The following is a 72089-nucleotide window of genomic DNA, read 5'->3' as shown; positions in this document are numbered from 1 at the left end:
CCTTCCCTTCCCTTCCCTCCCCTCCCCTCTCCTCCCCTTCCCTTCCCTTCCCTTCCCAAGATTGAATTCAGAGGTGCTCTACTATTGCGGTACATCCTCAGCCCTTTTTGTTTTTTATTTGAGACAGAGTCTCACCAGATTTTCATGGTTGATCTCAAATTTGTGATCCTCCTGACTTATTAACCTCCTGAGTCCCTGGGCTCAGGAGGACACTAGTCTTCATAGTGGCACTAGTCTAATCACAAGTATTCTAAACTCATGACCTTATCACCAGAGGGCCCACCTCTTACTGCCAACATCATCTTCAGGATTAGTATTTCAACATGGGGTATTTTGGAGAAGGGCAACACAAATACTCAGACCACAACACAGAGACACATAGAGAGAAATGTATGTGCTGAAGGAGTCAGGGATTGGAACACCAAAGATTGTTGGCAAGCACCAGAAGTTAGAAAGCTTTCACTTTTGCAAATTATAAAGGCATCTCCAGAACCATGAGATAACAAATTTCTATCACTTTATAACAGCCAATTTGTGGGTCCTTGGTAAAGTAGCCCAGCAAACTAAATACAGATGGTATAGAGCTGTGTGGAACAATAATCATTAACCACATGTGAGCCTTTCATGTTAAACTAATTAAAATTAAATATGATTTAAAATTTAGTTCCTTGGGTGTACTAGCTACATTCTAGCTGTTCAGTCACCACGGTGGTCAGGAGCTATTGGAAAGGGCAGTACAGAGCATTTCCACTGTAGAATGAGAAATGGAGACAGGACTGGTATGAAGCTGATTTTCAAACTCTTTGTCAACATTGAACTAGTTTCATGAATGGGCCCATTCAGGGAAGTTTGGTGTTGGAAAACAGGAGTGGTTTTGTAGCCAGGACATTTCTAATAGCTAATTCAATCACAGATATTTTTAATTTTGAGGGAATTTATTGACCTCCTTAAACTATTTGGAAGCAATAGGTTGATGATTAATGGAATTCCCTACCATCAAGATGCCTATATTACTCCAAAGAAATAATTTTTGTAGTAAAACTTAAAAAATCTGGAATTTATTTGTTCTCATAAAATTTACCTAGCTGCCTCAACACAATGTTTTTATTCAGATTGTTTTTAGTGTTTAGGCTAATCATTTCTAACACAAATTGTGGTATGAGAAATGTGTCCCTTTATGATTTTAAGTTTAATTGGAAAATAAACACAATGAACATTTAAACTTCAAAAACCACTAGTAATTCCTCATTTCCTTCTGATTTGGTACCTAAATTACCCCATTTATATATAGCTTTCAAAGTAATATGAGATTGCCTGGATTAAAAAAAATCTTTCAGTTGGTTCCGAAAATCAAATACCTTGTTATCTGTATTACCTATTTTATGCCCTCAAAGCAAAACATCACTTTGATGGGAATATTTGGAGTTGTTTGTACGTGGTCTAGAAATTTTGTTAAGAACTCAAGTTTCTGAAATGGAAATAAATACCAAATACTTAGTGGAAATGTAGTTACCTATTTATAATACACTGAAAATTGATTTTATCTTCTTGAATATTCACTGGTTAAATATTTTAAACATAATTTTATCTCAAAACATAATCTATGTAACTAAGCAGACTGAGTTTGACTATAGTTGCCCTCTGTGGTCTTTGTTCCAGCTCTCAGAAATGGAGACTTTTCCAGAAAGCTAGTTTTGTGAGCAGACACACGAATACATTATAAAATATATATATAATATGTACATATAATATATATAATATATAGATACACATTATAAAATATATATAATATACATGTAATATATAATATATACATATATTATATTATATATGAGTTAAATATATGTTAAATATTATATATATAGTATGTGTATATTCATATATAAATATATAAAAAGAGGTTATGTTAGTCAACTTTGTGTTGCTGTGACAAATACCTAAGAAAATACAACTAGAGAAGGAAAGATTGACTAGGTTCACAGTTTCAGAGGTTTCAGTCCATGGTCAGCTGGCTCTATTGCTTTAGGCCCCACCTGAGGCAGAACATTATGAAGAAGGGCATGGTGGAGGAAAGCTGCTCAGCACAAGGCAGCCAGGAAGCAAAGGGAGAAAGACAGGGGCTGGAGAGAAGAAAAGCCCTTCCAGGGCATGGCCCCAGTGACCAGCTTTCTTCACTTAGATCCTCCTCCTCCCAGTAGTTGGTTCAGGCATCAGTGGATTAATCCACTAAAGAGGTCAGAGCCCTTGCTCAATTACTTCCCCAAAACCCCACCTATGAACACTTTTGGAAATATTCAGGATCCAAATCACACCAGGGTTAACTTAGAAATCTGTATACTAACTTTAAAGAAGGGTTAAAATTAGGCATAGAGCGAATGCAGCTCTTCCCTGGAGAGACTAAAAAGATAGTGACATTTGGATTATGTAACATCAGAAGGACAAAACTAAGAGGCTGATCCTCCTTTTGGATACTCTTCTCCCCTGTGAAATGATGCAGAACTGAGCTTTCTGAAAGACAGTGCAGTTTGAGATCCAAACTGCTAGAGTTCATATCTTAGCTCTATAATTGTGATCCTAGAAAAGATGAGTACTCTCCTCGAGTCTCAGTTATGGCATTAATAAAAAGGAGATAATAGTGCCTACTTCATCAGGTTGCTATGAGAATTAAGTTAACTGATACATAGTGAGTGTAGCAGACAACAGCTAACTCTCAGTGAAATTATTAGTTGTCAGTGATTCCTAGCCAGGCTTTAACTGTGAGACTTTATGTTCAGTTCCTATTTTGTACCTTTAATATCTGGGCTGGCTTACATTCCTTTCCATCAGAATGTATATCTGCCCAAATCTCCCAACTTGAAATATAACAATTCTTTTTTTTTCCATTTTATTTATTTATTTATTTTTATGTGGTGCTGGGGATCGAATCCAGTGCCTCACACATGCTAAGCAAGTGCTCTACCACTGAGCTACATCCCTAGCCCCTAACAATTCTTTCTTGACTCCACAACCCTGTATAGCCACAGGCCTGTCTCCTCCCCCTACTTTATTTTTTTTTTCTTTTTTTATTTATTGTAACAAATGGGATACATATGGTTTGTCTGTTTGTACGTGGGTTAAAGGCATACCATTTGTATAATCATAAATTTACATATGATAATGTTGTTTGATTCATTCTATTATTTTTTCCCTCCCCCCCACCCTTCTTTTCCCTCTAAACAGTCCTTTCTTCCTCCATTCTTGTCCCCCTCCCTAACTCTAACCCTAACCCTAACCCTAACACTAACTCCCCCTTATGTGTCATCATCCACTTATCAGCGATATCATTCGTCCTTTAATTTTTTGAGATTGGCTTATCTCACTTAGCATGATGGTCTCCAATTTCATCCATTTGCCTGTAAATGCCATAATTTTATCGTTCTTTATGGCAGAGTAATATTCCATTGTATATATATACCACAGTTTCTTTATCCACTCATCAATTGAAGGACATCTAGGTTGGTTCCACAATCTGGCTATTGTGAATTGAGCAGCTATGAACATTGATGTGGCTGTATCTCTGTAGTATGCTGATTTTAGGTCCTTTGGGTATAGACCAAGGAGTGGGATAGCTGGGTCAAATGGTGGTTCCATTCCAAGTTTTCTAAGGAATCTCCACACTGCTTTCCAGAGTGGCTGCACTAATTTGCAGCCCCACCAGCAATGTATGAGTGTACCTTTCTCCCCACATCCTCGCCAACACTTGTTGCTTGTATTTTTGATAATCACCATTCTAATTGGGGTGAGATGGAATCTTAGGGTGGTTTTGATTTGCATTTCTCTTATTACTAGAGATGTTGAACATTTTTTCATATGTTTGTTAATTGCTTGTACATCTTCTTCTGTGAAGTGTCTGTTCATTTCCTTGGCCCATTTGTCGATTGGATTATTTGTATTGTTGGTGTAGAGTTTTTTGAGTTCTTTATAGATTCTGGAGATTAGTGCTCTATCTGAAGTATGATTGGCAAAGATATTCTCCCACTCTGTAGGCTCTTTCTTCGCATTGCTGATAGTTTCCTTTGCTGAGAGAAAGCTTTTTAGTTTGAATCTATCCCAGTGGTTGATTCTAGCTTTTATTTCTTGTGCTATGGGAGTCCTGTTAAGGAAGTCTGGTCCTAGGCCGACATGTTGAAGATCGGGACCTACTTTTTCTTCTATAATCTGCAGAGTCTCTGGTCAGATTCCAAGGTCCTTAATCCATTTTGAGTTGAGTTTTATGCAGGGTGAGAGATATGGATTTATTTTCATTCTGTTGCATATGGATTTCCAATTCTCCCAGCACCATTTGTTGAAGAGGCTATCTTTTCTCGATTGCATATTTTTGGCCCCTTTGTCTAGTATTAGAAAGTTGTATTTATTTGGGTTTGTGTCCATGTCCTCTATTCTGTACCATTGATCTACCTGTCTATTTTGGTACCAGTACCATGCCATCTTTGTTACTATTGCTTTGTAATAAAGTTGAAATTCGGGTATTGCGATACCCCCTGCTTCATTTTTCCTGCAAAGGATTGCTTTAGCTATTCTGGGTTTCTTATTCTTCCAGATGAATTTCATGATTGCTTGCTCTATTTCTGTAAGGTACGTCTTGGGATTTTAATTGGGATTGCATTGAATCTGTATAGCACTTTTGGTAGTATGGCCATTTTGACAATATTAATTCTTCCTATCCAAGAACATGGGAGATCTTTCCATCTTCTAAGGTTTTCTTTAATATCTTTCTTTAGTGTTCTGTAGTTCTCATTGTAGAGGTCTTTCACCTCTTTTGTGAGATTGATTCCCAAGTATTTTATTTTTTTCGAGGCTATCGTGAATGGGGTAGTTTTCATAATTTCTCTTTCTGAGGATTCATCACTTATGTATAAAAATGCATTGGATTTATGAGCATTGATCTTGTAACCTGCTACTTTACTGAATTCACTTATGAGTTCTAACAGTTTTCTGGTGAAATTTCCTGGTTCCTCTAAGTATATAATCATATCGTCCGCAAATAGGGATAGTTTGAGTTCTTCTTTTCCTATTCGTATTCCTTTAATTTCCTTGGTCTGTCTAATTGCTATGGCTAGAGTCTCAAGAACAATATTGAATAGGAGTGGTGAAAGAGGGCATCCCTGTCTTGTTCCAGTTTTTAGGGGGAATGCTTTCAGTTTTTCACCTTTTAGAATGATATTAGCCATGGGCTTAGCATAGATGGCCTTTACAATGTTAAGGAATGTTCCCACTATCCCCTATATTTTCTAGTGTTTTGAGCATGAAGGGGTGTTGTATTTTATCAAATGCTTTTTCTGCATCTATTGAAATAATCATGTGATTCTTGATTTTAAGTCTATTGATATGGTGAATGACATTTATTGATTTCCGGATGTTGAACCAACCTTGCATCCTTGGGATAAAACCCACTTGATCGTGGTGCACTATCTTTTTAATATATTTTTGTATGCGATTTGCTAAAATTTTATTGAGAATTTTTGCGTCAATGTTCATTAATGATATCGGTCTGAAATTTTCTTTCCTCGATTTGTCTCTGTCTGGCTTGGGTATCAGGGTAATATTGGTTTCATAGAACGAGTTTGGGAGGGTACCCTCCTCTTCTATTTCATGGAATACTTTGAGAAGTATTGGAATGAGCTCTTCTTTAAAGATTTTGTAGAACTCGGCTGAGAACCCATCTGGTCCTGGACTTTTCTTTGTTGGTAGGCTTTTGATGACCTCTTCTACTTCATTACTTGAAATTGTTCTATTTAAATTGTGTATGTCCTCCTCGTTCAATTTAGGCAATTCATATGTCTCTAGAAACCTGTTGATGTCTTCGAAATTTTCTATCTTGTTGGAATATAGATTTTCAAAATAGCTTCTAATTATGTTTTGTATTTCAATCGTTTCTGTTGTGATATTTCCTTGTTCATTCCGAATTTTAGTGATTTGGGTTTTCTCTCGTCTTCTCTTTGTTAGAGTGCCTAAGGGTTTATCAATTTTGTTTATTTTTTCAATTTTTTGTATTGTTTCTTTTATTTCAATTTTGTTGATTTCATTTCTGAGTTTAACTATTTCCTGTCTTCTACAACTTTTGGTGTTGGTCTGTTCTTCTTTTTCTAGGGCTTTGAGCTGTAGTGTTAGGTTGTTTATTTGTTGATTTTTACTTCTTTTATTGAATGCGCTCCATTAAATAAATTTTCCTCTAAGTACTGCTTTCATAGTGTCCCAAAGATTTTGATATGATGTTTCTTTGTTCTCATTTACCTCTAAGAATTTTTTAATTTCCTTCCTAATATCTTCTGTTATCCATTCATCATGTAATAGCATATTGTTTAATCTCCAGGTGTTGGAGTAGCTTCTGTTTTTTACTCTTTCATTTATTTCTAACTTCTATCCATTATGATGTGATAGAATACAAGGTAGTGTCTCTATCTTCTTGTATTTGCTTACATTAGCTTTGTGGCATAATATATGGTCTATTTTAGAGAAGGATCCATGTGCTGCTGAGAAGAAAGTGAATTCGCTCTTGGTTGGATGGTATATTCTATAAATGTCCGTTAAGTCTAAATTATTGATTGTGTTATTGAGATCTATGGTTTCTTTGTTCAATTTTTGTCTAGAAGATCTGTCCAGTGGTGAGAGAGGCGTGTTAAAATCACCTAGTATTATTGTGTTATGGTCTATTTGGTTTCTGAAATTGAGAAGGATTTGTTTGACATACATGGATGAGCCACTGTTTGGGGCATAGATGTTTATGATTGTTATGTCTTGCTGATTTATGCTTCCCTTAAGCAGTATGTAATGTCCTTCTTTATCCCTTCTGACTAGTCTTGACTTGAAGTCCACATTATCTGAAATGAGGATGGATACCCCAGCTTTTTTGCTGAGTCCATGTGCATGGTATGTTTTTCCCCATCCTTTCACCTTTAGTCTATGGGTATCTCTTTCTACGAGGTGAGTCTCTTGCAGGCAACATATTGTTGGATCTTTCTTTTTGATCCAATCTGCCAGTCTATGTCTTTTGATTGATGAGTTCAGGCCATTAATATTCAGGGTTATTATTGAGATATGATTAGTATTCCCGGTCATTTGGTTCATTTTATTTATTTATTTATTTATTTTGAGACGACTTGGTTCTTCCTTTATTTGACAATTCCTTTAGGATAGTTCCTCCCATTGCTGATTTGTTTCTTTGTTTTTCATCTCTTCCTCATGGAATATTTTGCTGAGAATGTTCTGTAATGCTGGCTTTCTTTTTGTAAATTCTTTTAGCTTTTGTTTATCATGGAAGGATTTTATTTCATCGTCAAATTTGAAGGTAAGTTTTGCTGGGTATAAGATTCTTGGTTGGCATCCATTTTCTTTCAGGGCTTGAAAAATGTTGTTCCAGGCCCTTCTAGCTTTTAGGGTCTGGATTGAAAAATCTGCTGATATCCGTATTGGTTTCCCCCTGAATGTAATTTGGTTCTTTTCTCTCACAGCCTTTAAAATTCTGTCTTTATTTTGTATGTTAGGTATTTTCATTATAATGTGCCTTGGTGTGGGTCTGTTGTAATTTTGTATATTTGGAGTCCTATAGGCCTCTTGTACTTGATCTTCCATTTCATTCTTCAGATTTGGGAAATTTTCTGATATTATTTCATTGAATAGATTGTTCATTCCTTTTGTCTGTTTCTCTAAGCCTTCCTCAATCTCAATAATTCTTAAATTTGGCCTTTTCATGATATCCCATAGTTCTTGGAGATTCTGTTCATGATTTCTTACCATCTTCTCTGTTTGTTCAACTTTGTTTTCAAGGTTAAATATTTTATCTTCAATGTCTGATGTTCTGTCTTCCAGGTGTTCTATTCTATTGGTTATGCTTTCTATGGAGTTCTTAATTTGGTTTATTGTTTCCTTCATTTCAAGGATTTCTGTTTGGTTTTCTTTCAATATCTCTAACTCTTTATTGAAATGATCTTTTGCTTCCTGTATTTGCTCTTTGAACTGTCGATTGGTGCGATCATTCAGTGCTTGCATTTGCTCTTGCATCTCGTCATTTGCTTCCCTGAGCATTTTAATTATGTACATTCTGAACTCCCTTTCTGTCATTTCTTCTGCCATGCTGTCGTTGGGTTTCATTGATGTAACATCTAGATTTGTTTGCAGCATTTTCTTTCCTTGTTTTCTCATATTGTTCAGGTATCAGTTGACCGCTGTAATATTGCAGATTTCCTGTATTGTCTTATAATATCCATGAAGATTTCTAGTATATCCCCTCTTAGCCTTCAGTAGCCTGAAGTCTTGGAGGAAGTTGATAATGGGGTGCTCCACAAGGAAGCTGACTCCCTAGGGGAGGTGGCCTTCAGGTGGTGTATATTCCCTGCTAGTGGCCAGAGGTACCTTCACTTGCTGATGAATGGTCATCCAAAGGGGAAGTAGGATGTGGGCTGATGCAAAGCCAGTTTGGGTCTGTGTCTCTGATTTTACAGTCCTTTTGGGAGAACCTCACCCGACAGGGAGGACTCACCCAGTGGGGAGGTCTCGCTGGTCGGTTTTCCTCCCAGAGGTTCCATTCAATTCACAACTACCGCCTGGGCTGGGCAGCCTTCTTCTGCAATGTTCCCAGGGACCCAGACCTACCTCCTGGGCCTGGAAGCCTCGCCCTTCGCAGACGAATCTCCTTAGGCTGCCTCTCCTCAGAGAAGCTGCCTGCAGTCCTGGAGCCTTCGCTCCGCCCCTCAGTTTGTCTGTGGGGCTCTTCCACCAAGAAGCCGCCTAGGCCCTGGGACCCTGCTCTGCACTTTTTGCCTGGCTATGCGGCCCCTCCTCTGAGCAGCCACCTGGAGCCCCTTACAATCGCTCCGAGTCCCAGTGACCCGCCACACGCCTTTTCCTCCGGCAGCCACCTGGTGTTCTGTGCGGTCGCTCTAAGTCCAAGTGACCCACCACGCACCTCCTTCTCCACCAGGCAGTCACCCAGAGATCTGGTGCGTCATGAGTCCCAGGAACTCACTGTGCACCTTCTCGTCCCGACTGCCACCCGTAGCCCTGGTGCAGTCACTTCGAGCCCAAGCACCCCGCCGCGCTCCTCCTCCTTCTCCAGACAACCCCCCTGTGTTCAGGAGCGGATGCTCTGGGTCCAAACCACTCACCATGCTGCTCCACCGGATAGCTGCCCAGAGCCCTGGTGCAGCTGCTCCAAGTCCAAGCGACGTGCAGAGCCCATATTTCACCTTCTCCTTTGGGCAGCCTCCCAGAGCCCGGGTGGGTTGCGCCGAGTCCAAGCGCTGTGGTGGGCAGCCACCTCTCCAATGCTCCCAGTTGTCTGCGTTCTCTGCTCCAGCGGGGGGAGGGGCGTTTCTCCGGCAGCTCTACTTCACAAAGTTCCCTGCGTTCGGGGACTACTACCCCAACTGGGACACCTGTTCAATGGGAGACACTCACCCGGCTGCTTTGAGTTGGTCCCAAGTCTCTCTATATCTCCTCTTCTTGAGTCCTGAGTCCTGGAGCAACACAAAACACAGCCACCCTCTAGTATGCCATCTTGAATCCCTCCCCCTACTTTACATGGAAAAGTTTTCAAATTCTTTATGCCATTGTTGCCATTTTCTCAGGTTGCTCTCCTCAAAATATTTCGATCTAACATCCTCCCATTCCTGCCTACACTTTGCCTTTCTGAATATATTAAAACACAATAGTTGTTTCTTCTGCTCTTATTTTAATTTTAAGCTAAATTTGATGATACTGAACACATTCTTCTTCTTTTCTCTTCTTTCTGTGGCCTTAATGTTTGTATCCTTCCCCTGCCCCCCAAACTTCATCCAGGTCTCCAAGATGATGGTAGGAGGAGAGCCCTTAGGGAGCTACGGAGATTAGGAGGGAGGAACTCTCACAAATGGGATTCATGCCCTTATAGAAGAAGTCTGAGGAAGCTTGTTTGTCCCTTCCACCATGTGAGGACACACCTAGAAGGTATTACCTACCAATCAGAAAATAGACCCTCTCCTGATGCCAACTCTGTGAGTATATTCATCTTGAATTTTCCAACCTCCAGGACTGTGAGAAATGTTTCTGTTGTTTTGTTAAGCTACTTTACAGCATTTTGTTATTTCAGCTCCAGTGTACTACGATACGTCTATTGTCAGGGTTACCCCTCTGAATTTATTTATTCTTGTGTCTCTTACAGGATTCCTCTTTTCACTTAGGGAAATCCTGAAGGCTTTGAGACCACATTCACTGACATTTGTTCCAGGAGACCCAAAATGTCCCTTTGACTTCCTAGTTCAGGTAGGTGCTTATGGAGAATAGGTGATAAATGAGTTCTAGCTCAGGTCTGCCTCACAGGGGGTCCATTAGGTCCTGACCTCATTTGGTGTCTCTTCCTCCAGTTTCAGAATACATAGTTGGGATAGACATATTTAGAACCTGGAAGAATCCCCACATTGGCTCTAGGACCTGTGGAGTGAGAACTATTAGGGGTGAGAAAGGAGAAATGGAGGTCATTAAAACTGCCTTATCCTAAAAGAAAATATGGAATCAAAAGGAATACCACATCTCTTCAGAGATTTCAGAGACTGGTGCCACTATCGATGACTTGAAAGATGCAGGGGGGTAATTTCCACCACACCCCTCTTCAGGTCTCTTTCTTGGTCTGTGACAAAGATAGATGGAGCTTAGAGAATTTCAGCGAGTTATATTAAATAGTGACTCCCATTGCAGCTGCCATATCAGATGTGTTCTCATTGATTAAGCAAATTAACACCCTGTGGTATGTGTCCACCTACACCATATAGAGCTATTTGCAGCAGACAAATGCCTTTTCATACTTGCTGATATGATTCATCAGAAGCAATTTCTTTCAGCTGGCAAAGCCAGCTATACACATTCACTGTCCTGTCACAGTGGACATCAACTCTCCAGTTCTGTAATTTAGTTATCAGGAAACTTGATTGCCTCTCCTTTCAACTAGCTATCACATTGGTCCATACCTTGGAGACACACTGATTGAAACTAGTGAGTAGGAAGCATGGACTGTGCTAGACTTGCTGATAAGGTATATGTGTGCCAGAGGATGACGTCAGTCCATTTTTTGCTGCTGTAGCAGAATATCTGATGTGGGGTACTATGAAAGAAAACAGGTTATGTTCTTTACAGTTTTGGAGGTTTAAAGTTGAAGATCAGGTGGTTCTATCCGTTTGGCCTCCAGTGAGGATCCTCCTGACTGTATCACAATATGACAGAGAAGTGCAAAGGGAAATGGTCATGTGCTCAAGGCAACAAGCTCAGATGATAGCCTCCCTTTATAAACAAAATAAAGCAAAACAAACAAACAAAAAACCACTTTATGAGATCAGCATGAATCCCTTCCAAGGGTGGTGACCCCATGAACCTACCTGCCTTTCGTTAGGACCCATATCTTAATGGTTCCACTGCCACAGCACCACCATACTGGGGACTAAGTTCACAGCACATGAATCTTTAGAGGAAACACTCAAGCCATATCGCAACTACAGCAGGTAGAAAATAAATCTGACAAAAATTCAGGGACTTTCTACTTCAGTAAAATTTCTAGGGGTCCAGTGGTTTGTGGCATGTTGAGATATTCCTTTGAAGGTGAAGGATGAGTTGCTGCCTCTGGTCCCTCCTACAACCAAAAAGGGATACAATACTTAATAGTACTCTTTGAATTTTGAAGGCAACATACTCCTCATTCTCTGATGCGTTATTCTGGCCAACTTACCAACTGACCTAAAAAGTTTCTATCTTGAGTGAAACCCGGAACAGAAGACTCTTCAACAGGTACAGGGTGCTATACAAGCCACTTGGGTCATGGAATCCAGCAAAGTCACTGATGCATGAAGTATCAGTGGAAAATAGGCTGTTGGAGGCCTCTGTGGGCGAGCTATAAGGCAAATCCTTAGAATTTCAGAGCAAAACTCCTGCCAACCTCTGTGCATAACTGTTCCTCTTTTGAGAAACAACTCTTGACCAGGTTCTGGGTCTTAGTAGAGACTGGATGCTTAAGGATAGGACACTAATTTGCCACCATGTACTGAATGTTATGTCAATGCTGAAACAAAATGTACAGCGATGCTTAATTGTCAAATGTATGTGATTGTTCCTGAGAAGGCCGTGAAGGCACAAGTAAGTTGCATGAAGAAGGAGCCTGCGAGCCCATGGTGTCCACGTCTGCAACACTGTCTTTTCTCACCTAGCCTGCATCTGTGGCCTCATGGGGGAGTGCCCTGCAATCAGTTGACAGAGGACAAGGAGATTCAGGCCTGGTTTACGGATGGTTCTGCCTGAGATGCCGGCACTACCTGAATGTGAACAGCTGCAGCACTGCGGTCACTCTCTGGGAAGGACAATGGTGAAGGAAAATCTTCCCAGTGAGCAACACTTTGAGTACACTTGTTCACTTTGCTTGGAAGAAGAAATAGCTGGATGTGTTATTATCTATCAGTTCATGGCTATGAACAATGATTAGGCTAAATGGTTAAGAACTTGGAAAGAATATAATTAGGAATAGGAGACAAAGAAATTTGGAAAAGTATGTGAATTATATGGACAGAACTTTCTTAATGAAAAAAAAAAAAGGGAAAACATTTCTATCTCATGTGAATACTCACCAAAGGATGACCTCAGAAGAAGATAATTTTAATAATTAAGTTTCTGGGATGACCCATTCTGAGGAACCAGTTAGTTTCTAGCCATTCCTGTCATTGTCAGAGATGAATGTAACATGTAAGCTTAGCAACATGGACTTCCATTCATCAAGGCTGACCTGTCATGGCCACTGCTGAGTGCCCACTCTGGAAGCAGCAGAGAGCAACAGCACGTTCCCAGTATAGCCCTAGTTTCTGGGGTGATCAGTCAGTCCTCTTGGTGGCAGGTTGATTATGTTTTACTGCTTTTCATCATGGAAGTGTTTTGTGATTGCTGGAATAGATACTCGCTTGAGATGTGGATTTGTTTTTCCCTGCATGCAGTATTTCTTCCACAACTACTACCTGTGAATGTACAGAATGTCTTGTCCAGTGGTGGTTCACATTGCATTTCTTGTGATCAAAGGAATCATGTCATAGTAAGTGAAGTATAGCAATGGTTCCAGGCTCATGGAATTTGCTGGATTTGCCATATTTTTCTACATCTTGAAACAGGTGACTTGACTGAATGGAGGAATGGCCTTTTGAAGACTCACTTGTGGTGCAAGCTAGATAGGAATACCCTGCAGAGCTGGCACAGGTTCAGCATCATATCAATCATCCAGCTTTCTCCAGTGCTAGAATTAGTAAGTATAGGCTTTAAGGGCTGGACCTGGGAGTGGTACCATTCACCCAATGAACCAGTTGCAAAGTTTTGTATTCATGTTCTCATGACCTTATGCTTTGCTGACCTAGCAGTCTTGGTTGCAAGGGGGAAAAATGCTTCCCTCAGGAGACATAACAATGACTCCATTGAACTGGAAGTTAAGATTGCTGCCCAGTCACTTTGAACTCCTTCATCCTCTGAATCCACAAGCAAAGAAGGGAGTTACTGTGTTGTTGGGGTGATTCATCTAACTACTAAGGGGTAATTAGACTACTGATTCATAATGGAGATAAGGAATACAAGAGATTCCTTAAGGAGCCTCTTACTATTGCTATGCCCTATGGTTAAGATCAACAACTACAATGACCTTATCCAGCCCAGATCATTCAGGAATGAAGGAAAAGAACCATGACCAGCAGAGGAATAAATAAACAGGTAGTGGAAGAAGTTAGTTATAAAAGCCCTTTATGGCCACATGACTTGTTAAAGAAATGAGGACTATAATTGTCATGCATACTTCCTCATTATTTTGTTATGAATATGTATTTGTGTATATACACATACATGTGTACACCAAATATTGTTGTTTTTGTTCCTCCTACATTCTCTTATTCTACAGTGTAAGAGGTACTGACTTTATATGATAGCATCTAAGTATTGTTAAATTTTCTTCATAGTTTTACAGTTTATCAAGAAGAGTTAATATCACTCAAAGGATTTGTCTTCTCTTGTGGGGAAGGTATTAAGTGTTTTTTGTTGTGAATAGTATATTTATATCATGCAAGGTGGAATTAGGATCTTGTCATTGTTTTCATTGGGAGACTAAATATCACTTAAAGAGATATTCATGGAGCCAAGATGACAAGGTGTGGACTTGCAATGACTAATTTTATGTGTCAAACTGACCATAAGGTGCCCAGATAATTGTTCAAACATTATTGTGGGTGCTTCTGTGAAGTTATTTTTGCATGAGTTTAATATTTAAATTGATAGATTGAGGAAAGCAGGTTGGATGAGTAAACCTCATCCAAACAGTTGAAGACCTGAATGAAATAAAAGACCCACAATATTCCCCAAATAAGAAGGAATTTCTTCTACGTATCTTCGAGCTGAGGCATTATTTTTTCCTCCAGTTTTCAAACTCAAACAGAAACATCAGTTCTCTTTTGGTCTCTAACCTATTGGCCTCTGGACTGGAAATTTTACCACTGCATTTCCTGCTTTTTGGACCTTTGGACTTGGATGGAGTTACACCATCAACAATCCAGGTCTCCAGCTTGCTGCTAGGGACTGTTCAGCTTCCTTAATCACATGATTCAATTAAAAAAAAATAAACCTCTTCTCTCTCTACACACACACACGCACATACTTTCTATTGATTTTATTTATTTCTCTGGAGAACACTGCTGAATGCAACCTATCAAAGACATTTATTTGATGCTGAAGTACATGAATCAAGTTCATAAATAATAAAAACATAACTATTTACCACCTGTCATTCCCAGAAATTTAACTAAATTTCATTTTATTTCCATTTCTCCATTCAAAAGTTGCCAAAATCCAGAATGTCATCAGCAAAAACAACAATATAACAAGAAGCTGCAAATTGATCAAGTTGGTCTTCAGGGAAGAGTCACACAGTTAAATGTACACTTGTCAACTACAATACTGCAAATACTACAATACTGCAAATACTACAATACTGCAAACCAGTATTTCTTTTTAAATTTACATTTCACAAATAACATTTTAAAAATGATCAAGTTATCTGAGCAGCCTGCAAATATAAAAATCCACAGTGTAGATAAACTCTCTTAGAGAACAAACAGCTTTGTGCCTGGAGAAAGAATTTCCAGAGCAGAGGAGGGAAGAATATGAGAAACTAAACAAGGCCTACCTTTTATCTAGGAACAAGGTGATTCTGGTGTATGTTCCATAAATATATGTCCTATTGAAATCATGCATTGCCATCTGGGGCCATTCCTCATCCTGCCTCCACTATTGAATTATGTCTGACAAGAAAATTCAGGTAAATTAATCAGTGAAACATTTGAGCATCATTTAGTGCCTAGGTTCTTCATTATGTTTTCAGAGGACAGAGAAAATGATGCTGTGCCTACTTTCCAAAGAAGAGAGCGAGAAGAGAGGAGAAAGCAAAGCATTGAAGAGTGAGTTGACTGGCAACTTTCTTTTCTTCACTATACTTGCTTTCATGTCTCTCTCTCACTCTAAGGTCCTAGTCATAGACTTTGGGAATACATGATCCATCATCTTTATATGAATGTAAAGTGCCTTGGCTTAATGACACTTCAGAGAAAAGATGTTGTGATGTTTAGATAAATAAAAACTCCATCACCAATGTAACTGAGCGGAAAACAACAACAACAACAACAACAAAAACCACTAATCATGGATAATGTTTTTTTTCTAACTTGAAGAAATAAGGTATCTAGATCAAGGCATGTTAGAGTTTTTACCACTTCACACTTTAGTATATATTGTTCAATTTCTTCTGGAATAAGACAGGTAGACATGCTTGGAAACTTTTTTTTCAGACCTTGGGTCCTCTGTGGATGAAAAAGTGTGAAAAATGAATGAAAGTTACAGATGTGGTCTTACTCTTAGAAATCTTCTAGCAAACTAAGACAAAGAAAAAAGAAATGGGTTGACCTGAGAGACATGAATATGTACAAAGACCTCTGTCATTGGAAATGACCAAGAAGAGGATGGGCAGACACCTGTCCAACAGGATCTGGAAGGAATTAGTCCATCAGTTGAGGTTGAACTAGATGATTCTTAGGTATTTCCTGAAGCTGTAAAGTTCTATGATTTTAGATTTTAATAAAGTGTGATTTGTTTATTTGTATATTCAATGACATACTTATTAAGACTCTCATAGCATATTCAGTAACAACATTACACACCAAAAAAACCTCAAAATTTCATTGAAAAAAATCTTAACACACTTTTGGTATTCAACCGAACCTAGGATGTGCAGTGTTTCATGAATATAAATTTCTCTAAGGAATGCATATTTTGCATGCTATCAAGACCTATATGTCATTCATATATAGAATTATTTTAGCCATAGAAAACATGGGACTCTCTAAGGTTATCAAACTCTACTATTCCCACTATATCTTCAGTTTCTGCCATTATTATTCATTTGAGTCCATTTCATTTGTTTGAGAAACAATCATTACAAGAAAGTACAGTGATATATTGTGTTAAATTCTTGCTTTTCAGTACTTGGAACTGAGGGCTTATTCTTTTGCACTCCAGGGAACTCTTTATTTTTCTCCCTGTTTATTCATTGCTTCTAATAAAAGGTAAAGACTAAAGTAGTTCTCCTTCAGAAAATTTCAAGGGCATATTTAATTTAGTTTTTGTTTCTAAAATTTATTTGGTAATAAGAACAATATAAACTTTCTGCATGCTCCTCTCAGTATTACTCTCCAATATTTGCATTTCTGAATCTGAAATTCTGTAAGACTATTCTTATTTTCACCATTGATATCAATAATATGTGAATAAAATATCATGTATACAGTACAAATGTTTATTGGAATCCCCTCAAAAGGGAAACAGGTTTTCTTCTTAATATAGGTAAGTACAATTTTTTTGAATGGGCATATTGATCCACAGCATTATTCATCCTTGACTAGCCGCCTGTATCTACGCCGCCTGTGGCTCCTCAGTTCCTTTCCTGATGCCCCTTTTGAGGTCTGCCAAGGAAGTTACCCAAACTCCACCAAGTGATACCCCATTGGTTTAAAGGAGCATCTGACCAAAGGAATTTCCTGGGTTGAATCAGATTCAAATTCCTAGGATTCAAGCAGGGCTCCTATTATTTAATCTTCTGTTCCTTTATTTTCAATCAAAGTGTTCTTTTTTTCTGAAAAAATAATAATTTTTCTCAAGGCTTTCAAAACGTATCATTTGAAAAGATATATGAAGACGATATGAAAAAAGAATGGAACATTTATTTTCTTAAATGAAGAAAAAAAGTTTTGAAAATATGTTTTATTGTTTTAAATAAACAGATTAAATGGCATATATTAGCTTCTGGAAGTTTTGGAAGTCTTCTCACTTTACTGATAGCGGGATTTATCAACTCAGCTGCTAATGGGTGTGTAAAAAAACATAATTGATGTTTTCCTGAATAGTAATTCCAAACTGAGTTAAGAAATCATCTTTCAGAGATGTAAATTCCTGTTCTGGGTAGAAGACTTGGTATTGTTAACCTTCATAGTTTCTTTCAACCTTGAATTCTCTATAATCACAGTAAACATTTTTTTTTTTTCTAGTTTGGGAAGTTGGTTCATGTGACTTTTGCTTTCTAAAAGAATTATTATAAATAAGAAAAAAATAATCAAACTTTTCTTCAAGTCAGGGACCAATCACACCATCTGGTAATTAGCTTGAAAATTTTTCCAAAGATAGGTTAAAAATTAATGAAAAATTCTCCATATGTATATTTTCTTTATATTAGGAGAAAAAATTCTCTAACGGAAACTTTCCCAGGTTAATTTGCAATTTGGGTTGCTAGTAACTGGCAGCCTGTGTGATGGCTCCATGCCTCAGTGTTAAAAATGAGATTGAGGCCAAGTCTAGTGAATAGAGGTCCACAGACAATTGCTATTTTTGTTCCTTCCTCTGGTGTCAAGTGTAGGAGAAGGGGGGAGACTGGCGATACAACAGAATCATCTTTTATTGCCATCTTTCACTTCAGTCTAAACGAAGATATGTGATAGAACGAGGTTAAGGGACAATGTTCTTTTCTTATTTTTCTTCAGTAAAGAAACTTAGTGCCAGTAAACATTGTTAGAGTATCTTTAAAATGAATTGAAAATATAAAGGATTTTTTATATTTATATTTTTCAATTGTAGATGGACACAATACCTTTATTTTATTTATTTATTTATTTACTTATATATATGCTGAGGACAGAACCCAGCGCCTCACCCATGCTAGGTAAGTGCTCTACCACTGAGCCACAACCCCAGCCCCCAAAAGAGAAAGTATTTTAATGCCTCTTCATATAAGGAAAATTATTTTATTATAATGTTTTTAGACATTACAATACAACGACTGATTTACTACTCCAAATCTGTATAGCAAATCTATTCATTCTAGATATATTGCTTTTTAAATGAATTTTGGAAGGGGAAGAAGAATCAAAGCATTCTACCCAAAATTCTTTTTTGCCCCCTTTATAAGCAGGACTAGGTTCATCCTGCTAACACAGACTATTTAAAAGCAGTAGAAATTATTGTTTTTTATTTTTTAATTGCAAAGGTAGAATTAGTTAATTAAAAATGTTTCTTAAACAACAAAAGACAATTTTTCTAAGCCAGGTGTTTTGCTAAGTTGAATTTTGAAGGGTCAACTATATATGGAAATATACTCATAGTTAAGTACACTGAATTCTGGAAAAGTATGAAATATTGAAATGGATTATTAACATTATGAGGGTCTTTGTTGGTCACAGGAACTTCAGTATTTATTGTTAACATAAACACTTAAAAGGTTATACTTCTCTTTAGATTCTGAGAAATTAAATTAAAATTTAAAATTTAAAGCAGCATCACATATGTTAAACATGGATAGAAAAATTACATTTGTTGCTTTTTCATGTTTTTCTATTAAGAGTTTTTTAAGACTTCAGTAGAAATTAGAATAAATGTCTGTAAAAATATTACCTATAATTTTTGGCTGTGTGTTCTTATAATGATACTCAGATTTCTAAGTCTGTGATGTACAGCATTAATTAAATGTATTTTTAGTAGTTTGTGCTACAAGGTACCTTGCATTTTAGCACGTTATTCTTATACTTTTATACTTAAAATTATCTGACACTAAACAAGAACTCCTTTTCAGAGTACTGCTTGAATATAAAGACATACCATCTGAGGAGTAGCCGTGATCCTGCTATTAGTGCCCTTGTTATTTACTATGGAATGAAAAGGCAACATCAGTGCATCTTTTGCTAATAGCATCTGGCTTTTATAGTTACCCTTGCATAAGCAATACAGGCTGTGAAATGAAATCCCAAGAAGTTCCAAAATCACTGTGGCCGGTAGACTGAGGTGTGGCCGTGTAGTTGTTAGAACAGACCCTGAAGTCCGAAGTACTTGGATTTAAATCTAAATGCCCAATAGCTGTACACTTGAGTGGTCAGTTATTCTATTGGGACTTCAGTTTGGTTGTCTTCATCTGTAAAAAGAGGGTTGTTGGAGGTGAAGGGAATGAATACACACATGTAAATATATATATATATATATATTTAAAACATATAAGTTTGTATGTACACATTAGACGTGTATTTGTTTATGATACATATGAATATATATTCACTTACTTAGAAATGTGTATACACCTATGTATAAATGCACACTTAAAGCAGTTCTTGGTATGTGGTAAATGCTACTTAAACATTGACTATTATTATATTGCCTTATTTCTCTTTCTGATCTACTAAAGCGTTTAACAAAATTAAATGATCTGATGGTTCCTTCTTTTCCCTTAAAGGTTTAAAGGTTGCAGCAAAATATTACCATTAAGTTAGGTAAACACGGAATGAGAAGCCCTAAAGCAAGGTGCTGAGTTAATAGACAGGCTAATAACTTCCTGAATGCATACTAGCTCTTTGTAGAACCAGCAGACTGTTAATGGGCTTTTGTTTTAGACATGATAGATTGATATTCCAGGGACAGGACTGAGGAGAGCCCTTACAACCACTGCCTCCTCATTACCTATTATTAAAACAGTAAATAAGCATAGTCTCATATAAATCAAAACACTAGAATGTGGGCTTCACAAGGTCAGAGATTTTTGTCTGTGAATTCACTACAGTGTGCGCAGGAGTCTAGAGAATTGCCTAACAAATACTGGAAGTTCAGTAACTATTTCTTGAATGAATTGAGCAAATGCAAACCTTGACCTTTCATTTTAACAGAATTAATATGCAAAGCAAAACAAATTGGCATGCTTTCCTACTTCTTGACAGATTTCTATCCCTGAGAATGCTGATAGGCAGGTAAGCAGGGCTGAAGAGCAGTATGTGAAGAGCATAAGTAAAAATGTGTACATTTAGTCAATATTTCAGAGTCATGGATTGGGTTGAGCATCACAGGAAATGCGTGGTGTGAAGTGGTGCCACTCATAACTCAGATTGATGTGTTCTTGTCACATTTGTATTACAAATATTTTATCCAGCATAACTTTAGTGTCTATGCTTACACATTTTTCTCTCCAAATTTTCAGGGAGAACTTAGATGAAACTTTCTCAGCAAACAGCTTGTTTTTTAAGTTTCTATAAAATAATCAATTTGACAGAATCCATTTCACTGGTGGGGTAGATTATATAGCATTACTTATATTTTAGTTCACAATACCAGAGAGTGGATTAGAGTAATAAACACTCTTAGAACTAGCTCTGACTTAGCCAGATCTAAGTACATTTTCTTTTCTATTCCTATAGCAAACACTTTTCAAAAACAGAAAAACACCCCTTTTTACTGTATTGGTGAGGGCATGATTTGAGTAAGAACCTACTGATTAATACACTCTGGAAGTTTTAAAAATTATCTTTGTAATGAAAACTGGGAAAGTACTAGTCATCCTTATCTAAACAATACCCTCTTTGCCTTTTCTAAATGTAATAAAAACAACAAATAACTTCAAAATACATGATTAATTAATTAGACAAGATTTCTTAAAATGGTTTCTATCATCTCACTTAACTTTGAAGCTTTCAGACATTAATACATCACCAAAAAGCTATCATTGATTTATAAAGTACATTACTACATCAGACCTAACCCAGAACTCTGGGCCCAGAAGAAAAAAGAAAGGTTTACAAGTGAACCATGACAGAAATACACTGAAAACACGTATCTGTACTCACAGAAAACAATTAGGCCTAATGTAATTAGAGTGAACATCCACCTTCATTTTATTACAAGATACTGTGTTTCTATGCTGGAAGCTTCTGTGGAGTTAATTTTACTTGGCCCTTGGACATTTAGGGTAAACAATTTACATTATTGCACAGAAACAAACATTTACAGCCACAGATAACACAGGATCTAATCAACATTAATAAGCTTGGTGTTTAAGGCTAACAAACATTGGAAAGCAGTCATTTCCAGGATGGTGATAAAATATCTTAACACAGTGTCACCTGTTTGAGTTAGTAGAAAAGATTTCTCACTTCAAAATATATTCATAGGATTCTTTTCTTTCTTTTTTCCCCCCATTTGTCAACTTCTTTTCATGTGTGTGCAAGACAGAGGCACTTTAGAGAGCTACCAAGTGCAACTTCAGAAGTACCAGACATGGAGTTACCACTATCATTGGTAAATATGATAAAGAGTGAAAATGAAATTGGATTAGAATGGAAGTAAACAAACCGTTAAATCAGAAAATTTCTCTAAATCCTATAAAAAACCACTGTTCTCTGGTTTGAATTTCCATAATGAAAAAGAAAAATTAACAGCTATCACCCATCTACATTCAGATGACTTTCAGCTTTCCGATGTTAAGGTATAATGGTTTTGCTGTTTGGGCTTGTAAAGGTTTTAAAATATTGATGAGTTAAGTACTTCATTTTCGAGTTTTTCAAAGTATTGTATTTTATATAGGTTCCAAATAGTCAGAAAAGATAAAACATCGAATAAAATCTATTGGAAGCCGTTAGTAAAGTGTATAAAAATTAAATGACTTAAAAAAAACCCACTCTAAGTGTAAAAATAATCTGCATCTATTCGTGGAGTTCCAACGACTTTTTCTCTTCTCTTCACTTTTCTTTTTTCTTATTTTGCCCCCTGGTCTTAGTTAGCTGGTACATACTGCACCCGCCACAACACGTTGGAAAGCAGGTCCTGGTACACACTAAGGAATATCCAGCCAGGTAAATACATCAGAGTGATAAGACCCATGAAATTGAGCGGGTAGTGAGAATAGTCCCAGGAACAAGCCCCACACTTGCGAAGTCCCAGACCCCAGGACAACTCCCACGCATAGATGAAGATCACGTAGATGGGCACCCGCTTCCAGGTGCTCCAGCCGCGGTTGTAATGGAGGTGGAAGTAGAGCTTTTCCACCACAAAACTGCAGCTGCCATACATAAAGAAGGACCACAACGACGTGTGACCGTTGGTTGCCCCGTCCCCATGTCCCAGCACGTTAAAGAAGAAGGTAAAGAAGATCTCATCCAGAAAGCCATGCATTCCGAAGAAAAGAAAACGGAGCAGGTCTGGTAGCCCCTGGCTGGGAGCTCCTCCCGGGCCCTTAGGGCCTCGGGGTCGTCGTCGCCGGCCACTCGTCGCCGCAGGGGCCCGGGCGCCAGGAAGGGCAGGCAGAGCGCCCCTTCGCTGCTGTTGCTGCTGCTGTTGCTGCTGCCGCCGCTGCCGCCGGTACCGCAAGCGCAGGAAGCGCTTCAGGAACACTTGGCAGTGGTAGAGCGCCAGCACGTACTGCAGCGCCAGGTCAAGCGCCCCCGGCGCCGCCGCGCCCCCCGGCCCGCCGCCCAGGCTGAGCAGCAGCGCCTGGCCCGCCAGGGTCTGCAGCCCCACGTGGGCCGAGGGGTAAAGGAAGAAATTGAAGACGAAGGCGCTGGGGCAGCGCGGCTGCTGCAGGTAGATCTTCTCCAGGGCGAAGTGGGTGAGCGAGTGCAGGAGGCAGCGGTAGGGCGAGGAGAAACCTAGCATCCGGAGGTCCGGGCTGCGAGCAAAGCGCCGCGCCGAGGACACCAGCACGTCCAGAGTGATCCCGTGCATCCCATAGAAGTAGAGGCGCATCCAGGCCGGCAGCACGGTGCCCTCGGCCGGCGCTTCAGCAGTGGACAGCGGCTCCGGGCAGCCGGCGGCCGCCTCGCTTCCCAGCCCGCTGGGGGCTCCTGTACGCCGCGCCGCGCCGCCCCTCTGTGCCGGCCCCTCACTGTCCACGTCGCTGCCGGCCATGGGCTCCGAGGCTACCCGGGCGCCCGAACCCGCGTTGCCGCCGCCGGGTGCGCGGAGCTGCGGAGTCGAGCGGCGGAGTCCCGCGTCCCCTCCCGGTCGCTGCCGGTCTCCAGGGGGCCAGCAGGGAGCTCTGTTCTGGTCGCGGTCCTGCAGCAGCCGGAGCTTGTGCTCTTGGGGGATGCTCGGGCCGCCTGGCTTGCGGAGTGCCCCGCCGTGCCCCCGCCGCGCCCTCCTTACCAGTCCCGGGCGAGGTGCGGCTGGTGACGCCCGCGCTTACTCTGGGCGGCCTAACGAGAGCCGCGGCTGGGCCAGGGGAGGCGAGGCCGGGGCTGCGCGGAGAAACGCGGAGGCTGGTACGAGCCCCATCCCCTCCGCGGCTCGGCCCCGCCGCCTCTGCCGCAGGCTCTGGAAGCGTAACGCGAGCAGCGACGGCCCTTCCCCCGGCCCTTCCCTTACCCTTCTCCGCCGGTCTCGACCTCTCCCGCCTTGGTAGGCCCCCCTCCCCACCCGGCCTGGCGTGCCGAGTCTCGCGGGGGTCTGCTCCAGAAGGCCGGGTCCCACCTCTCTGTCCTTTTCCGCCCGCTCTGCACCGGAGTCCCCGGTGGTGCGGGGGGTGCTTGCTGGGTGGAGACGCGGAGTGGAGAAACACCTAACAGGTGTGACTGCGAGCTGTTGGACATCCCCTGTGTAGCGGAAACCAGGGCCAGGCCTTGGCTGGCGGAGACGAATGGCTGGGTGCCACCGGCCGGAGGCCGGGCCCGAGACCAAACTATGGTGCTGTATATTTAATGTTCTTATTCAAAGCCAGCTGTGTCCCAGTCACAGAGAGTAAACCGGGGACTCCACGCTTGCTTGCCCCAGCGTAACCCTGAATCTGAAATGCTGCTTCAGGGCATGATCCACTTTTTCAGTCTCTTTCCCTGGTCTCTGTACTATCCTCGGGCCAGTTTACTTAGGGCCAAGGACAGAGACTCCCAGTCCTTCAGAATTTATAAGATGATTTGAGGACGACTGAGTTAGTTGTGGTGTTGGAAAAGAGGAAATGTATTGCTCTGGCTACCTCGGGGTGAGTCTCCTGTCGAGAATAGTGTCTTTGCTCCTACTGGCACGCCCCAGTGCTGTTTTTTTTTTTTTTTTTTTTTTTTTTTTTTTTGGAACTAGGTCATTCCAAAAAGTGAAATAAAGGTCCCTTTTTTTGTCTCTTCTTATAACTTCCTTTCTTTCTCTTTTTTCTACCTTCCTCCCTCCCTCTCTTCCTTCCTTGAGAGGGTGGAGGGGTGTCAGAATGTTGATGTGTTGTGTTCTACATCCCACCCCCCAATTTTGTAAGCTTCCAATTGGAAAGAGCCTTAGGAGTAAATTATACTGATTTCCTCCTTCCCCTGCCTTTATCTCCCTAAATTCATGTCTCAGCACAAACTGGGTGACACTTTTAGTTTGTAAGGAGTTCAGATCCTGTTCTTCCTGAATAAAAAGTTTTATGGTATTTCTTTTTCCTTAAAAATAAACCTCAGGCAGTTTTTTTTCACATATTTTAATTGGTGCATTGTAATTGTACATAAACACGCAAAATATAACAATATAATTTCACCAATATCACTCCTTAGCATTTCCCCCTCCCCTTTCTTCCTATCCCCTGGTCCCTTTCCTCTCCTGCACTGATCTCCCTTTGATTTTCAGGAGACACCCCCTCCACTTTTTTTCCTTTTCCTCTCTACCTTTCACATATGAGAGAAAACATCGACCCTTGACCTTCTGAGTTTGGCTTATTTTGCTTAAGGTAAATTTCTCAAGTTTCATCCACATTCCTGCAAATGACATAATTTCATTTTTCTTTATGGTTGAATAAAATTCCATTGTGTATGTATACTACAGGATTGTTCCATTGCTTGGCTATTGTGAATACCACTGCTCTAAACATGGGTATGCATGGATCACTATATTATGCTGACTAATATTTTAGGATAAATAGCAAGGGGTGCTATAGCTGGGTCGTATTGTGGTTCCATGCCTGGTCTTTTGAGGAACCTCCATACTGATTTCCATACTGGTTGTACTAATTTGCAATTCCAACAGTGTACAAGTTCTTTTTTCTCCACACCCTTTGCAAGACTTCTTATTGTTTGTATTCTTGATGATTTCCAGGCAGTTCATTTCTAAGACAACCTCCTTCCCAGTCTCTTCTCTTAAATATTTCAACCTCTCATGTTACAATTCATGGAAGTTATTTTTGAATTAGGTATGACAGAAATTAGACTTTGGTGTGAAGAAAATTTATGATAATAATCAACATTTGTATGAGGACAAGGTATTTGTTTTTCAGCTTTTGTTCGCTTATTGTTTATTTTGCTGACCTTTTTTAACTGTAAAAAGGCAGTGGGTGGAATTTGTTACTCCAGAGACAGAAGTGTCAGATAGCAGGCTCATCAAACCTGCTGCAAAACAGGAAAAGGGCCAGTTGCCAAAAAATGCTTGAATAACTACTAAGATAAGAATATTGTAATAAGAGTCACTCTCTCCTTAAGAGGTGTATAATCTAATTTAATTGACATGAAAATAATCTATCATACCTTAATTATGATTCATATTAATAATCAGCCAGTAGTACATATAAAATCAAATGATTCTTTTGACTTACTATTTTATTCAATAACTCCACCCTTGTCCAACTTTAGCATACATTAAAACAAATGTGCTCTTTCTCCACAATTTCTGTTCAGACAAGGAAAAGCCCTTTATTCTAATATAGCAATATATAGCCAATATATGCTAGATTAAACTTGAAACATTTGGGGGTAGTAAATAAAATGTCAAGGGCAAAAGTCTTCTATTTATTCTAACTTTTCTTAAGAATGCAAGGAAAACTTGAAACAATTCTACAATCAGGCCTAGAATTCATCCCAAGGGAGCGTAGGTTAAAGAAAATTTGGAGGTCCTATTTGTATATTTTTAATTTTTTACATTATATTTAAAATTTTCTTAAAGGCAGTTCCCCAGTGACCTAATCATCTTTCACTAGGCTCACCCCTTAAAGATTCTGTGACCTCTTTACTCCCATAAAGGAATCCAGCTTCTAGCACAACCTTTGGGGTACAGACCACATCTAGTCATAGCACACAGCCAATAATGTCAACTGTGTTTCTGGATCTGTGATTTCTTTTCTTTTTTTTCCCCTCTGTTTTCTTTTCTTTTTTTAAATTTCCTGCTGTACTGGAGATCAAACTCAGAGCCTAATGCATGCGAGATAAGTGCTCTACCACTGAACTATATCCCCAGCCCTTTTTATTTTTTATTTTGAGACAAGATCTTGCTCAGTGGCCCCAGCTGGCCTTAAACCTGAGTTCTTCTTGCCTTAGACTTCTGAGTTGCTGATATTACAGCTGCATAACACATGTCCAGCTTTGAATGTATTTTTGTGTTGATCTTTGCTGCTGCAAGTCATAGAGTTTGTCATAATACATTTATAAACCCAGGAACTTTAAAAAAGTTGATGGACTTGAGGGTGAGAGGAATGTAAAGAAAGAACTGGAAATTACAGTAAAATAGCATCAATCTGAGATTCCCTAGGTTCGGGGACACCCATTCAAAGCATACTTTAAAGCATTCTTCTTCTGTGAAAAATACAGACTTCTTCCTTGCTCTCAGGGCCTAAGAAGCAGTAACTTGTCTGTAGAGGTGTCACAGTTTACGTGGAACCCCACTGACTTCACTGGACTGGCCAGCATGGCTATAAAAATGGTGTAACCCCTGGAGCCAGGTTAGTCAGTGCGAACAGGAAGAGATTTAAGAGTTAGAAAGGTCTGTTCCTTTGGAGAATTGTGATAATTTTAGTGAATTGTTATCTACTGACTGCAGGTTTAATGTTGTATCTTTTAGATGTACAGCATGCTTGATACCTTTCATCGCATTTAGGAAGAACCAAAAAAGTACAGAGGGAACAAACACAGCATTAAGAAGAAAGCTTAGGGGAAGTTCAGTAGGGTAAGACATGATGATTTAAGATTGACCTGCAGCTGCCTCCTTACATGTTTTAACCTTTGACCTAAAAGTTTTGCCATACATAGGTAAACTGTAACCTAACTTGGACGTGAAGGCATATTGTAAACGACTCTTACAACAAATAGCCGAGGCTCAGCCAATAACAAGTGCGTAAGTCCTGTTTCCTCATGCCCTCCTGACTTCATTTTGAATGTTTTCCCCTGAGTGCCAGGAACAAACCCAGTGCTAGGTTAGCACTCTACCACAGAGCTAGGCCCCTGGCCTTAAGACTCATTTGGAAAGTTCTTGAATGGTGCTTTCATTGTAATTTTCCTTTTATCTCACACTATCCTCTATCCTTCCTAGGCTCCTGATCTAGTGTTAAATCAAGGACTTACAGGCCCTGGTGTTCACAGCAGTCCTGGGCACCCTGTGGGTACTGAGACCCAGAGTGACTAGGAGGGACTTAAGAGAGGGTATCTGTGTCTGACATGTCTTAGGCCTTTTGTAGAACAGAGTGGGCTGACAGAGGTTTTAGTTTGGTTTTGCCTTTTCAAAAGAAAAAAAAAAAAACTTAAAGTGATGGCTAGCTTTGCTTTTCATAAGCAATTCAAACATAATTGTTAAAAATGGGCAAAATAGGCAAACATAGATATTTATAAATGCACTTTTCATAGTTTCAAAAAAAAAAAAAACGTTTTGGTGACTTGAAATCTTAAAGTGATAGATAGATACCTGAGTCCTTTCTAAATATATTAAATACTAAAACATTGATCATTAATCATAAGGTTAAAGTTTATATACTTTGTCTTGTTTTTGTGTGATATGGAGAAGTTAAATGTACCTGGATTTGTTCATAACCATGAAAAATTTTGTAATTTGAGAGAACACATGTAGAAGTTATGTTAACGTACAGAGTACTGGTGCACAATTGCTAGGAATTAAAATGGTAAATACTATATGGTAATAAAGTTAGAATCAGGGAAAACAACTGTGCACATAGGAAAGGAAGGCTTGTTTTTTGAGGGAGGTTATGGAATATGATGTGTTTTGGTTGAGGGAAAATCAGGTTTTGTCTTAAAGTAGACTGGTTGTTTCCAATGTGAGGGAAAGGAAAAGAAGGGCAAATGGCTAAAGGTTATGGAACATTGTGAATGGTTTGTAGAGAAAGAATCTGTGAAATAAATTTCATGTGTGATCATGTTGGCTCTGATTAGAAGGAAATTATGTGTTTTCATAAAAATGGAATGTAGATATTAGAAGCACACTGATGTAAAACTAGAGTTTGATCCCTTATATTGAAACAGAAAATAATATTCTTGAAGTATTGGTCAGTTCTTTTTTTTTTTTTTAACTTTTAGGTGGTTTACTTAGGAAGCAAAAGAGTCTATGTCCTATGAAATGATTTTAAGCTGTGTTTAATGTTTTATTTAGCCTTTGATTTCTTAAGAAAACTTGATTCTTAAAAGAGTTAAGGTTTTCCAACAGCTCTGTGACTTTTCTGGGTTTGCCTTTGTAATTTTTAGTTTTATTTCATAATGATCTGCAATCCTATTTTGATCAAGTATTTTGAATCTTTTGATAATTTTGACAAACTTCCCAAAATCAAATTCTAAAATGAAGTCTTTTTGAACTTTCACTTTGGGATTTCCAGGGGGATCCTGGAGTCCAAAAAAGACATTTCAAACTTATTTTATTTGTTAAATTACATAAGAAGAATTGCCAAAGAAGAAATGATATTTAAACTTCTTTTCAAATTATGTTTGTATGGATATGTTTTTAATATGTGATCTAAAGTTGTTTGTGATTCCTAGAAATCTGAGGTATCTTGGTATAATATTATTAGTCATGATTCCAATTATTATATTGTTGTGTATGCCATGGGAATAACAAACTATCAGATATCTAAGTATGGCTATTCTCAGTCTTTTTCCACAGTTAAACTGCTTTATTCTGATGCCTTTCTGGACACTTTTTGAAAGCAGCTGTAATCATGAAGTTTTGTGTCTTTACAGAGGCTCATGAAAAGGGTAAAAAGAACTCTTAACAGGTTTCCCATAATTTTGGACTGAATAAGAAATTTTCAAAATACGAATGAAGAACAAGAATGAATTACATAAACCTGAAGGAACTGATGAAGACTTATGGGTATTTATTTATTTATTATTTATTTATTTTTGCAGTGCTGTGGATCAAGAACCCAGGCTTTCCCCATTCTATACATACCTCTAACCCTTTTTATAGCTCTTTTACTTGAAACACTACTGGCTATTTTAATGTTTCATTTTCTAAATTTAAAGAAACTTCTTTTTTTAATTTTTTTTTTTTACTTTTACAGACTGCATTTTGATTCATTGTACACAAATGGAGTACATCTTTTCGTTTCTATGGATGTACACGATGTAGATTCATACCATTTGTGTAATCATACATGTACAGAGGGTGATGATGTCTGTCTCATTCCACCATTTTTCATACCCCCCTCTCATTTCCCTCTGCATAATCTAAAGTTCCTCTATTCTCCTCTCATCCTCCATCCTCCCACCCCCATTACATATCATCATCCCACTCCTCAGTTTATACCCAAAGGACTTAAAATTAGCATACCACAGTAACTTTCTTTCTTTTGAACTTACCATAGTTTACCTGTTCATTGTTTTTATGACCCACTCATAGGTTGGACTAGATCCTGAAATTCTAGTTATCTCTAACATATATTCACCTGCAGCCCTCCAACTGAGAGTGAGAACTGCTTTGTTCTTTAACTCCTGTGAGACAAAGCTGGACAAGTTGATGCTAATTTCAAGGAACATGTTTCATGCATGATGTGTAGGTCACACAAGAGGTCACAAAATGCCTGATGCCCAATGTGAAAGTTGTCAGAATAGAAATGGAATAGCTTGTGCCAGCTTAACAAAGAAGGAAAAAAAAGTAAGCTGATAAGTTATGAAGGAAGAGTTCTTGCATACGATTGTCTGATAATAGCTATCACAAAGGACTCTTCCAGAACCACAACCTTGCAAAAAGGCCACGGCAACCTTACACAAAAGTTACTTCTCAAGGGCATCTGCCCAGTAACTGTTCAACCTCAGACTTATTCTTTATTCGGTTCAATTTTAGTTGGTTTGGTTCTTGGGGATCCTGGATAAGCATTCTCCAAACTTGGCATTATTTTGCAGAGAGTCATACTATTGTCTCCTTGTTGCACTGTTCTCTCAAAAAATTTTAAATATATGCATTCAGCCATCTGAATGTCAAATATTCTTGATCTTTGACTGAAAGGATAAAAAACTAAAAGAGATGCATTATCATGAGGACACCATATCCTATGGATAATATGTTGAGACCAGAAACTCAAAATGATAGTAACTGAGAGTAGCACTAATACCTTAAGTTTTGGTCAACCTCTCACCTAACTGAGACCCTCCCTCAGAGGGAGGAAATTCTTAAACATGAGTATGAGTGGTAATTGTTTTGGACTGAGCTCCTGCACTAGGCACCAGCCAACCCGACTAAAGCAAAATGAATTCACTCATGCTAAGTGGCACGTAATCAAACTGAATTTTAAGGGAGCAGACAGAACCTAAAACACTAGTTTTTCCAGATTGCCTGAGTCAGTAAAAGGAAGTCCCTTCTATTTTAAGCCTTAAAAAAAAAATAAGTAACCTGGATAATTCATTGTTGATACTTTTGCCCCTACTCTCCTATTCTCTTGTTGCAATCTTACAAAACCTACTGATATACTATTGCCTGTTGAGAGCTGAGTTCAAATAAGTCCATTGATGATGTAAAGAAGAGAGATATATGTGCGACAAGTTTTGGACAACCTCTCAAAATTGAAAGAAAAGCCTAAAATACAAAGTTAGGCCAAATTATGAGATTATCTGAAATAAGAGAATTGCTACACTGAATTAAGTTTGGCCTAAAGATGACTTTGTGCATATTTCAAGTTTGTCCTATGGTGTTCCTGTACATATCCAACTGTAACCTAACATGATGTGTAAATACACTGTAACCTCCTTTTGTAATGAGTAGCTAAGTCTCAGCCAATAACAGGCCTGTTCAAACCATGTTAAAAAAAAAAAAAAAAAAAAAAAAAAGACAGACATTAACTATAACCAATCATGCTGTCTGTATACCTCATTTCCATTTTCTGTATGTCACTTCCTTGTCTATAGTTATAAATATAAGCTGCCCATGTGGTGGGACAGCATTCTGAACCATTTTTAGTCTGGACTGCTTCCCAATTCTAGAATCGCAATTAAAGCCAACTAAGATCTGCAAAAACTAGATTTGTTGTAATTTTGTCTTTTAGCAGTTCTTGTGAACATAAGAAGGAACTTAAGGAGTCTGCAGTAATGTACAAGACCCCTTGAGGAATGCAAGAAAGGTGCCAGCTGACTCCTTTGATGTCCCTTGTCTTCCTCATGGAACCCCCAGGATTTGTAAATTTCTCTTGGACTGAGCTGTGCTCTTTTTGTATTGAGCCCCGCAATATTATTGGCTTTTGGACTCAGGGTTAGTTTGTTGTGGGTGAGCGCTTTGGGAAAATAAGGGTTAGCTTGTGTTGTAAAGATATTTGGCTTTTGGTTTTATAGTAACTAGCAAGAAAACTGACAGTGGTTGCAGTGAATGAATATTACTGTTCCACATTCCTGGATATATGTTAAAACCTTGATTTAAAACCCTACTGACTGAGCCCCATGCACCACCACTTCCTGTTTATGTATCAACGGCCTCTACTACTCACCCCAACCCATCCAGAGGCAACAAGTACTTCTCCTTATGAACTACCCTTCTGTCCTGGAACTTTTCCCGTTTAGTCTTGCCCTGCCCTACCTAGATAGAGCCAATGCAGGTTCAGTGTGACGAGTTTGTGCTTTCCTTCCCCAAATTTTCACTATCAAAATAATCTTGGCTCCTAGGTCCAGCTGACATAGTGGCTGTTGGTAGTTGAGAGCTTGTCCCAGGACCTGGTCCTTTATCCTGGTCCAGCATCTGTATTGGCTCCATAAACCCTTTGATTTCAGAGAACTCTGTCTCAGGAGTTTTGTTTTAACAATCCTTAATAAGTAAGGTTTTTATATCTCCTGCAAAGGTGGCTGTTGCACCAGTAGTAGTCCAGACCAAAATTGCTTTTGCTGAAAGAAGAAGCACAGGTAAAGTTAAGACAGGATTGCCAGGAAAAGCACCTTAAATAAAATTAAGACTTGGTCTTCCCTTTTTTCTTGGTGTAGAGATCTGGACACCTTTACAAATATAGATTTCCTTTATAGTCTTTTAAAATTTTTATTTTTTGTACAAAGTTTCAAAATAACCAGGTAAGATGCCAGAAAGCTATTTTTTTGGAGACATTTTAATTGAACAATGATCTTTTTAACTGCTTGTGACTTAAACAAGATCACTGGCTGTGTGACAGAGTTTCATAAGGAACAAGTCAGATGGGCATATTTTTTTCTCACAGCTAGTAATCTAAAGCAAAGCCTTGAAACTTTGACATTTGACACTAAAGTTCATTTGTGCCACTCTCCACATCATATTGAAACCACCTTGAATGAGTTGAGGCTGCAGATTTGATAAAACATGAGATCATTCTGTTTCTTGTTCTTCGAAGGGATATTTGTTTAGTAACACTTAACCTCTCCCCAGTCACTTCCTCCCTTTTGTTGTCATGCATTTTATTTTAACCAACAATCTACATTGTCATTCCCTAGTTTTTTCCTCTTCACATTGTTACTTATTTTATCCTATCTTTTCTTCAAGACTTCTTCATAAATTAGTAAATGGTTATGTTTTAGACAATTTTTTGTTGCCTTGACGAAACACCTGAGACAATCAGCTTGAAAGATTTATTTTGGTTCATAGTTTCTGGAGTTTCAGTCCACAGTCTCTCAGTCCCATCACTTTGGGCCTGTGGTGGGGTAGAACATTCAGGCAGGAAGTGCATAGCGGAGCAAAGCTGCTTACCTCATGGTAGCCAGGAAGAAGAAAGAAAGAAGAAGGTGTTGTGGTTCTAATATACCCTTCAACGACATGCCCCCAGTGACCAGCTTCCTTCAACTAGGCTCCCCTAAAGTTTCTACCACCTCCCAGTAATTCAATCAACTGAAGGTCAAGATTTCAACACGAGTATTTTGTGTGTGTGTGTGTGTGTGTGTGTGTTGGGGGGGGGTGAGGTGGGTACTAGGGATTGACCTCAGGGCCACTAGGCCACTAAGTCACATCCCAGTCCTTTTTCGTATTTTATTTACAGGAAAGGTCTCCCTGAGTTGCTTAGCACCTCACTTTTGCTGAGGCTGACTTTGAACGCACGATCCTCCTGCCTCAGCCTCCTGAGCTGCTGAGATTACAGGCGTGTGCTTCCACACCCGGCTCTTCAGCACATGAGCTTTAAGGTCAAACTATAACAGGCTGTTTATTTGTACAAATGTGGGTATGTGAAAGGGTTGTAGTCTGGTACAGGTATGAAAAAGAAGTTGAAGGTTAGATAAGAGGAAAATGATATGAAATATAGCATGTATTCCCACCAACTATCAGTACATGTTACTAGATCCAGACGTTTTAAGCAAAACTACACCCTTTGTTCCAGTTCTGAACATCCCTGTTCATGGTTCTTATACTTGTAAACAAGTTTAACATAGTTTAGTACAGTGACTTAGCAGATTTATGTGTTAATCTAACTATTCATTTGTACCTAGTGACTTTCCCCCAGTTAAGGCATATTATATTTTAATATTTTTGGTATAGAAAAAAATATGTCACTAAACAATTACTTATCTGAAAACTTTGGAGAGAATCTATTTAATTTTCAAAGCCTCACATAGCAATGATATGCAACAACAAGCAGATTAAGGTAGGTAAAAATACAAGTTTATGAAATTGAAATCAAGTCTTATGAATGTCTGTACCTGTTGTAGGGGCAATTTCCCCTTCATCCCTTGGAGATTCACTGGAATAAACTATCAAAGACAGATTCCACAGGAGAAAGTTATGTACAAGGAGACAGTCGCAAGGTATAATTACCCACCCGTTTAACATGACTCAGAAGTGCATATACTCCTTTTTCTATAAAGGAGAGGGGCTACAGATGATTATGGAGCATGAATGAATTGTTCTAGAGACTGAAAAACAACTTTGTGAAAACGTTCTCTTCGGAATGTGAATAAGCCCAAGAAATAGACATTACCTTGCAATGAAAGTCCACGCAGGTGTGGCTGCATGCCTCCTTCTTCCTTTCTGAGATAGATGGTGACACTTCAGGAATGGAAAGCAGTGTGTTCCCTGTTGCAGTCTGGCCTTGAAGTAGAAAAGGAAAGTCCAGATAGAGTCTCTTCTCTGCACCTGAGTGAGCAGGAACAATCCAAGCTTAGAGGGACCTTGGTTCTGGGCCTGCTTTTAAAACCCTTTAATTTAATTTTAATTAAATACTCCACATGCCTAAAGCATCATGTATTTGTCATACCCTTCTTTTAGCCCAGCTATTTTGTTTCATACGTTTATGGAACACCGTTTGCATTTTAGGTATATTCTGCAGTAAACTCAAGTTACAACGCTGAACACTAACCAGGTGGATCTTACCCTCTCTGAGATCACAGTGTAGGCTGAAGTGTTAAGTGTTAATTTTTAATGATTAGAAGCGAGATGACACGTTTTGGTAGAGGAAAGTATATAGCACAGTAGGTGTGGTGTGCTGGAGGGATCAGATTTGATGCCAGAATGTAAGAATCGTCAGGTCCCTTCCTCATAAACAAGAACCCAACAACCACTTTCCTAATATGCAGAGTAGGGCAGAACACTTGCTAGGCGTGTGCTCACTTTAACCTAGTCTCTTCTGCTGGTAGAGGTAGGTAATAAGTAGGTAGGAAGTCAGTAGGATGAGTGGGATCTATTTCCTGCCTTAGGTGGAATACATTAAACATTGTAATGCAAGCTCTTTCTTCTTGCATATCTTCTGTGGAGGGACATGAATTTACTTATGTTCAGTCTGCTCTGGAGGCTGACTTGATGGTAAAATTTTCAATTATTAGTTGCCAGGAGTAAAATTAAATAAGATATTTTATAGTTTAATAGTTATTGCACTTAATTTTTTTTCAGTTATCGCCTCATTTTATTCCTGATCTTGTGATGACAGGGCTGTCTTTGGAATTCATACCTTACAAGTGAAAACAAAAAGTATGACTTGCCAAACTTCACACATGCTGCTTGTGGCAGGGTTGTTTCTCATTTCGACTCCAAAAACTCCTTCCTCCATACCACATTGTCTCTCTCAGAAGACGTCGTCTGCTAAATGAAGGATTCCAAGTGTTCATCTTGTTTGTATGAAATGAGCTCACTGATTGGGGCTATCTTAGTCTATTCAGCCTGCTATAACAAAGTGCAAGAAACTAGGTGGATTATAAACAACAGAAATTTATTTCTCATGTTTTTGGAGGCTAGAAAGTCCACAGTCAAGGTGCTGGTGAACTCAGTGTCCAGTGAAGAACTAGCTCCTGGTTCAGCAGTCTTCTAGCTATGTCCTTACACGTGGGAAGGATGAGGGATTTCTCTGGGGTCTCTTTTGTAAGGGTATTAGTCCCAATCATGAGGATCTACCTTTGTGATCTAATCACCTCCCAGATGCTGTGCCTTCCAATATTACTACCTTGGGGGTTAAGATTCCAATGTAAAGATTTTTGTGGGGACACATTCAGACCATAGCTAGGGTCTGAGAAGTTATTTTCAGTTAAATTCTTGAAGGCAGGTTAAGGAAGGCTGAGTCAGTCCTGTTGGCTCATAGCCTGGAATTTTTAGACCCACAGGTGAGGGTGCAGCTCTTATGAGTCAGTGTACTTGTTACCTTCTTTGTCAGTTAACTTTTCATTACTGTGATCATAATATCTGACAAAAACAACTTAGAGGAGGAAAGTTTTATTTTGGCTCATCTTTTCAAAGGTTTCAGTCCTTGGTCAGCCAGGTCCATTGCCATGGGCCTGAGGTGAGGCAGAACATCATGTTAGAAGAGTGTGGTGGAGGAAAGCTCTCAGCTTATAGCAGTTAGGAAGCAGAGAGCCTGGGGAGAAGATTAAACCCTTCCAGGGAAAGCTCCCAGTGACCTGCCCTCTCCAGCTAGGTCTCACCACTAGAAGGCCATTCAGTCATCAATGGATCAATGGATCAGCCCTCATGATGCAATATTTCTCAAAAGTCCCCCTCTGAACATGTAAGACATTGGGGGACATTCCAGAGCTAAACCATAGCACCTCCCTTTGCTAAGTTTCAGGCTCTGCCTCTGCTACCTAGTGACAGGGTGGTTTTCTTCTTTCAGCTATCTATAGATCGTGTTTCTTCAGAGATGCACTGCTACTTTCAGTTTTGATTGCCACAATGCTCCCTGTCAATAATATGCATTTATTATATTTACATCACAAATGAGTTTGATTTAATTTATAGTTTTAATATAACCATATTTAATATAACTTCATGTCATAATTATTGAACACTTCAGTGTATGTCCTGTGCTATGCTGGGGACATACAAATGTGACTAGGATAAAGTCTATATGTTCTTCAGATTTAAAGTATAGATTAGTACAAAAGACAGTTTCTTACTGAAGAAAATTGTAAATAAATAAAACAATACATATCACCCATAATAACACAACTCATAGATAATTACTGTTAATATTTTAATATACTTTTTGATAATATGTATGACCTGAAGGGGATTATATCATATATTCATTTTGTAATTTGTAATTTATGCTTGTCACAATAATTAGGAAGCATCTTTCTGTCTGATCATCTGTTAAGACATCATTGTAATAATTACAAAGAATTCCTTTTTACAACTCTTCTGTAATTTGTTTAGCCAGTCCTCAAAGAACTTTGCTGTTATGAACTCCTGTGACAAGCATTCCCTTAAGAGTCTTTTTTCATAAGCCATGTTTATTCACCTAGAATTCATTCCTTAAAATTCAATTGGAAGATCAAAGTTAGGCACATTTTAAACTTTTGTTTATTGTAACTAAATACCCCTTCAGAAGCCTTGCTGAAACCTTCGAATACCTTTGTAGAATAATTTCCCTCTAAGATGGGTCTGTAGAATCTTGGGAGATGATTTTTAGCACAAACTTGGTATTGAGAATATATGTTTGAGGGTGGGCAGTACCATGGGTTGCACTGAGTGGACAGTAATAAAGGTAATCTTTGAAAAATGAATAGGTTAAATAAAATGTAAATGTATTTTTTGAATGATATACTGTGACTTCCATCTGTTCAGGTAAAGAAATTCCATTACTCATCTCTCGCTCTAAAACAGATACTCCCTTTCCTTCCCTCTCTTCTCCCTTCCTTTTGTTTTGTATACATACAACCATTTCTTTACCAGTTGTACCACAGCTAGAGCATGGAATTTACTACTCAGCATCTCACAGTCTATAAAGGGAGTTGGATGACTAAATAGTGACCACAAACTTAATAAATACTGAAACAGATTTAAAAGCACTGTGTGTATTCCTTCTCACAAGAGGGACATAATTCCAGTTGGGAGAATTTTTTGGTTAGTCTTTTTTTTTTTCTCCTCATGTAAGAACCTTGACTCCTCAAATCTCTTTCATAATTAGTGGCTACTATGTCATGCCTATTCTTACTCCCTAGTTTCTCTTTTTATAATCCATTATCTCCTTTCCATTTCCAGTGCTGTTGCTCTTATTAAGACCTTTATCACCTCAGCCAGGACAATTCCAGGAATATTCAATTTGATGTACCCAGCACAAGTTTCTTGACTTTCCTCCAGTCTGTCTTAGACATTGCTGTCAGTGTAACATCCCTAAATTGCTACTTTGCAGATTTTAATACCCTGACAAAAATCTTCAAAGGATTTATAACGGAATACACAGCAGCCTTAACTTGATTGTCAAAATCAAATAATGACACATTTTTCCAACCTTATTTCTTCTACTTCCATAAGTCACTGGACTTCTCCTGCTTAGGCAAGTCCTATTCATTCTCTAAAACCTGTTCATATTGATACACCCTCCATAAAACTCAGCCTGACTGCACTTGCCCAAAGTATTGCAGTTGTTGATGTGCCACCTTTAACAGTTTACCACATGCTACTTTTATCACTAATCTGAATTTCTCAAAACATCTCATGTTTAGTTGTATTGAAAACTCACATGAGTCACATGTACTGTTACTGTTGGCATCTTTTACAGCTCTGAGCAGAGGAACTTGCACAAAGAGGACATCATGCAACTTCTGTGGGAGGTGATGTTGAATTAAATGAGCTGTTGTTGGGACAAATTCTTGAACTTCCTTGATTAGATTATATGCCAGTACAGTCTAGTGATATTGACATGAGCTAGCTCATGTGTATCTTTCCTACCCTTACACATTTTAATTTAATAACCAGTGCTGGAGGTGTCTAACTGGGCTTCAGCTATGTTCATCTTACAATTCTTCATCTTTTCCTCCTTCTAAGGAGTTCTAGGGAGAGGAAGACCTCTTTCTTTCTCCGTACCAGGCTGCATAAATCCTTATCATGCAATCCTCTTTCCTGAAAATACTTTTGTAGAAAAATATTGTGAGGAAGGGCAGAAAGACAGCGGGAAAGGAAACTTATGGAGATACATAAAGCATGTATAGACAGATGCTGGCCTTCTCTCCATTCCTCATGCCCACGTATGCAGCAGACACAGTTGCTCCAGTCCTCTTTTCCACTAAGTGCAGACCTACCTCAGAATGCTGTGCAAAAGAAGGATCCAGGCAGACACCGTCAATCAAAAGGAATTGGCAAGATGAATGAATCCTACTTGGCATCCCTCTTGTGGGATATACACAGAACATTTATTTCTCTTTGGGCTAATTTGATGTATGAACATTTGTAATTATATGTATATACTCTAATTAATAGGAGAACTGTTCATTTCATAAACGTTCTTTTCCTTTTGCTTGCATGCAAAGCCTCACAGGAAAGTTCTTAGAGATCACAAGCTTTCTTATTACATGAAATGTGTTCTGTGAGTCACACACAGTCATTTTTGATTATTCTGTGACACAAAATGAATTCCAATTTCTGTTTAAAGTTAAACATTATTATTAGGATCCAGAAAAACAATTGACAAATCTTGAAGTTAGCATTTATGTACCATTCTTAAATTTTCAGCCTTTAACTTTGAGTTTCAATAAAAATATTATCATGGCCAGTTAGAGATCCAGGATCAGTCAATAATGTTAAGTGTAGACATAATTTTTTTCTTGTATAGTGCTTTATAGTTTACAAAGTGCTTTTATATTCATTATCTCTTTGGTTCCAAACCTGCCTTTGATATCTGTCTCCCATCTATCCATTTTCCTTCTAGGATAATATTATTAGTATAGTATTAGTTCCCTGGCTGAACAGAGATATTCTATATAATGAATTCTTGTGTAATATTCTATATACAGGTGAATATAGATCCTTTCTACCATTTTTAGGCCAATGCTAGTATGGTGTAATATTCTATATACAGGTGAATATAGATCCTTTCTACACTTTTAGGCCAATGCTAATATGGTGTACAATTTATTCTGCACCTTATTTTCCACTTAATATTATGTAGAAATTGTTCCAGATGGATACATACAGATCTCATTTTCAATTTTTTTGACAGGTAAATAGTATTGCCTTGTTTGAGTGAATGATAATTTATCTAAACAGGCCTCCAATGATGTACACTTGTATTGTTTCAAATTTTCTGTCATGGTAAGAAAACAGTTTTCTATAAAAACTTAAGTACAAGTCATTTTATGCATGTAGGAGCATATGAGAAGGGTTAATTTCAAAGAGTGATGCTGTTAGGTGAAAGGGTTTTGTACATTTGTAACTTGGAAAGACATTGCCAAATTATCCTCTTAAGAAGTTGCATCAGTTTGCACTCTCACCAGCAATTATGAAATGGCCTATTGCTACACATTTCGCCAATGACATTTTATTATTTTGATATTTGCCAATCTAGTAGGGTAAAAAATATTATCTCATTGCAAATTTAATTTTCAGTGATCATGTTATGAGTGGGGTGGGACAGTAAGTCACATAGAGAATAACTATTGGTTTTCCTTCTTTTGTTAAGTCTCTGTTCATCTACCTTCCCATTGGATTAGCAGTCTTTTTAAATTTATAAGCACCAATGCCTATTTATTAGAGAAATTCTTTCTTTGTATGAGGTAGAAGACTTTGAAATCTAAATTTCATATCCCTGCCACTACCAAACAAATAAATAAATCATGATTTCTAATGATAGTATCTCCAGAGCTTTGCTTGCTTCATCTATCTATCTATCTATCTATCTATCTATCTATCTATCTATCTATCTATCTATCTATCTATCTATCTATCTATCTATCTATATCTATCATCTATCTATCTATCTATCTATCATCTATCTATCTATTTATTTATTTGGTACTGGAGATTGAACTCAGGGGCACTCAACCACTGAACCACATCTTCAGCTCTTTTTTGTATTTTATTTAGAGTTCCTTAGTTTTGTAGTTTATTTAGAGTTTTGTATTTTATTTAAGTTCCTTAGTGCCTCTGCTGAAACTGGCTTTGAACTCAAGATCCTCATGCCTCAATCTTCTGAGCCACTGGGATTACAGGCATGTGCCACCATGCTGGGCCACATTATTTGTCTGTTTGCATATATGATGCTCCCTTCCTTTTTTCTCCACCATGTTATTTATTCTCTGTAACTGGTTTACAATGCTGATGAATTTCAATTCCCCTGCTAATTTTTCTTCCTTCTAAAAATTTTACAAGAATGATTCTTACCTTTGAATAGTCCTTTCTACCAAAAGCTATTTCCTTTCCTGGAGCTTATTATCAGAGTGTCTGGAAATACATGAACTTCTCCTAAACCACCTTGAGATTTTACAATAGCAGGAATATCTTTGAATCTAAGCATTTTGAACCCCAGATTTTTCTGGAGGTGTGTGATAGCAAGCTGTGTTTCCTGAGCTTATTCCTATTCAGACCATTGACCTGCTCTGAATTCACCTTCTAGCCCTCCCTGCCTGCTCTTCTCCTGGGCTTGTCCCAGAAAGAAAACTTCTGCACCACTCTTTCCCATGCCTTGTTGTCCACAGATATGCTTTAGTGGATCATGTCAAACCAACATAAATTCTGAAAACATAAAGAACAGATTGTATTTGGCAAACCCTTTGTTTTCAAGTTATTCGTGTGGATTTTCAGCAAATAATACAAAACTCTCTTTGTTTTTTCAAAACAGAAAGAACCTCTTAATTCACTAAGTATTTAATTCTACTGAGGTATGGTGGGTGTGCTAATGCCTGAATCCTGGCCTGGTGTAAAGAAGTGATGTGAAAAATTCAGTCTCAAGCCATATTTGCTGCTAAATTTGCTACCATGAATAGTACTTAGGTAAAAGATTGAGAAGAATTAAAAAATGTTCCAAGATTTACAGTGGGAATAATTCAAGGAGTTGGAAAACTAAGACCATAAAGAAAAGTGTAGGGACACAGGGTTACAGTTAGCTTGCAAGAAAGAGAAGTTGCCAGAGTACTTTAATGGTGCTTACACAAGGTCATGAAATAGACACAGAAAAGATGGTGTTGAGGTGGTCTTTGGGGATAAGGGAAACCAAACATGTAAAACATGAGGAAGAATTTAGGTTAGAAACAGGATAATGCCTTACTTGAATATGTTCCTCATTTAAAAATAAAATTGCAGTTTTCTCTCTTATATCACACGTCAATAAAATGTTTTAAAAAAAGAAAAGATTAATTTTCATGTGTGTAGGATTGCTTTGGAATAGTCATCTCTGATGACCATCTGACTCAGATGTTGGTGCTGTCTTTGCCATCATATTGCTTTGACTAAATCCTAGTATTTCTGCTTCCCCTTTGAATGACCTTGGACCAACCTGCCCCCTGGCTCCTCCTAGTCTGGGTTTTTCACTTCCAAATGGGATAATGATAGTATTTACCAATTAGTGTTGTTATGAGAATTAGATACCATATATATCCTAGTTGTGATTTACTTTTTTTTAAAAGGTAGATTGTGCAAATATTAGTGGTCTCAACAAAAGACAAGTTATTTTCCTACCATGAGTGCTTCTCACTAGGAGTCTTGGGATGGTGTGGTGTCACACAGTTCTTGGTCTCCAGGTTCTGTCTCATTTGGTATGCCGTGTATGATTTATATTCCTGTGTGTGTGTCTATTCTAGCCATCTAGGTGTTGTCTGAATTCTCGCCACTGGGTAGGATAAAGTTTTTTCTTGAAGACAAATCCTGGAACTTGCACTTCCATTCCTACCTGTTGATCACAAGTGGCATGGTGACACCTAGTTACAAAAGAGGCTGGGAAACAGTGTTTATTCCAGGTAGCTATGGTCTCAGCCAGTTATCAGGTCTTCACTTAGTACAGAGGAAGGGATTAGTGCAGGCGAATGTATTTGCTGAAGGAGGAGATATGTAGAGAGAGCTAGCAATTGTGTCATAGTGTATAAAAGGCTTAGCATGAAATCTGGCAATAAATGGAAACTCTCATGATCGTTATCACTGCAAACTCGGATTATGCATCCAGTATCCCACAGTTGTTTTCCTCCAAGTATTCCACAGGCACTACCAATTCGACATTTCTAAAACGGAAGTCATTATATCACCATTTCCTCTCTTCACTGTTTACCCGCGCAGAGGACATCTGCTTGACCTATTGTGTTTTCAGTCTTGGATACTGGCCTCCCGCCCGACCACCTGGGAGTTTTCCTACCAGCCCCTGTGCTTCACTCACTACATCTAATCCGTTTCAAGGACCTGTTCATCCTCCTTGGGGAACGTCCCTCAGATATAACCTTTTCTTTTTCCTCTTTAATCCATTACCTTAACTTTGCAACCCTGGTTCCAAGGTCCTTTGAAGTCTGTCTTCAGTTTATAATTCAGATCAACACATCTATTCTAGCTACTCTGTGATCAAAATATGAGAAGCAGGGCTGGGATGTAGTTCAGTGGCAGAGCACTGGCCTCGCATGCATGAGAAGCAATCTTTTTGTATACATGACAACAGTAAATACAGTGAATTAGACTAAGCACATAGATACATAGATTAAAGTGCCATAAAGAATTTCTTGTTTAGTTAGCTGACTGGTATATATTCAGAGTTCTCATGGTTGTTTCTTTCTTTCTTTTCCTATTCTTTTTCTCTCATTCTTTATCTCTCACCACAGTGTTTCATATATATATTCGTATATGTGTGTGTGTGTTTATGTATATATATATATATATATGCATACATATGAAAAGAAAACATACACACACACAATAAAGAAAAGAAAACATTTAAAAAAATGGCCACAGAAACTTTTCTAATTCTTTCCTGGGTCTGTTTGTAAAGCTTTTGATCAATTTGTTAAAGATTTGGAAAGATATATTCAATCTCAAATATGGCTGACACTACCCTGAGAAATAAACATTTATATTTTGGTTGTTTTAGACAAATTTTGAATATTGCATTTATTTACTTAATAACATTTTTAATTTTATCAAAAATTGTGATGATAATAATGAGTCTTGTATGCTGCAATCTATGCAAATTAAGAAGTCCTTGGAAGAGGGACACCTCAACATGTGCCCAATAAGTGTGAAAGCTGCCAAGAACATAAAAACATGTACATTCTTTTTATTTGAGTCATTTATAATTTCTCTCCCTCCTCCCCAAGGCTCACTGACTCACAGAAAAGTGAGAGCATTTCAGTTACCTGCCTCTGTACCAACTCCCCAAGGTACTTTGTTAAACATTTGCAAATGACCCATAAGTGAATTAATCTCATATTAAAAATTAACTTGCTTTGTTTGCTTTGTAAGCAATGGAAGCCTAGTTATTTTATTATTGTAAATTATTATTTTTATTATTATTATTGTGGTTGTGGGGATAGAACCCACAGGTGCTCTGCCACTGAGCTAATCTTCTGCCCTTTTTGTTTTTATTTAGAGATAGGGTGTCTCTAAGTTACCCAGGCTGTCCTCAAACTTTAGTCTGCCCAGTCACTGGAATTAAAGGTGTGCACCACCACATCCAACTAATTGTTTTGAATTCCTAATCTTTTTCCTTTCTGGTCTAATAAGTTCTCAGATTTTTTTTTTTTTAATTGAACCACTACCACTGAGCTACACCTCCAGTCCCTAGACCCTTTTCCTTTGCCACTAAAGAAAAATTAATCTGGCTAGCCTTGGTGGCACATATCTATAATCCCAGTAATTGAGGAGATTGAGGCAGGAGATCTCAAATTCAAGTCCAGTCTTGGCCACTTAGTGAGGCCTGGTCTAAATAAATAAATAAATAAATAAATATATAAATAGAGTTGGGAATTTAAGTCAGTGATAGACTACTCCTGGGTTCAATACACTGTATCACAAAAGAAAAAAGAAAAGAAAAATGAATCTATAAATAAAAACCAATTTGTAAGTATAGTTGTGAATGACATTTGGCTAATTTTTTGTAAACCTGTCTTAGTTAATCCTTTCAACTAAACTTTAAGGTGTGATTCATTTAAAGTAATGCTATTACATAATGATAGAATTTGAACTGTTTTTTTTTGTTCAGATCTCTATTTATACTAATCATTCAATTTTACTTATCATATGAGACATATGTAAAAAAATATACTACATATTTCTTGACTAAAAGATTGAATAATAATAAAAAATAAAAAGTAGAAAAATGATTTTTCTTTTCTACTGTTTTTTTAAGTCACTAACAGATACATAGTATTTTTGCTTAAGATGACTGGAGGAATTTAATATTTATATGCATATTTATTAAACTTTAGTATTGAATTTAAGAATTTAATTATCAGAACATAATAAATCTTTCTGATGTCTAGACGACCCTCTTCTTTTGGTCCCTACTCTGTTCCCGATGATTCTTCCCATTGTAAACAGATGACTGTGGAACAAGAACTTTTTTTGTATGAGTTTTCTTTGGAACACTTTTGTTCAGGGGGAATATATAGTATCTAAAATGATATACCTTTTTGTAGTTCTGTATACATAACTAAAAGGGTAGAGCTATACGGAAGTTCCATTATTTCTTTAAAAGGCATTTTTCAAAGGTATTTTGGAGACCATTGGGGAAATTCCAATATGGGCAGCACATTGGATGATATTATTTAGTTACAGTTTTGTTTTCTTAGGTGTGATAAAAGCAATGTGATTACATGGGAGAATGTTCTTAATTTTGGAGATGCATGCTTAACTCTGTAGGTAGGAGTGGGAAGGGAGAGAGGAAAAGAGAGGGAGGGTGAGGAAGAACACCGATAGACAAAATGTTAATTGGGAATTCTAGCAAAGAGTATTTAGGTGCTTATTGTATTTTAAAAATGTTTTATGTTATTTTTAAAATACTCAAGTGTTGGGAAATTTTTAATGTTTGACGATTATTGTTTCAGATAAACAAGCAAAAATTTACATTATTCACTTAATTTTTAAAAAAAATTTTGAACACACTAGGGGAACTATACTCTTAGACCAATGCTTGATTCATAACAGCTAGATAATAAATGGTAGTTCTTATTAATGCCATTGATCAAGTGTTTACTTCTCCATCCTTGGTTAAGATCTTAGGTGCTCAACCCCTGAGCTCTATTTCAGGGATCCCTGTAAACGCTATCTGTTGGTATTATTATTCTTACTCCCTGTTTTGCTGGTGAGGGAAATAGGGTGAGAATGGTTAGAAATTTTCCCAAAGTCTTGGATCAACAAATGACAGAACAGTAATTTGAACCTGTCCCCCAGTACTGAACCTTTTCATTAAGTCTCACATTTGGTTTAAAGTTCTAGCGGCTGCATTTTTGTGAAACAAAATGATAAAAGGTCAGCCAGTATTGAAATTGTTATCTGCTGAATTGATGAATACCTTAAGTTATTTAGATTTTCCTTGCCCCCCAAACAGGCATAACCCAAAACTTATAATTCTAATCAAATTAACACTGAATTATTTCCTTTTTAAATAATGACCAGAGCTCTCCCTGATAATGAGAATTTTTCAGTTTCTTATTCTTTATATAATGTTGTTATGATTGTTGAGAATCCAGGTTTATCAATACAGGAAATCTATCGTGTAAGTGTTATGTGTCAAAATATGCCAGATTATTGACATATATAATTACATTTGACATACATCAAAGTTTAAATGTTTAAACATTGTTTGCCAGGACTCATCAACAGTTGTGTGCAACAGTGGTTCCCAACAGTTTTTCCCCCAGGAGATATTTGGCAGTGTCTACTGAGAATTTTGGTGTTTACAAATGGGCTGTACTGGCCCTGAGTGAGTAGGGTCACTCTACACTGTGCTCGTCAGATTCTTACTAAAAAGAATAATCTGGTGTTAAATATTAATGGTGCCAAGGTGAGAAAGCATAGTCTTTGTATTATGGATGAAGAGAGTTCACAGAGGTTGAGTAACTGACCCAAGGTTAATAGCTGGCAAATGACAGACTCAGTCTTAGAGTGTAGGTATACCTAGCTCAAAGCACATGCTTTTCCCATAGGGAGGCAAAGACAATTTCATTTTAGGGAAGGCAAGTTTACTGCACATGGACCAAAATCATATATTTATTTTAAAGGATAAGAAGTAAAAACATGTTATTGTCAAAGTGTTTAGCAAAAACTTCTGCTCTTGCTGAAATACCTGAAGTTAGTGCCTAAGAATACTTGATATAGATAAATTAAACTGTAATGAAGATAGTGATAGTGGAACCATTTTTTCTCTCATTTAATTACTTCACTTTTTTTTTGTTTCCAAAAATGTTGTGACTGGATGCTAAAACTTGGGGGAAAATATATAGACAATCAGATAAAATTATTCATGTTTCTAAGAAAAAGGCTCATCAAAAAATGTTCCATCATGACTTCATTAAAAATAGACTCATTATAATGGAACCAAAATTGATAACAAGAAGACTTGATATACTGGTAAACTGCCTGAATGCTAAACAATATTTTAAATAAGTTAATTAGAGCTTAGAAAATAAAAATAGAGCATTTGGCTTATTAAAAAATAAAACTGCCTGCTAACTGGGCTTCTTCACATTTATTCTCTGTTCAGTTAAATATAATATACTAGGGGATATATTTGAACTCTTATGCATATTCTCATGTAATTAGTGTGCAGAGACTGAGCTTAAATATTTTAGACTTTTAATGCAAAAAGGAAATAAGCCTTCCTTTGAACCACTCCCACAGTATTTCTCTATAGGATTTCCAGGGCAGAAAGTGATAGACTCTGGTTATGAATGTATATGGGAATGAAGGACAAGTCAGATCTAACTTATCTAACTCTTCTACTTTGGAACTTGGGGAAACTGAAATGTTAAAATTGCCAACTGCAGAGTAGGTGTGGCTTTGAGGATGTATTTAGACCAAGATTTACTCCTAGTGAAATTTCCTCATCCACCCAGAATAGTTTATGGCCAACTTACCAAATACTAAAAGAACACCTGAGTACTCCCTTTGAAGAACATTTACCAAAAGTCATTATTTTTGTTTATATCATTTGTTTTCTCTGGACCATAAAATTAGTGAGGGTGGGGTCTGTGTGTGTGTGTAGGGATTTGTGTGTGTGTGTGTGTGTGTGTGTGTGTGTGAGTGCGTTATTAGATATTTCCTTAATAAATTCCTGAATGTCCTGAAACTTTCTTTTCAGCTACTTCAGGTACAAGGAGTTTATGAGCTTAGAAGAGATCTGTAGCTAGTATGAAAGACCATGTAGGTGGGAGGAAGAAGGCATGTAAGTAATTTGTATACAGAGAAACTGAGGGAAAAATGAGAAAGGACATGGACTGAAGTCAGAAGCTAAAGTGGACCCCCAGGAAGGGACAGTGAATGGGACATGAGACAACAAAACACCTTATTTGAAGATATTTTGGAATCTGCCCAAGTCCATTGAATAGCTAGATAACGAACACAGATCTCAACACTGTCCCCTCTCCTCTTCTACAGTTATACTATTCTCCCTTTCCCTATGTGAGATGTTGTCAAGAAAAAGAATATTTTTGTCTATTTTGAGTATTTTTTCTTTGCATTTCCATTTTGAAGTGAACACGCTTTGACTGTCAGTACTTGTTCTTGGGTAGATTTTGACAGCTTTTTTTATATTGATCATATTACGATTTTTAGAAAAAATGTTTCATCCCTCAAGAAAACTTTGCTTAAATAAATGACAGGTCCCTATCTGCTTGTTGGAAAATATGTTAAATTTATTTCGTAGCAACTTGATAATTTATTTATTGTATATTATTAGAATAAGCCAGAACTTTGGTGAGAAAGAGCATAAGTAACTAAAAATATGATATCCTGCATTGCAGCTTACTTGCAAAAGGAGGTCAGTGAGCACTATGACCTTGGGATTTCCGAGAAACAGGAGGGGGAGAAGTCACTGGAAGTTGGATTGGAATGAATGAGTAATTGGAATATGTCCTCAGCCTGCTCAGCAAGTTAGATCTGCTTGAGAAGTTTTTACTGACTCATGATTTTCTGGGTCTGACAGAAAAAATGTGCCTGGGTGAAAATGGCAGAAGCAAAATCCTCCTGCAGAAGAAAAGTCAGAGGATCAAACACATGTCGTAGCTGAGTTATGAATGAGACGAGGTCCTGGCGACTGATTAATTCCTTTGGTTGCATATTGGTGTGACAGATCACTTTATTCTACTCAGGGAGTATAGAATTGACATTGGCATTGGAGATATCAGAATTTGGAAAGCCCTGATGATGTTAAACCTTTGCTGCTCAAGAAACAACGTGTCCAAGGTCACATCCAGAGTGGTCATTTGGCTATGTCTTTGGTTCAACTGTTTTCACTCCCAGTGGAGTTCACCTGTTGCTGCTGTGTGCTGACTCCACAATATGCCAAAGGAAAGAGACATAGGTGGAGGCACTTGCTTGTGGGCTACGAAAAAGAACCTGTTGGGGATTTTTATTACAGAAACATTGAGATCTAATGTCTGATGCACCTTGTTACTGACAGCGCACAGATTCCCTAAAGTAATAGACTAAACGTACTAACAGCACAATGGAAAGTATAAGTGACATAATTTAAGGGCTCAAATGTTGTTTTTACAGTTAATGGTATAACTAAGGAATTTAACTAGAAAATTTATGTTTTTTTTTGTGCATGTATGTTTTACAAATCTGAACAGTAAAACAAAACCCTAACTTATAACTGCACAAGCAGTTATATCAAAGCATGGAGGCTTACCTTACTGAGTATTCATCATTATCCCTGAATATACCCAGGTGTAACCTAACTGAGACTTGGAAAAGGAAATGCATGAAACATAAGGAATAAAATGAAAGAGAAGTCAGTATATCCATTCTGCTTCACCCTTCACTATAGAAAAAGTATAGGGTCTGTTTTGCATTCCTTTGAAAATATTTTTAATATTAAAAGGCAAAAAGTAAACAAGTCTAAGATGGGAAAACACAGGGCTGGGGAGATAGCTCAGCTGGTAGAGTCCTTGCCTTGCAAGCACAAGGCCCTGACTTCGATCCCCAGTACCACAAAAAAATAAATAAAATAAATAAGATGGGCAAACACCAAAAGGTGTTAATTCTTATTTAAGTGCAGTGCATATATTAGTTTTATTATTGTGATAAATCATAAAAAGCTTGGTGATTTAAATAAAAATCTATTCTCTTAAGTTCTGTAGGATAGAAGTCTGACATCCATCTCATAGGCTCAAATCAAGGGTTCAACAGGGCTTCCTTTCTTCCTAGAATCTCTAGAGGAGGACCCATTTCCTCACCTTTTACAGGTACAAGAAGGTGCCACCTTTGTGGTGTATTTTCCTCCACCTTCAAAGCCTGCAATTCATCCCTCTGATCATTCTTCCAAAACTGCATATCCCTCTGGCTTTCTTCCGCCTTCCTCTTCCACTTTTAAGGACATGGAGATTACATGGGGTCCTCCTGAATAAACCAGGATAATTTCCCAGGCCTACGGTCTCCAACCTTAATCATATCTGCACAATCTCTTTATTGTGTAAGACAACACATTCCCTTGATGTGAACTTTATTAGTGGAACTGCTCTTCTGCCCATCACAGTTAATTTAGTTTTTCATTCAAAAAATTAAATATTTTCAATATTATCTCTGGTAATACACTCAATAATTATCATATGCATATGGTTAAAAAAATTAAATGGCACTAAAGGGTTTACTCTACATCCAGCATCACTCCCTGGAAGTTAGCTTTCAGTTATTCTGGTTGTTAGCTCCACATCTCCAGATAAATCACATACAATGTGATTTCATGACTTAGTAACTCTAGACGCTTTCTAGGGCATCTTGCTATGTTGATGAGCTTTTACCTTACAGCTTTCTTACCTGTCATTACTTCTCAAGTAATTTTCTACAGAAAGTCTTATGGGAAGTCAAGTTTTCAGTATTTTCAGACTGAAAGTTCTTTATTATACCTTGTCACGTGATTAGAGATTTGGACAAGTCACTAGTCTACATCTGCATCTTTAGTTAAACACTGGTCCACATGTATTTTGGGACATTTGTTCTGGAAACACAGTGGAAAGTAGCTTGAAAGAAAATAAGAATAGTGACTCTTGTAGAATTCAAACTGACAACTAATTAGAGCCTGAACCAGGAAATGAGGGGAAGAAGAGGAGTGGATTAAAGAACTGCTCCTACAGTGGAAACCGCGGATGGAGTCTTTTTCTGATTTTGTTGTCTAAGAAGACTCAAAAGTAATTCCTGAGTTCACTTATTCAGAATTTAGAACAATGATTTTTCTCAACAGGGCAGAAAATAGAGTAGAAGGAGTAGGACAAAAATCTTCTTTAAGAGATCAGTCAACTTCTAAGAGCATTGAGTCTGATGTTTCTGTTGGCTATCCATGTGGACATTTGGTGGGGAGTTGAAGATGGAGGTTACAGAGTGTAATATTAGAGTGCTTTAGTTCTGAAGTGGAAGAGTTCTGAGCTTGAGGTTCAGAATACAGAAAGAAAATACAAATAATTGGATTTCAAAAGTTTGTGAATCTAGGACTTAAGGCCATTCGATAATTATTCAAATGGACATTGAAGTTATACAATGTGATGATGGAATATTATAAAAGATGGTGCCAGAACCTTCCAAGTTAAGAATTGACCAATGGTAGTGTACCAGTGAAGTTAGATGCTGGATAGCATTCCTCGAGGGAGGAAAAGTTTGTTTTATTTGAGGAAGGTAGGGAAGGAATGACTTAAAACTCACATGAGGTACTGGGGGAATGCCATTTCTCATTTAGTGGTAATTGTATTTTATTTCTGGAATCTGAACTTCAGGTGGTTTTTCAGGAGTTATCAATTTTAGTGTCTAGTTCCTCGTATCAGTGAGGTGTTTACATGTCCTAGGTTGAGCTGATACACAGTGTCCCTCATGGACAATGATTGTTTGTGATGCAGGTTATTGCACTTTAGAAGTTGTCTTCGAGAAGAGGGTAAAAATGATGAGATTCTGAGGTTATTTCAGTCATATTGCTCTCTGACTAACTGCCTGGAAGACTGCAAAATAATTCTGAGAAAGTTAGTTTGAGCAATGACAAGTGGAGATGATGACTAAAAGTTGGAGGGATATTTGTTTATGTCTTTGAGAATACCTCTCTTCCTACTTCTTTCCTACAATATAAGTACACAAGTGACCTTGATTTTTTTCTTAAGCTAGGCATTTCATCCTCCATTACTACTAACCAAAAGATCCCAGTGATGATGAACTAATACATTTCTTCCTGTACCCCTCTGCATGACCTTGGGTAATATGAGTTATGAAAGAACAAATAGCCTCCATTAGAGGTGTTACGGTTTGAATCTTAAGTGTCCCCCAAAGGCCCACATGATAAAGGCTTGGTTGCCAACCTGTGGTTCCATTGGGAGGTGGTAGAAGTGTGGCCATGCTGAAGGAAATTAGGCCACTGAGGACACACCCTTGAAGGGAATATTGAGATCCTGATCCCTTTTCCCCCACTCCCCCTCTCTTTCTCTCCTCTGTATCTCTTCATTTTATGCCTGCCATGATATGACAGCTTCCTCTGTCCTATGTTTTCTACCATGATGTGCTATCTTGCCACAAGTCCAGAAGTAATGGGGTCAGGCAATCGTGCACTGAAACCTCTGAAATCATGAGACAAAATAAACCTTTTTACCTTTTAGGTATATTCTCTCAGGTATTTCATTATAGTACTGGAAAACTGACTAACACAAAAGGACTTCAGAGAGAGAGAGAAGAAAAAAAAAAAAAGGAGAGAGGAAACCTTTAGGAAAATTTGCTTCAGTTAAGACAAGGACTTATAGAGAGCCTATTTACAATGGAATAGGATTTTAGAGGCCATGATGGAAAGGGAGGAAGAGTGGGAAGTGTGAGGAGCATGGCAGGAGAGGAAGGTATTTATTGAGAGGGGCTTAATATATTTTAAAGTAATTTGGAATGATTAAATAGGTATATAAGTAAGGTATAAAATCACCATTGTCATTTTTGTGACCATATATATATTATATAAATGTATTTTATATTTTATTTAAAATTCCACTTATGTGAATTATTTAAAATAGTCAAATGTATAACAACTGAAAGTAGCATAGTATTTACCAGGAACTGGGAAGAGGGGGAAATGTGAAGTTGTTTAATGTGTGTAGTTTCAGTTTTGTGGTATGAAAAAGTTTTCAAGATCTATTGTATAACAATGTGCATATACCTAAATGCACTATGTAATTTAAAGTGATTAAGATGGTACATTTTATGTTACTTTTTTTAATCATTTTTAAAGAAAGACTTAATTCAACTAAGAGAATAGGCATAACACTATTGGCACTTAAAAGACAGGAAGTTTACTTAGAATTAAATAAAACAATCTTACAAAAAAGTGAACAGTGAAATGAAGCTACATTCCTAGAGCAAGCACATTGTTTGTTACTGGAAATTGAGTTACAGGTATAGTTTCTGCCTCCGGGAGCTAAAAATCTAAATTAGAGTTGGAGATAGATTGAAGGTCAGGAAGGAAACCAGTGAGAAAAATATCACCATTAATAGCTAGCTGATGCCTTCATAAAACAATATAGAACAGACTATTGAAAACAAAGATATTAGACTCACTCTGGAATTTCAATGAAGGGTCAGGAATGAATAATTGAATGAACGAAAATAAGAAACTCCTACATACACAGTGATTACATCATTGTGGATACTGGTCTGTAGGATGGGGAGGTGTGCTGTGCTAGATGTGAAGGGGTCTTATTGCTAATCTCGCTCAGGGCAGAGAGTATATATTCTTAGTTTATACTATTGAAATAAGCTACAAAACATTTCTATTTTGTTTCATCTGAATCTCCTCTAAGAGGTCCATCTTTCTGTTTTATAAATAAAATTTTATAGGATCTTGACTTGCTTTGAAATGGCTTTGATGTCTCAAGTTCACAATGGCATAGTTAAATCCCAGGTATCTGGATGCTCTTCCTAGTCTTTGCCCAAATGTGAATCTGGTTTTCTGTGATATTTACTTTCCCAGTCCTCACCATCCTGGTCATCAATAGCAGCATTGTAGGCATTATCATACAATATTGTCAACAAAGGGAATACAGGTGATGCTATTAAAACTAGAAATAAATTTAGCCAACGTTAGGTGCTAAGATCTAACTTCATGTAATCTCGGATTAGAAAAAGGCATGCTGTGAGGGAAATGGTAAGCACAGAGTATCACTTCAGTAGTTTATTCCAGAAAGTCTCACAAATGTATATCCCAACTTCACCCCGTTCCAAATATCAGGATGCTCTGTGTGATACTTTGATTCATGGAAAATAGACCACATATTATTGATCCATCGGATTAGATGCATCATGAGACAGGCTGAGCAATAATGCAGTCTGTCCAACCTAATGTTCATGCTTTTTCTGAGCCAAAGGCCAGATCCTCTGTCCCTGCCTTTCTTCCCTTCTGCTCTCTCTCCTGACCCCCTTTGCTGTCTTTAAGAACCCAAGTTGCATTGAGGTTGGAGGAGTGAAATCATTCTAATTTCTTGTGTTGTCCCTGAATTAACAAAATACATTTCTCACTTAGACTGGGACATGAAGTGAAATGGGAACCCCGTGATAGCTGACAGAGAGGAGGATTGTCCTGGACAGATTAGACTATATGGTCACTTTTTACATAGCAAGACAACGTTCAGGCATCTCTGAGAGCATCTTTTTTGATCAAGCCCCTAAAAGTGTGAAACAAAATGATGTGACGATGGTGAGAATTCTCCCAGGAGGAAGATTCATATATTTTCATATATATTCATATATATTCATATATTCAGTTCTCTGAACTGACTTGCATTTCAGGGCCACCTCTGTTTCATAGAGAGCTAAATGAAATTGTAATGGAGATGATAAAGTGTGTTAATCTTTGTTTCAGATAAGCATTTAGGTATTTATTAAATATTGTTATTATACTTTTGTACTGGAAATAGAGAAAATTATTTAGGAATATAGTTTTGCATAAATAAGCAAGCAATACTTTGACTCTGATATAGATTTGTATCAGAATATCTGGAAATGATTCCTGAAGTTGATACTTATGTTTATAAAGAAAAAAAATTCTAAATATTATTCAAAAATCAGATTTCATCACAATTATCATTAGAAGAGATTGCCTAGAAATTTTCTTCTTCCCTTGCACCTATAGAGAGAATAAATTAAGTTCTGTTAATAATTTCTAAATTTAAATATTATTGAATAGAAAACAAACTATTGTCAAGCCATTATGATATAACTAGTTTAACCAACTATGGAGCCAGAAAAATTACAATTTAACCTTCAGAGTTTAATATGATATCTTCATTTAGGATCTCCTTGATGGGAACTAGGGAAAGAAGCCTTCCCAGATTTGGAAAGAAACACCACTTACTTTTGGTTTAATTTTATTTTATAGATGTGCCAAAAAAGTTTGAAGAACAGAGGCTTTCATATTTAGTATAAAATTATGGTAACATCTTTACAGTAGTCTTAACTTTTTGGAAGAGAGCCCTGGATCAGAATTTTTTGGAAAAGGATTCCAAGTTCTCTAAACAACTATTGGGAAACCTATATATTAATTCATGCCCATAACAATTACACTATTACTGATTCAACAGCACTGAGCTTGGTGACTCTAGATTTAATGTGGGTGTGTTTCTGTATATGTGAGTATAAAAAACTTAATCTGTTGTCCCTATGAGCAACAAATTAGGAATAAATACTAGTCTGAAGGTAAGAATATCAGATAATGATGAGTTAGTCTACATAAATTTCTTAGGTATATTGTTAATGAACACTGTGAATGAGCAAGAAACATTTAAATGACACCTTTTAATCTGTTAATCAGTATAAGATGCCATTTCTTTTAGAAATGAGTTCATTAAAAAAATCAGTAAATATATTTAAGGAGTTGGTATTTAAAACAGCAGTCTTTATTTTTTGATAAAATTCATTGACATTCTTTAAATCTAACTACATGAAGTGTTTTTATAATTCAGTTTATGTGAAAGATAATATAAAATTATACATGCCACATGGTACATGAATATAAAGTTCTAGCTTGATATAATTTGCTCTCAGAACAGCCGTTTTGGATTGAATTCTTGAGCTTGTGAGTTTGGCAAGTGTGGGAAGACTCAGGATGATGCTTGTTCCCTTGGCCCAGATTCGTAGGACTGTTTTCAGCTGCTGCTTATTTGGTGTGATACTTCATGTTGTTCTGTGTTGTAGGCTTCCCGAAGTGCTGTCTCAACGCCAGGTCCAAGTCCACTTTCCTGGGACACTGACAAGGCTGGACTGGAGAATGGCGGTAGGTCTGTGGAGGAAATGCTTCACGAGCAGCAAAGCATTACTCCGCCACCCTCCCGCTCCCGGTGCTCAGTTCACCATAGAAAGAGAGTTTTTAAAAACATTGATCTTCGGGGCCATGGAAAAGTACAAGACAATACTGAAATGACTCCAGCCTGGGCCCACAACTGTTAGGGTTCTGTACGTCGCGCCAAATACGTTCCACCTGACAAACTTCTTTTCCTATCCAAATTATGAATGAATCATTGGGTTCTTGATAAAAATTTGGAGTCATACTGCTAGCATGGAAATATGCTTTATTGAGTTTACATTCTCCCTTTTTCTTTTGGGGCGGGGGGGGGGAGCAGGGGGCGATGTTAAGCAAGATCAGGGTGGTGGAGAGTCTGTGGTCAGGGATTCATTTCCCTCGGTTGCAGCTGAGTGCCTTGTATTAGGATTACTCCCTGACTTTATTGCTATTGAGATTTTAACATCTGATCTACCTGGCCAGGAGCTCATGGTTAGTGAATACCATCTGCGTGTAAGATGAAACATCTTTCCTTCTTTCAGGTGTCAGATCCTAGGGACCTACGTGGAACATAAGCGACAGACTACAATCTGATATGGAGATTGTGATTGACCCCCCAAAGCCCTTAGCCCTTTTTGCTGGTCTTAGGTCACAAACTAGATGTTGTGAACTTTCTGTTTTGCCCAAGTGAGGTTTTTACCATCATTTCTTTTACATTTGTAGGAAACATACAAAGAAGAAAATAAGGGGGTGCTCCGTAGGGGTGAGAAACAGGTGTGATGATACAAAAGATGTTTTCTGGTCTGATCTTAAGGACACGGATGGGGCAATTTTAGAGACTGGTGGGAGTGTTTTGAAACATCAAAGTCATAACAGTAACTGCTTTTTAGATCTCTCTCTTTTAAAAAATATTTTGAGAGTAAGGGAGAAGACATTATTACTAATAATAACCTTCCTCTAATATGCTTTCATCTCATTAAGATTTCTTGAGTGAGGAAGGAAGGCGTATAAACACTGCAGTTGGTATGCTGGGAATTCTGTGCCCCTTGGCCTACCCTCACATATCACTTAAATGATTAACAGTTACGAACCCTGCCTGGGATGTCTTTCACTCCTTCCCTGTCTGTAAAAATAAATCTGCTTGTCCTTTAACACAGAGATCACATGCCCCTTTCTTTGTAATGCCTTGTCCTTGCCTTCCCACAAATTTCCTCCCTGAACCTAGCAGAACTTTGCTCTTTTCTCAGCTTTGTGAAGCATATGATGCTGCCAGTGTGCTGCCTATCACATAAATTCCCAGCAGTATACAAATTTCTCCACATTAATATTGTGATCAGTTAGGCCTTCTTATTTCATTATTAACGCTTACATTGAACAAATAATAGTTAGGACCTAATATATGCTAAAATATTATCGGAATATTCAGGTAATAGCTGGATATGGATATAGAGTTTTCATTATAGTGAAGAGACAAAATAACCAGAAAAATAAGATAATCGTAGATTTAGGAGATTGTCAGGAAGGAAAAACGACAAGAGACTACTTATAAAAAGCCATAAAAACATCAGGGAGGACCTTAGAGAAGTTAATAGTTGACCACAGACCAGGAGTTTAAGAATGAATGGGTTCTACAGTGAGACAAAAAATACTGGGAAGAACATTTGAGGCAGACATAATAAGTATTACTATAGGAAAAGGAACCTGGCCTTGTCGGGTGGGGGGAAGTGAGAGTAAATGACTAATCTGGAGGCACACAGCTGTCGTAGGTCTTTGTGTAATGTCTTCTAAGGTCTTGTTCTTTATGTCATGCAGTCTAATACATCTGATAGACTATAGAAGGAATTTATCATTCATTCACTCCTTCAATTATTTAATATACTCCACTGGCAACACAGAAATCAAAACTGTAAAAATCACCACCTCAACAGATGGAATTTTATATACACACACTAAATTCATTCCTTACAAAGTTTATGAGGTAGGAGAATCTCAAGTTCAAATCCAGCTTCAGCAACCACGAGGCACTAAGCAACTCAGTGAGACCCTATCTCTAGATAAAATACAAAATAGGGCTGAGGATGTGGCTCAGTGGTTGAGTGCCCCTGAGTTTAATCCCTGTTACCCCTTCCCCCAAAAAAACTTTATAATATTTACTTAGTACTAAAGCATTTATTTCCTGAAGAATAAGACTCAAAAGTATTTGATTTTTGAATAGTAGTATTCCTGTGTTGGAAGAAGTTTCTAATTGCCAGTAGATCACAAACACTGAATTTTAGAAAGATTAATGTATAAATTTGACATCATGCTAAATATTTTGCTTTTCTTTACTTAGCTGAACCAGAGGTGCACATCTGATTCCATTTGAGCCAGTCTGGTTGCTTCTTTCATGGGAATTTGGAGGCAGAAGCCTAGAAAACCAAGCCCCTCAAAATGGCAATGAGAGCTTCCACTGAAAGATCCAGGAGAGTAGGGTTGGAGTCACTGCAGATCAAAGCAATGAACAAGCTGAAATTTTTGGAGTAGAAATTATAGAAAGCTGAAAAAGTCAACTTATAGAAAGAACAAAGAGAAGAGAGCAACAAGCAGAGAAGGAACAGACCGTGTGGCTCATTGGAAAATAACTAGTGTCCTCGCAGATTTCCTGATCCCTTCGTGAAAGATCACTCTTAGATCCAAACAAGTCCTGGACCCCTTAAAGCACGTGGGTCCCACATACCATAAACACACACATAAAATTCAATTTATTACAGAGCACAAAGACACATCTGTCCTTTGAAAGCCAGTACACCACACTGGCACAGCAAGACCTCAAATTCTGAACATCCACTCTTGGGACTAGAAAGATTCGGTCTTAAAGGAAGTCATTTCCCACATCTCTGTATTAAGTAAGTCCTTAAAACAAAAAGCAGCTGGGTTCAATTAAAGCTGTTTCTCTTTGATGTCAGCAGTGGACATTGCTTCAGAGTGCAGGACCAGTTAGGGCAAGCAGAAGCTCTTGGATAAGAGGAAAAACAAACTGACTTCCTACTTAACTGTTTCTCTCAACCAGCATGAGTACAATACATTCTTGCATAATAAAATGTGATTTCCAATAGTGTAGGATGTTTATTTTCATGTTTTTCTTTAATATTCCAATTTGTGGTTCCAGAGATATTCACAAACTAGCATAGCGTTTGCAACTGTTGTGTATGTGAGAGACGGACATTTTACATAAAACAGTTCAGATTACTTATAAACATGTTTAAATGTGAGTTGTAGCATGTGTGATACTATTTCTTTACGTAACTAAGAAGTCCTATTTATTGTTTTAGGATATTTGAAAATAGGCATAAAATATTATAAATTAATATTATAAAATAAACATATTTTGTAATATATTCTGTGGAATGATAGTTTTCATATGTAATTTTGAATTTGATATATAGAATTCTTACTTCATTTCTGAGTTATTGACACTTCCTGTTTCCACTGCCTCGTTAAAACAGTTTCTCCAAATCGAAATATGCAGATATAGTATTTAAGAACCATTGTCTAATATACATTACTGTTGATAAAGCACAAATTGAGTGCACATTTTGACTATACCTCATTGTTAGCAAATTTGATAAAATTAAAATTGGAATTAATTTACAGAATAAATATATTATTTGTTCTTATACAAGTCTTTATTTTATTAGCTATCCAAACATCTATAACCTACCAACAGAGTACTTGGTTAAGTAGAGTGAAACTTTATTTATATGATGTTTTGCCAACTCCCAGTAATAATAAGCCATAGGTTTGCATTATTAGCAAGTTTGTCAAGTAGGAGGACAAAATAAATTTTATTTAACAACTTTATATCTTATCATTTTTAAATATTTGGTCACAAGGCATGTTAATCTCCATTGTACTCTTAGCCATTTGTCACCATTGTTAAGGGTGGACCTGCTTCTCTGACCTGTTTTTGCTTTGTTCTTGGATTGATATTTAGTTGTGAGATTTCTATTGTTTGCTTTTAACAATATCTCATTATTTAACTCCAGCTAATTTAAGTGAGACTCTGGTCTTTTGGGTGGTGAACAAGTCTTATTTAAGACAATCTGTGTTAGCTTTCTGTCACCATAATAAAATAGCTGAAAAAATCAACTTATGAGGAGGAAAAGTTTATTTTTGGCTCACAGTTTTAGATTTGAGACCATAGTTATTTTCTGTCTGTGGTGGTCCAGTACATCACGGTGGGCTCACATTGGAGGAGGTCTATTCACCTTCCTGCATCTAGGAAGCAAAGAGAGAGAGGGGTTCAGGCCTAGTATTCCCTCCAAAGACACACTTCCTAACTTCCTTTCAGTAGGTCCCATGTCCTAAAGCACCGTGGTCTCAAAATCTAGCCCTTAACACAAAGACCCTGGAGGATACATCCAAATCATACCTCAATCATAGAGGTATATATCATTTCCCCTCCCAGGTAGGTGAAAAATAAATAGATGCCCATTTAAATTAGAAATAATATATACCACAGTTAACCAAATTCTGATTTTCTGTGCCCTGAGTATTTTTAGAAATCAGTACTTCTGAATGTGACTAATTATCCTGACAATTTTTATCAGTGTAACTACTTCTGTTTCTCTGGAGATTTAGATTGATTTTGAGTTGACTATGGGAATGGAGAAAGCACACACAAGAATTATTTTCCCTGAGGAACAAGGCTTGTGTTTCTGACCTTTAAACCTTGTGAATTAAACTCTATCCTTTTAACAGAAGAAAATGAGTCAGCTTGACATATTAAATATATTAAGGACCAAAGTGACACTAATGGTATTTAACTAGCACTAGAGACAGAAAATTAAACAATAACAGAAAAGAATTTCATGTGGAATGCTAATCTATTTGAAAAAGAAATCTCAATTCCTTTTTAAAATTTAAGTACTAATTTCAAGGTAAATCTCCAAGAGAAACATTTTCTTTACTTATTTTCTAGGTTCCTGTCAGATTTTGGAAATGTTCTCTAATGTAGAAGTTAAAGGAGTTTATTTATTTATTTTTAATTTATTTATTTACTTATTTGTCATGGAGTCTCACTATTTTTCCCAGGCTGGTCTTGAACTCATGAACTCAAGACATCCTTCCCCCTCAGCCTCCCAAGTAGCTGGGCCTACTGGACTGTAACACCATGCCTGGCTGAGAAATTTTTATCTGAAAGAGATCTATCCACAGTTCCTTAGGTACCCCCTCACCTCTGGGTGAGAAAGAGACCCTGGCTGCAAAACCAATTTGTGCAGGTTCCCAGACCATAGATTGCAGCTCAAAGTAGCCTTGTGTTTGGATTCTCAGTTCAGTGGTTTTTCTCCTAAAGAATACTCTCTGTGGTTTCTTTAGATAAAATCTAAAAAGGAAGTGATTATAATATACAATAAAAAGTCTTAATGACCAATTTTATAACCTATTTCTGCCCTTGTTATTCATGAAGGCATGACTCTGCAGGGAGGGAAAGTGTAAACAAAGGAATCTGGCATTAAATTTAGATTGATTCTCCCTAGCTATGTATTTTTTTCTGATGTGACATAAATATCCAAATTCTGATTAGTCCCTGAATACATGAAAAGTCAATCTTGTTACAAAAAGGGTTCGAATTTTTGAAGTTCAGTGAAGTTGTATGTATTTCCTAAGAGGTCACTCCGTCAACCTCTGTCTTTTTCCATCCTTCTCAAAGGAGTTAGCCATTTTCCTGAAGTGTTTCCACACTTGCTTCTCTCCAAGGGGAATCCTTGCACCTATGCTTTGAAAACTGTTTACTTGTTTCTGTTCAGGACCTCATTACTTTAATAATTCTACCTCTCTCTCTTTAAAAGGTCCCAAAGACTTTTAAAAGTACTTATGCTTCTCTTATCATTAAATGCAAGCAAGCAATCTTCTCTATCCTCCAAATGGACATTCCCTTTCATTCAACCTCATTATATCCTTCTCTTTAGGATCGAGTTCTTTTAAAGATGTCTGCAGTCCCTCTCTCAACTTGCTCTTCCCTCATTCATTCTTTAATTGCATCTTGACTTGACCCTTCCTCCCACACATCCTCCTGACCCCTTTCCAAAATTTCTTCATAGAAAGTAATGTCTACAAAGTTATTACCACCGGCTACTTACGTGCTAAGTCTAAAGAATATTTTTAAGTTCTCAGATTTCTTGATCTCTACAACATCTGGAAATGTCACACCTGGAAAAAATACTCATCATTAATTCTAGTCTCTTCCAATGACAGATGGGAAAACTGGGGACCAGATAGTCAAGGTATTCTCTTTAATCAATCTTAACAGTGTTTGCATAATCAATGGGGAAAAATGTCATTTTGGTGAAAGATTCTCTACTGTTCATCTGACTACTTTTCTACCACACTAAACAAATGACAATTCATGATACTGAAAGTGAAATGTTTTCAGTAAGAAAATGAACTATGCTTTGCATGTCTACTGAGTCTCATTTATGAACTTCAGGGTAGCCATTTTTTTAAAAGCATGTCAGTAATGCTAGAATTTTAAAATGACTTATTAAGGGCAATAGATGTTAAAAAAACAAGAAAGGTTTGGTAAGAGTAAAATCCTTCTCTTAATATGGATGGCCTTCTTAAATGGGCAATGCAAAGACATCTCCATGAGTGAATTTCACTTGCTCAATAAAGAAGTTAAAACATGCCTCTTGCTGCAGCTGTGATCTATCAGCCAGCCAGAAAGATTTCTAGAAGAGGAAGAGGCCGTCTTCTCTGCTTCCTTCCTCCAAGAAAAAAGATGTTATCTTTAACCTTTGACTCTGGTCAGCCTGGAGCTCTTCCTGTTAAAACTCAAGTATCTTGAAGTTTCACACCCATCTGGTGTTTCTCAGTTTGGGGAATTAGGTCAGTGTTTAAATATAGAGTGACCCATGATTTAAGAACGAGAGCGATGTCAAGCCCTATCTCCATGAAGTGTTCTTACTTGCTTTTACTAATAATATTTGATTAATATTATTTGAAATTTTTCTAGTGCTTATATACACAGCTTGTACCACATATCAAATGTCTGCTCATACATGAATTATTTTCTAGTTTTTTTCAAGTTTTTTTTTTTTTTGACTACTCAGGTTGTCATTTCCATGAAAAAATTGGAGTCTTTCAACTAGGCTAACAGATATGGATAATTTCTTTACCTTTCCCAAGTCTTAATCTCCACAATAGGAATTCTTTACTATGCCTCAGAGTACTGTGTTGAGAACTGCATATTTCCAGACATGACAGACATTGACACATACTGATCTCTTTTCCCCTCTCCCTCATGTTCTCTCTTTCCTCCCTTTCTCTTTCCAGGTACCTATGGGTGAGTTATCTGTGCTAGATGCTTCTTTTTACATCCTCATTAAATGAAGGTATTACCACATCAGATTAAAGTGGATACATGTTTTACATGGTGACATCGAAAACTGCGTATGTGACTTGAAGTGAGTTGTTTTTTTATGGTTCAGCTGACAAGGTATATTAGGCAGGCTTTTTAGATAATACAATGAATTATTAATCCAAATTAGAGAGTGGTAGGCTAGAGCCCTGGATTCTTGCCCAGAGAACAACTCTGCCACATTATAGACATACGGTTGCCTGGCTGGAATGACTTTTGTACACATGCCAAAGAAAATTTTATAATGTATGTTGAAATTCTGTCCTTCCTTTGTTTCTCCATTATTGGATAACTTTGTTGCTTTACCTCTCTTTTTTTCTTTTTCCTCTGATGGATTTTATTCTAATGTATGCCCAAAATATATTTCTGGGAAAATGATTGCAAGATAATAGAGCTAGTTTTGTTCAGTGCTTTAAATGATAAAGCTAAAATCTTCAATGGACTGTACATGAATGGAGCATCAAAAAAATATTTACTGAAAGCCTAATTTTGTCTCCTCTCTTTTACAGATTTTGAAATACACAGTAAGTCAGGCCCTGTGTGATATGAATTATGTACTCTCTCAAAAGACTCTACCTTTTCAAAAGACTCTACCTCTTCTCCTATACAACAGATACCTGCCACTCAACTGCCAGAGGACTGTCCTCTGCATTTATCTGGTTAGAAATTCCTGGTTCTGAAGTTCTCCGCAGATTGGACCAATGATTAAATATTTGTGTCTTTACTGCTACATTTTGGCTATACATATAATTTCAGGGTCAATGATTAGAAAGTTGTTTTGATCTTCTCAAAAATGCCTAGGTAATCATATGTTTGGATTTAAAACCAGTGTCACTTCTTCTTCAAAAAAATATTTTCTATATGGTAAAGTAGGTAACAAGATCTAAGTTATAAGAATATACATTCTGACTTTCCAAGTTAATTGGGGTATATTCAGACCAAATGAAAAAATAAAAGGAACCTTATAAACCGTTTTTGTGTAAGTCGCTAGTTTAAACTTCATGCTGGTTCCTTTCCATGGAGTTCAATAACAGACTGAGGCTTATCCTAGGAAGACCATGGTAAACCCACATACCTGTAGGAAAAATTGTTTAGATCCCTTCCTGAGTACTTTGGCACGGTTAATGACTAGTGAGTTGTGACTGGACTAGTTGAGGATCTGGTAAAAACTGGTGAACTCTGATGCAGAAGCAGTGAACTTGAATCATAGCCGCGAGGGCCTGGGAGGGGCAACTAGAAGAAAAAAGAGACACACAAATAGACTTTATTCAGGCACAGGTACTTCAAGGGCTTGGCTTGCATTTTAGGAGCTTCTGCTGCTGAAAGTCGGAAGATGGTGGTATACTGGCATGACAGGAAGGAAACTTATCTGGGAGGTTTGATTTGGGCTCTGCATTAATGAGCTATATGATTTTGGATAATTCCTATTTGGGATAAGGCCTCCATTTTTTCAGTGGCAGAAAAATTGAGTCAGACCATATAAACCATCTGTAGTATTGGTAACACTCTGTGACCCTAAAATGATCTGATCATTGTACTGTATTCACTCTGTAATGAGAACATTTCTCAAACCTCTAGATAAAGCTGACTAAATACTCTGTTGTCCTCTGAAGATCCCAGTGCCCATTTGCCTTCCATCTCAATGTTTTCATTGATATAAAGTGATGAGAGTATAATAATCTGCAGTTATTTTCAGAAACATACTATGAAGCTTTAAAACCTACATGGTTGACAATTATAAAATGTATAGCCAGAACACTATTAATAATTCTGAATTGTATGTGACCTCAATATTCTTTTAAAAAATCTGTTAACTAATTCTTACTGTGTATTATTATATATTTCAAGAACCTTATAATTCTTGTTTTCACCGAAAGTGTCCACAGATGATAAATGGCACAATGTGATACCTGGGAATTTTAACACAGTCTTTTTAGTCCTACCATTTGATTATTAAATTTGTTGCATTTTCTCTTTATTTGGTTTTATTAAAGAAATATTACTCGTAATAAGAATTCATATACAAGTTCCTGGCTGCTCATATGACATGATTATGCATTAAAACTTAGCCTGGTATTCAACAAAAATGTAGAACACACATTACCTTAATAATAAAATGCATCATTGAAGGATGGAATGGAATCAAAGGAGATCTGAAATAGATGCAAAAACCTACATGAAGTAACATATATGGAGGATGGTTCAGGAATGAGCTTTAGTTCCCTAGACTGGAAGAAACACCAGCAGCTGGCAATGCTGCTGGCACAGATGGGAAGAAAGGACATCTTTTTTAATAAATAAAAATATTCAAAGGTGTAGATAATTCCAATAGATTGAAGAAATTCATAAACCATCATCTTAACCTGGCTAGAAATTTTACAAAGCATTGAGCACTGAGAGAGAAAACGAAAGAGGCATTTGTTGTGAGGAGTTACAGAACCACTGAGCTAATTGTCCAGGCCCCACAGAAGGTATTTCCTCTGACCACACTCTTGAACATGAATGTATTTAAAGTTTTTAACTGAAAGTGAACTCTGCCAGGGAAGCAAGAGTGAGAGTAGGTCAGAGTTCTTTGGAGTTCAGTCCTCTTAAGACTCTCTGTGGAATCAAGAGAAAAGAAATGGCGAGTGACCTGAAATTCAATGAGACAATGTGACCATCTCAATGAAAAAGTTCAACTAGTTCACAATGGAAAAAAACAAAAAACAAAAACAAAAACAAAACCTGAAATGGGGTTTTCTGCTGAAACAAGTAACGTTTATAAGCTCAATATATATATATATATATATATTTTTAAAAAGTAAAGGTGATTTTAAAAAGTAAACATGATTCTAGGAAGACAAGATGCAGTCACAAAATCATGGTAATTATTTTCCTGTTCCTGCTCAAGATCTAGAAGCTACATTATAGCTGAGAAGGTAACAGGAAGAACTATTGGACAGTGTGTGTGGGGAGTGGGGTGCTGAGACCTTTCCCACCCTAGGATTTTGTAGCCTGGAAGGCAAGTGGAGAAGGAGAGAGAGCCAGTTAGCTCAGGTGGCATTTGATTTTAGGAACAGAAATAATGAGATATGTCAGCATCAAATAATAACTCTGCATTAAAGGAAATAGGAAATAGCTTATTCAGAGCCAAATGTGAGTGACCATGATCCAGGAACACCTTCAAGTTACCCTGAGTGGTATCTTTAGGGTTTAGATAGGAAGTTTCTCCCAAAAGGTCATCTGTGAACCTGACAGAGTGGCCAACACCCAGGCAGAGGCAGACCAGGCTCCTGCTCAGGAGCTGTGAGCCACCTGTGAAAGTGAAAGTCTGAAATAATCAATAAAAGATTAGAGACAAAGCCAAACGTTAGATTTAAAAAGCAGAGCACTTAAACAAGTAATAAAGGTCCCAATACTTTATTTAAGGGGGAGTACATCAAAGGCAGGGATAAGGCTTCAATGGACGAGTTTTGTTCTGGAGCTTGTTTCCTGGTGTGGCAGGGGCTCTTTCAGTAAACAGGCTGATTGGCGTTTGACAAACTACACCCTTCTCAGGAAGGCTGTGCTTGAACTTAAGCGGTGAGCTAAGACAGGCTACCACTTGAATCAGGAGTTCTTGAACCAGCGGGTTCACTGGGAGTTCCCAAGACCAGGCTTCCCTGCTTAATGGCTCTAATGTCACTCTGTTCCCACGGATGGTTCATAGATACCTCTCAGTATGAGATAATTCGAAAAAACTTAGAGGTGAAATGATCGGTTTATGAGAGCATTAACTTAATCAGCATATTAATCCTCTGATAAATGGGTGGTAACCTTAGGCAGGTGGGATGCGCATGAAGGAGATGGGTCATTGGCAGCAAGACTTTGAGGTAGATATTTTGTCTCTGGTGAGTGGAATAGTCTCTCACCTTCCTAATTGCAACGTCCTGAGCTGCTTTTCTTATCCACACCCTTCTGCCACCATGCCCTGCCTCTCTTCAAGCCCAGAGCAACAGAGTTGCCTGTCTGTGGACTGAGACCTCTGAAACTGTGTGTCCTAAATAAACTTTTCCTCCTCTAAATTGTTCTTGTCAGGCCTTTTGGTCATGACGGTGAAAAAACTGACTAAAACAGGCATGCTCCACATTGAAAGAGGTTAGCGAACTTTTATAGCCCAAGAACAAAGAAAGTCATAAGTGAATACATTTAACAAATCCATTTGTGGGGTATTAGACAGGTGGACACAGCAAAGAGGGCCAATTTTTTCTATAGGTATCAGATGTTATCTTGTAGGATTGTCCACTTTAGGGTTGGTGGAGGTGATAGGTCTGTTAAGCTTAAGAGTACATCCAGAAAGGTTTACCTATTAGCCAAGAGAATGTGAGGTCAGATGAAAGGTTAAATGTAAATGGACTGTTTTTTTTTTTTAAGACCTTAAGATGCCCAAGATAATTTTGCCTCTTGATCTGTAGCATTTCATCGCTCTACAATGAGGATGTTTTAATCAGCCAAGTGCAGAGACATGTTTGGGTAGCCCTAGGATGGCGGCTGGCGTTGAGCCAAGAGGTGGCACATAATTAGTGTTAACACGGGGTGATCTACCTTTGCCTGATTAGTTAATGTCTCTTCTGCAGCGCTAGTGGTCAACAGATGTTCCTCATTCATTCTTAATTGGTACCTTGGCGCATGCTCCAACCGTGCTACTTAATCCTAAGCTGATTGGCTGCCTTAGGTATATAAGACACACATCTATAGGAAGCACCTTGGATAAGCAGCACCTCTGATAGATTGCAGAATGCAGGATTAAGCAGACAACTCTAGGTTGCAGGTTGTAGGATGTAGGCCACATGCCGCACGCCGCACCTCCAAGAAGCAACCCACCTTTAAGAAGCAGTAGACCTTTGATAAGTGTAGCCTCTCTGAAAGAGTAGCATTCTCTAAAATTAAGCGAAGTCTCTTTTCCTCTAAGCAAAGTCTCTTTTCCTGATAAGTAAAGTCTCTCTTCCTCTAAGCAAAGTCTGTCTTCCTCTCAAAGCCTCTCTTCCTCTAAAACTAAAAGTAAGCAAAGCCTCTCTTCCTCTATAAACTAGCGAACAAGCAAACAAGCAAGGAAGCAGCTCAGTAATAGAAGTAGTTCAGTTCCAGTTCACCTCCGATAAATTACCGCGGGATTATTGCTGCGGGCGGCAACAAATAGTGGCCCGTACGGGGAAAGGAAAAGGGAAATCGGCACGGTGGGTAAACTGAGGAACCTTGCAGGAATAGGGCGAGAGAAAGTATGAGCCTCGCGGAAGTCTCTGGCCATAGCGCTTTAAGGGTGAGGGATAGTAAGAAAAAATGGGGTCGGAAATTTCAAAGACCCAAATGATGAAGTTAAAAAAGATGTATTAAAAGGTAATGACATGACGGTGAAGGAAACTGTTCAACAAACAGAACAAAGTGAGGAAGAATTAAGTGGTAGTGACTTAGAAAGCAATTACTTAAACAATTTAGGAAAAACAAAGGAAAAAGATAAGGGAAAGCCAAATCTTATTCAACCTTCCGCACCATCATGGGAGGATCCTCTGACTAAGGCTATTCAGGACATTTCTAAGAGCTTAGATGCCCTTAAATACAAAGAACCTCAAAATTCATGGAACTTGCCTGTATTTGAGGATCAAAATAGAAAGAGATACCATCAACCATTAGACTTTAAAACCATTAAAAACTTTAAAAAGGCAGTTATGACGTATGGACCTCAGGCGCCATTTACCTTAAGTATGCTTGAGTCTTTGAGTCATTTAAATTTAACTCCTAATGATTGGAAACAATTGTGCAGAGCAGTGTTATTTGGAGGACAATATCTGAATTGGAGAGCTCAGTGGCAGGAAATCGCTGTTAAAACTGCTTGCAGAAATGCAGTAGCAAGGTTTCCTGGTAGAAATGTTGATATGCTCATAGGAGAAGGCCAATATGCTTCAATAGATACACAAAATCAATATGATCCTGGAGTGTATGCACGGATATATGCAGCGGCAAAGAGACAATGCTCTAATAAAAGACAAGAGATGACTATAGTAAAATCTGTTTCACCTCATGTCCCAGGTTTTTGCCCAAAGTGCAGAAAAGGAAGCCGTTGGGCTAATAAGTATAGATCACGCACAGATATTAAGGGGAATGCACTTCCTAGTAATTCAAAAAATGGGGCACGGGGCCCTTGGCCTTGGTGCCCACAAATGTATGGGGTTTTAGAGGGGAACAATATCAGATCACGAATTCAGATGATTCCTCGACACAATCCTTCCTACCCGTTGACTCCCTTATCAGAGGAACAAAAGGAAGTGCAGTATTGGACCTCTGCTCCATCACCCGAATAGTATTAACACCTGAGATGGGGATTCAGTTGATTCCTACTGGAATCTGAGGACCCCTCCCACCTGGCACGGTGGGGCTTCTCTTAGGGCGGAGTTCAACTACTAGAGCAGGGCTTCAAGTACTCCCGGGAGTTACAGATTCTGATTTTCAGGGGGAAATTAAAATAATGCTTAGTTCCCCTCGTGGTATTATTGCTGTTAATCCTGGTGACAGAATTGCTCAATTACTCCTCTTTCCTAGTCTTCATGAATCATTTAGATGTTTACCACAAGACAGAAACAAAAGAGGCTTTGGCTCAACCGGTACAGGACCTATGGTTTGCTGGGCTCAAGATTGTTCAAAGAGACCTACGTATAAACTCAAAGTACAGGGAATTGAATTAGAAGGACTACTTGATACAGGGGCTGATATTTCCATTATCAATTCTCAACATTGGCCAAAACAGTGGCCTTTACAAAGGGCATCGTGTACTTTAAAAGGTCTTGGATATTCTAATAGCCCAGAACAAAGTGCAAAGATTTTAAAATGGGAAGATGATGAAGGACATCAGGGAATGTTTCAGCCTTATGTTTTGTCCTGTTTGCCAGTCACCTTATGGGGAAGAGATGTATTACAGCAGTTGGGAGTACGCCTTACCACTGAGCCTATGGGCTCGAGTGATGAAGGTTGGATGCTAATGAAAAAACAAGGGTATATTCCAGGCAAAGGATTAGGCAAAAATTTACAAGGGAACCTTGAACACATTAAGGCCAGAAAAAATCAGGCTTGGGCAGGGTTAGGATATTTTCCTTAGGGGCCATTGAGATTAATATCTTGAAAATACCATGGCTTTCTAATAAACCAGTTTGAGTCCCTCAGTGGCCCCTATTTAAAGAAAAATTACAGGCGGCCCAACAATTAGTACAAGAACAATTGAAAGCAGGACATACAGAGCTTTCCACTTCCCCCTGGAATTCACCGATATTTATCATTAAAAAAAAATCAGGGGAATGGAGACTTTTACATGACCTTAGAGAGATTAATAAAACTATGCAAATTATGGGTCCTACTCAGCCTGGACTTCCTAACCTTATAGCCATTCCCAAGAATTTTCACCTGATAGCTATTGACATAAAGGATTGCTTCTTCTCTATTTCTCTACATCCTGAAGTTGCTCCCAGATTTGCTTTTACAGTTCCTTCTATTAATCATGAAGGACCAGATCAAAGATATCATTGGAAAGTTTTGCCTCAAGGCATGGCAAACAGCCCAACTATATGTCAGGTTTTTGTAAACCAAGTTTTACAACCCATAAGAAAAGTATCCAAAATTCATCTGTGTCCATTATATGAATGACATTCTATTAGCTCATCCTGATCATCAAAATCTCCTTGAGATATTTGGGGATATGGCTATCAGCCTAAGACAACATGGGTTAATTGTAGCAGAAGAAAAAGTACAAACTAGATCCCCTATCTTGTATCTAGGATTTCAAATTATGGACACATTCATCAAACCTCAAAAAATCCAGCTCAGTAAAGATCGGTTAACCACTTTAAATGATTTCCAAAAACTACTGGGGGATATTAATTGGTTTCAGCCAACTTTGGGCCTCTCCACAGGAGAGTTAAAGCCTTTGTTTGACATACTCCATGGGGATCCTGATCCATCTTCTCCAAGATTTTTAACTAATGAAGCTAGAGAAGCTTTAAGTAGAGTAGAAAGGGCTATCGAGTGTGCCCACTGTGATAGAATCAATTTCTTAAAACCACTTCTGTTTGTAGTAATTCCTTCTCAATATATGCCCACAGGTGTTTTCTGGCAAGAGGGACCTTTGATGTGGATACATTTGTCTGTCTCTCCAAAAAATGTAGTTGAACCCTATACTTCTATGGTAGCAGAACTCATTCTTCAAGGACTTAAATCTGCAATTAGAGTATTTGGAATTCATCCAACTACTATTATCACTCCTTACTCAGCCCAACAAGTTGAATACTTATACGCTAATGATAATGATTGGGCTATAGCTAAATGTTCTACTTTTGCAAATTTTGATAACCATATTCCTAAATCTCCCTTATTATCATTTTGTTTAAACCATCCTGTTATATTTCCTCAGGTAGTTAAAAAACAGCCTATTCCTAGAGCATTAAATGTTTTTACTGATGTATCCTCTAATGGTACTGCTGCAGTGGTCACTTGCCAAAATACTATCACTCATATTACTTCTCATAAGTCTGCTCAACTGGTACAAATGGAAGATGTGGTCATAGCCCTTATAGAATTCAAGGAACAACTCATAAATCCTTTTACAGACAGTAA

General features: G+C 37.8%; 2 protein-coding genes and 2 long non-coding RNA genes across 5 annotated transcripts; 2 read left to right on the top strand and 2 right to left on the bottom strand.

Moving 5' to 3' along the window:
- Positions 1–18343: 18343 nt before the first annotated feature.
- Positions 18344–23829, bottom strand: LOC306667349. The gene is made up of 2 exons (XR_013765505.1): positions 23725–23829; positions 18344–19519 (listed from the first exon to the last, which is right to left on the bottom strand). It is a non-coding gene; the product is annotated as an uncharacterized lncRNA (long non-coding RNA).
- On the bottom strand, positions 22049–23270 carry TMEM229A (transmembrane protein 229A). The gene has a single exon (XM_079149852.1). The coding sequence runs from the start codon at positions 23266–23268 to the stop codon at positions 22138–22140; it is 1131 nt and encodes a 376-aa protein (XP_079005978.1). The 5' UTR covers positions 23269–23270; the 3' UTR covers positions 22049–22137.
- Positions 23830–24197: 368 nt separating the features above from the next.
- LOC306667347 (uncharacterized protein) lies at positions 24198–61141 on the top strand. 2 transcript variants are annotated; one of them, XR_013765503.1, is made up of 3 exons: positions 24198–24334; positions 55990–56068; positions 56617–61141. XR_013765503.1 is itself a non-coding variant. In XM_079149853.1 (2 exons), exons 1-2 carry the CDS (start codon positions 54395–54397, stop codon positions 56239–56241), a joined length of 351 nt encoding a protein of 116 aa, XP_079005979.1. In that variant the 5' UTR covers positions 51498–54394; the 3' UTR covers positions 56242–56397. The 2 variants fall into 2 exon arrangements, 1 of the variants encoding a protein (XP_079005979.1); XM_079149853.1 differs by lacking the exons at positions 24198–24334; positions 56617–61141 and adding an exon at positions 51498–54493 and having other exon boundaries at positions 55990–56397.
- A 15-nt stretch (positions 61142–61156) lies between these two features.
- LOC306667350 lies at positions 61157–64314 on the top strand. The gene is made up of 2 exons (XR_013765506.1): positions 61157–62340; positions 63983–64314. It is a non-coding gene; the product is annotated as an uncharacterized lncRNA (long non-coding RNA).
- The last annotated feature ends 7775 nt before the right edge of the window (positions 64315–72089 follow it).

The sequence above is a fragment of the Sciurus vulgaris genome, assembly GCF_902686455.1.
Source record: "Sciurus vulgaris genome assembly, chromosome: 8".
Taxonomy (NCBI): domain Eukaryota; kingdom Metazoa; phylum Chordata; class Mammalia; order Rodentia; family Sciuridae; genus Sciurus; species Sciurus vulgaris.
Note: the sequence above shows the minus strand (reverse complement) of the source record. Positions and strands in the feature narration are given on the sequence as shown.

What these genes read in the sequence shown, in the direction of transcription:
- LOC306667347 (XM_079149853.1), top strand. Translation starts at nt 54,395, where the DNA reads ATGGTCACTTTTTACATAGCAAGACAACGTTCAGGCATCTCTGAGAGC. An exon ending in AACAAAATGATGTGACGATG is followed by an intron (nt 54,494 to 55,989) that starts GTGAGAATTCTC and finishes TCTGTGTTGTAG; the next exon opens with GCTTCCCGAAGTGCTGTCTC.
- TMEM229A (XM_079149852.1), bottom strand. Translation starts at nt 23,268, where the DNA reads ATGGCCGGCAGCGACGTGGACAGTGAGGGGCCGGCACAGAGGGGCGGC.